Raw genomic sequence first — 71,685 nt, 5'->3', positions numbered from 1 at the left:
TACTAGTGGGATTCAAAGTGAAAACGATAATAATAGAAATATGTAACATGTCATTTACCTTGCTTAACTCAGTAGCTGGTTAACACCATACCTGTAATGTGTGTGTCTACAAACCTTTGCCTTGAGCAGTGAGTGTGGTTCGCTGGAGGAGTGGTACATGTAATGTGCGCATTTGCTAACCTTTATTTTGAGTATATAGTGTGATCTGGTTCTGATAATGCTGGCACTGCGATTTGGTAGTTGGGGTAGACAAAATTCATTAATGGAATCAGATATGAGAGTGAACTTGAGAGAGTGATTGTGGATATTTTCTTCTTCTAATTTTCTTGGGCTCCCAGATACAGACCCAATAGGATTTTCAAATTCATTTGAAGGTGGTGGGTCATAAAAAGGATTCAAATCCGGACTGGAGATAGACCGATTTGAATATTTGCTTTTCGAATCGTTGCCAGGTGTCTGCAGTCGCCCACGCATGACCAATAAGCGGAGATTGCGTTTGATAGGTCTTTGCATGCATAGCGTAGGCACGATCTTTTTTAAAATCTGAAATTTCTGATCTCGAAGAGTGCACACGGGTGGATAGGATGTATCAACTTTTGATCTTCTCATACAATATTTCTTAGAGGAAGTTAGCAGTTCTATTTTCCAATTACATAACTTTGTACCTTCCTTCATCCAATATCGCAGTACCCAATTTAGCAGTACCCAATTTAGAGCCTAGAAATTATCCCTATGACGAAGCGAGAGAATACTGAGAATTTGTGTCAGACTGAACAGCCGGCTATGTCGACTAATCAGGGGACTAGTAATGAGGCAAGATGCAAGATGACCAAGTATAGCATGCATGAGAAGCAGGTAATGATGTTTGATAGACTTGTGGTAGTTTTTGATTTTTGGGTATTGATATTTATATTGGTACTTGTATTTTGGTTTATCGTTGAATTCAGTGTTGATGTTGATCTGGAAATCTCTAATTTCCGGTATTTGCAGATAGTGGAGGTGACCAGTGATGAAGATACAGAGTTGGATGATCAAGAAGATGTTGAATGCAGAGAGGGTGACCAGAGAGAGGATCCTGTTGTGCATGATCAATCCAAATCTCAGGTGTTTAGTTCCCAGTTGCCCCAACTTCAAGCAACAAAGGAGGGGTGGGTAATTTGGGTTGTTCACCCTGACAAAGGTCAATTCGTGGTCAAAGAAGGAATTAACCTTGTAGGGGAGGAGCACATTGTGAGTGGTGGTGCCATCCAGGGATTCTTCTCTGCACCAGTTCCTGATACACACAAGCTCAAGATACGAGAGAATGAGCGTCTTGTCCATACACAAGACACTGTAGTCTTCCCCAATTTGCTTATGCTTTCTCCCAACATGCGTCGGTTGGCGGAATCTGCAGTTGATCTTGCCTTGTTCGGTCCCGGAGAGGTAACTGCTTCTTATGATATGCCTGATGATGTGATTTTTCCTGTGCCTATTCCCAGGGGAAATTACTCTGCGACAAGGCCGAAGGCTACCCCATAGCAAGACTGGGTTGGTAGTGCAGCTGCAGGAGATAATTTTTGTGGTAGCCTTGTCCTTCCAGATGGAGTGAGTGAATTCGTGTGAAGGTTTGGCTTGCCTTTTTTTGTAGTTGGTGGTTTTGTACGAACATTTAGCAGTACTGTTGTTGTGTTTGTTTAATTTGGGCATGTATCTGGTAGTGTTTTGGTTGTTGTTTATATGACTAAAGGTATTTTGACTAGTGATGGTTGTTTTACCACAGTTGTAAATAAGGTTTATTTTGATGTGTGTGGTAGGATTCTGATTTTGAATGGTTCTAATATGATATTGGGTACAGAGTTGGGTATTATGGTTTGAAGTTACCTCAAAGGATGTGTTGGTTGGTATTTGGATAGAGGCATGGGATTGATTTAGTATAGGAATATCTTTATCATGGCTGACATTTGATTTTTGCCAACTAATATCAGTTATCTCGTTGGAATCAAGAGAGTAGAGAGATATAGCATTATTTGAATGTAACATAGCATAAGGAAGACAAGCTTTCAAGCTTACAAGAATCTAGAAGAAATTGGGTAGCAGTCTTGTCATCATACTCGCTCCATTGAGAAGACAAGCTTTCAAGCTTAGATTTTTTGAGCTTTAAGTATTTCCATGGTCAATTTGAGTCGAGAGCTGACTGAGTATCCATATTTTTTAGAATGTTGAGAACTTCCAGCAGACATGTTTCAATAAGTGAAGACCTTATCTGCATCAGTGAAAGGATGTTGGGTGATTTGTGAGTTTGAGGCGACTTGATTTCAGGTGATTCTTTGGTGATTGTGAGGATGTGATTGTCAATTGAGTGATTTTGATCGATGCAGTTGCATTGATCGTTTGAATTGAGTGATTTGAGAATCATTTGAAACACCGGCTAGTACATCCGACTAACTTCAGGCTAAAAATGGCCGTTATAGGACCGTTATGAGGATAAGACAAGTGGAGATCAGGGGAGAAAGCCGGAGTAAGAGGAGAAAATCAGGTTAGGAGAGAGGAGAGAGGGATTTTCCAATTGAAGTTAGATTTAGATACCTGTTCCATTGTAATTTCTGAAAAAAAAGCTTTTGCAACTTTGTTCCAAGATAAGGACCCCTTAATTGATACTGTAACTGCTCTTGACATTCTTGATTTAATGCTGCCGAATCTTGTCTTCAAGGATGTTGTAAAGTCTTGAAGAGTAGGTACCAGTTGAATGATTCTTCTTATTTCATCTAATTGAGATTCAAGTACTTCTCTAAACTCCACCAACCTCCATCATTGTCCCCTCTTGGTAGACATGGATTTATTTGTCCTTTTGCTTGAGTCATGTCTGCAAATTTAAGATATTTTCCTCTGTCATTCTTTCTTACTTCAATTAAGAAGGAAAAAGATCTATCTCTCCTGGTCCAGTGATGTTCATTATCCCTTTTCCTTTTTTCAATCAATTTTTTCTAATATATCTCTTAGCCAAGCACCGATCTCTTTTATTCAAGTCTCAAACTGTACTTTTTCCCACCTTAGAAATCTCGAATGTTTTCCAATCAATTTGAATCAATCTCCGGGGATCCTCCATTGCTGAGTTGACTCAGTAGGAAACGAGTTGCTTACCCTCTCTCTCCTCTCTCCTACTTTGTGATTTAAAATGAATGTGTAGTCGAACCTTAAGTGTTTATCGAATATGAATACCGAGAGGTTCGGCTGATAACTTGTCAGATGAACATAGGATTTGTGGAAACATACTACGGTTCAGCTGACAAGTTATTAACCGATCTTAACTCTATAATTTCCAAACTTATGTTCGGCAGATTCAAGTATCAGCTGACAAGTTATCAACCGATCTTAACTCTATAATTGCCAAACTTATGTTCGGCAGATTCAAGTATCAGCTGACAAGTTATCAGCTGAGCCGAACATAGGCTTTGTGAAAACATACTCAGGTTCGGATGACAAGTTATCAGCCGATCTTAACTCTATAATTGCCAAACTTATGTTCGGCAGATTCAAGTATCAGCTGAGCTGAACATAGACTTTGTGAAAACATACTCAGGTTCGGATGACAAGTTATCGGCCAATTTTAACTCTATAATTGCCAAACTTATGTTCGACAGATTCAAGTATCAGCTGACAAGTTATCAGCCGATCTTAACTCTGTGATTGCCAAACTTATGTTCAGCTGACAAGTTATCAGCCATTACTGAGTTGATTCGGTAGGAAACGAGTTGCAGACCCTCTCTCTCCTCTCTCATATTTTTGCAATTTAAAATAAACGTGTAGTCGAACCTTAAGTGTTTCTCGAATATGAATACTGAGAGGTTCGACTGATAACTTGTCAGTTAAACATAGGCTTCGTGAAAACATACTCAGGTTCGGCTGACAAGTTATCATCCGATCTTAACTCTATATTTTCCCAACTTATGTTCGGCAGATTAAAGTGAAGTTCGGCTAAAATTTTTGTGTTTAATTATCAACATGATTGCTCATCAGCACCTTCAAAATGAAGAACAATGAGAAGTTTTTAGTTGCGAATTTGTTTCAATTGCCAGCCGAACTTCACTCTGTAGTTGTCGTAAATATGGTTTTTCGATTTAATCATAATCTATCAATCATATATAAAAAAATAAGACATAGGTTTGTGGGAAATACTTTCTATATTGTACATTTCTTGCTATGAGAGAAGAAAGTATGAAAGAAACAAAAATTAAAAACAAAAATTTTAAAAAAATAAAATTTATTTTTATTAGGTACCTTTGTGTTTGTGGGTGAAAACCGTTTCTGCTGATTTTGGTAATTTCAGGTGTGTGGATGAGAAACGAATCTAAACCCTAAACAATGCACTGCACGGGAGTACTTTTGATTCGAGAGATCAATCTGTACAATCCTGACCTAAACCAAGAAATGGCCGTTCCAGGCTTGCATCGGTCACAAAGTGAAGGAGAAGGGTTGGTCTTAGGGAGGGAAGCGAAGAGAGTGTTGAGACCAGAATCGTTGATTCTGAAGGTGTGGTTGTTTATGACTTGTATATGAAAGTATAACTGGCTAGCAGAATGGAAATCTACCAGGTGATTTCTAGATACTGTATTGTTACCGACCAAAACTTGTTGTCTGGTGGAAATAAGTGAAGCCTATTTATACAAGTCATATTGAAACGTACTATGGTTTCGTAGGAAGTGGAAACGATTGAGTGGTGGAAGAATATAGTAACGTGTAACCGTCAGACGTTATGCTTCCATGATGAGGGAAGTGAATTCGTGTAACCGTCAGTCATTACGCTTCCATGATGAAGGAAATGAATTGTTTACACCGTTACTTTTTACCACCACTAATTGTCCCACTTCATGACACTTTCTTGTAATGGGAGCATTGCACGCCGTACACTGTAAACCGCCAGACCAATACCCTGATGAGTATCCCCCAGTTTGTGACATGTTTGATGTCTCGAGTGTTTTCTTGGAAAACGTGTAGCAGATTGCTATCTGTGGAAAGTCAAAGTCAAGAGACTTTGCCATAGGAAAATAACATGTGATGCTATTAGGCTTGCCTTTGTCGGCCGCCTAAAACTTGCTACAAGTCCGACAGTTTGGGGGCGAACTTGAATGGCTGAGATTGCATCTCATGAAGAAGGGTAGTCGTTGATTATGGCTACCTTATGTTGGCGTCTGGTAATGTCACAGTTGCGTTTTTGGTGTACGCTAGTGGCATCGCAGAATGACTGGCATATCTCGTTCATGCCAGTGGAACGGTGGTGTAAGTGGCGCCTGGCGCAGCCATGGCCGTTAGCTGGCTTCCTGGGACTTGCCGCAAGTCTGTCAGTTCAGTGACGAACTTGGGTGGCTGAGATTGCATCTCATGAGGAAGGGTGACCATTGATTATGGATGTATCTTGTTGTATAGCGGAGTGGAGCCATTGGCATAGCGGCATGCCAGCGGCGTAGCCGTGGCATGGCGGCATGCTAGTAGTTGTGGGATAGTGGCATGTCAGTGGCGTAGCATAGCGGCATGCTAATAGCCGTGGCATAGCGTCATTCTAGTGGCGTATCCTTGGCATGGAGGCATGCCAGTGGCGTATCCGTGGCATGGCGGTAGGCTAGTAGCCGTGGCATAGCAGCATGCCAGTGGCGTTGTGGCATGGCCACGCCTGTGGCGTTGTAGCATGGCCAAAGCTAAGATTCGGCTCCGCGGCCAAAGTGAGGGCTTGGCGGCATGGCCAAAGCTAGGGTTTGGAGCCGTGGTGTTGGACCCACATGTGGCGTGGCAACATTTGCCATGTTGCCACATCAATCCCATCGCTCTAGGAAACGTTATTTGGCCATGGTTTTGTACGAACATTTAGCAGTACTGTTATTGTGTTTGTTTAATTTGGGAATGTATCTGATAGTGTTTTGGTTGCTGTTTATATGGCTAAAGGTATTTTGACTAGTGATGGTTGTTTTATCACAGTTGTAAATAAGGTTTATTTTGATGTGTGCGGTAGGATTCTGATTTTGAATGGTTCTAATATGATATTGGGTACTGAGTTGGGTATTGTGGTTTGAAGTTAACTCAAATGATGTGTTGGTTGGTATTTGGATAGAGGCATGGGATTGATTTAGTATAGGAATATCTTTATCATGGCTGACATTTGAGTTTTTCCAACTAATAGCAGTTATCTCGTTGGAATCAAGAGAGTAGAGAGATATAGCATTATTTGAATGTAAGATAGCATAGGGAAGACAAGCTTTCAAGCTTACCAGAATCTAGAATAAATTGGGTAGCAGTCTTGTCATCATACTCGCTCCATTGAGAAGACAAGCTTTCAAGCTTAGATTTGCAGAGCTTTAAGTATTTCCATGGCCAATTTGATTCGAGAGCTGACTGAGTATCCATATTTTTTAGAATGTTGAGAACTTCCAGCAGACATGTTTCAATAAGTGAAGACCTTATCTGCATCAGTGAAAGGATATTGGGTGATTTGTGAGTTTGAGGCGACTTGATTTCAGGTGATTCTTTGGTGATTGTGAGGATGTGATTGTCAATTGAGTGATTTTGATCAATGCAACTGCATTGATCGTTTGAATTGAGTGATTTGAGAATCATTTGAAGCGTCGGCTAGTACGTCCGGCTAACTTCAGGCTAAAAATGTCCGTTATAGAACCGTTAGGAGGATAAGACAAGGGGAGATCAGGGGAGAAAGCCGGAGTAAGAGGAGAAAATTAGGTTAGGAGAGAGGAGAGAGGGCTTTTCCAATTGAAGTTAGATTTAGATACCTATTCCATTGTAATTTCTGAAAAAAAAAAATTTTGCAACTTTGTTCCAAGATAAGGACCCCTTAATTGATAATTTAACTGCTCTTGACATTCTTGATTTAATGCTGCCGAGTCTTGTCTTCAAGGATGTTGTAAAGTCTTGAAGAATAGGTACCAGTTGAATGATTCTTCTTATTTCATCTAATTGAGATTCAAGTACTTCTCTAAAATCCACCAACCTCCATCATTGTCCCCTCTTGGTAGACATATGGATTTATTTGTCCTTTTGCTTGAGTCATGTCTGCAAATTTAAGATATTTTTCTCTGTCATTCTTTCTTACTTCAATTAAGAAGGAAAAAGATCTATCTCTCCTGGTCCAGTGATGTTCATTATCCTTTTTCCTTTTTTCAATCAATTTTTCTAATATATCTCTTAGCCAAGCACCGATCTCTTTTCTTCAAGTCTCAAACTGTTCTTTTTCCCACCTTAGAAATCTCGAATGTTTTCCAATCAATTTGAATCAATCTCCGGGGATCCGCCATTGCTGAGTTGACTCGGTAGGAAACGAGTTGCATACCCTCTCTCTCCTCTCTCCTACTTTGCAATTTAAAATGAATGTGTAGTCGAACGTTAAGTGTTTCTCGAATATGAATATTGAGAGGTTCGGCTGATAACTTGTCAGATGAACATAGGCTTTGTGGAAACATACTACGGTTCAGCTGACAAGTTATTAACCGATCTTAACTCTATAATTGCCAAACTTATGTTCGGCAGATTCAAGTATCAGCTGACAAGTTATCAGCCGCTCTTAACTCTATAATTGCCAAACTTATGTTCGGAAGATTCAAGTATCAGCTGACAAGTTATCAGCTGAGCTGAACATAGGCTTTGTGAAAACATACTCAGGTTCGGATGACAAGTTATCAGCCGATCTTAACTCTATAATTGCCAAACTTATGTTCGGCAGATTCAAGTATCAGCTGAGCTGAACATAGGCTTTGTGAAAACATACTCAGGTTCGGCTGACAAGTTATCGGCCAATTTTAACTCTATAATTGCCAAACTTATGTTCGGCAGATTCAAGTATCAGCTGACAAGTTATCAGCCGATCTTAACTCTGTGATTTCCAAACTTATGTTCAGCTGACAAGTTATCGGCCATTGTTGAGTTGACTCGGTAGGAAACGAGTTGCAGACCTTCTCTCTCCTCTCTCATATTTTTGCAATTTAAAATAAACATGTAGTCGAACCTTAAGTGTTTCTCGAATATGAATACTGAGAGGTTCGGCTGATAACTTGTCAGTTGAACATAGTCTTTGTGAAAACATACTCAGGTTCGACTGACAAGTTATCAGCCCATCTTAACTCTATAGTTGCCCAACTTATGTTCGGCAGATTAAAATGAAGTTCGACTAACATTTTCGTGTTTAATTATCAACCTGATTGCTCATCAGCACCTTCAGAATGAAGAACAATGAGAAGTTTTTAGTTGCGAATTTGTTTCAATTGCCAGCCGAACTTCACTCTATAGTTGTCGTAAATATGGTTTTTCGATTTAATCATAATCTATCAATCATATATAAGAAAATAAGACATAGGTTTGTGGGAAATACTTTCTATATTGTACATTTCTTGCTATGAGAGAAGAAAGTATGAAAGAAACAAAAATTAAAAACAAAAATTTTAAAAAAATAAAATTTATTTTTATTAGGTACCTTTGTGTTTGTGGGTGAAAACCGTTTCTGCTGATTTTGGTAATTTCAGGTGTGTGGATGAGAAACGAATCTAAACCCTAAACAATGCACTGCATGGGAGTACTTTTGATTCGAGAGATCAATCTGTACAATCCTGACCTAAACCAAGAAATGGCCGTTCCAGGCTTGCATCGGTCACAAAGTGAAGGAGAAGGGTTGGTCTTAGGGAGGGAAGCGAAGAGAGTGTTGAGACCAGAATCGTTGATTCTGAAGGTGTGGTTGTTTATGACTTGTATATGAAAGTATAACTGGCTAGCAGAATGGAAAGCTACCAGGTGATTTCTAGATACTGTATTGTTGCCGACCAAAACTTGTTGTCTGGTGGAAATAAGTGAAGCCTATTTATACAAGTCATATTGAAACGTACTATGGTCTCGTAGGAAGTGGAAACGATTGAGTGGTGGAAGAATAGAGTAACGTGTAACCGTCAGACGTTATGCTTCCATGATGAGGGAAGTGAATTCGTGTAACCGTCAGTCATTATGCTTCCATGATGAAGGAAATGAATTGTTTACACTGTTACTTTTTACCACCACTAATTGTCCCACTTCATGACACTTTCTTGTAATAGGCGCATTGCATGCCGCACGCTGTAAACCGCCAGACCAATACCCTGATGAGTATCCCCCATTTTGTGACATGTTTGATGTCTCGAGTGTTTTCGTGGAAAACGTGTAGCAAGTTGCTATGTGTGCCAAGTCAAAGTCAAGAGACTTTTCCATAGTAAAATAACATGTTATGATATTAGGCTTGCCTTTGTCGGCCGCCTAAAACTTGCTACAAGCCCGTCAGTTTGGTGGCGAACTTGAATGGCTGAGATTGCATCTCATGAAGAAGGGTAGTCGTTGATTATGGCTACCTTCTGTTGGCGTCTGGTAATGTCACAGTTGCGTTTTTGGTGTACGCTAGTGGCATCGCAGAATGACTGGCATATCTCGTGCATGCCAGTGGAACGGTGGTGTAAGTGGCGCCTGGCGCAGCCATGGCCATTAGCTGGTTGCCCGGGACTTGCCGCAAGTCTGTCAGTTTAGTGACGAACTTGGGTGGATGAGATTGAATTTCATGAGGAAGGGTGACCATTGATTATAGATGTATCTTGTTGTATAGCAGAGTGGAGCCATTGGCATAGCGGCATGCCAGCGGCGTAGCCGTGGCATGGCGGCATTCTAGTAGCTGTGGGATAGCGGTATGTCAGTGGCGTAGCATAGCGGCATGCTAATAGCCGTGGCATAGCGTCATGCTAGTGGCGTAGCCTTGGATTGGCGGCATGCTAGTAGTCGTGGCATAACGGCATGCCAGTGGCGTAGCCGTGGCATGGCGGTAGGCTAGTAGCCGTGGCATAGCAGCATGGCAGTGGCGTTGTGGCATGGCCACGCCTGTGTCGTTGTAGCATGGCCAAAGCTAAGATCCGGCTCCGTGGCCAAAGTGAGGGCTTGGCGGCATGGCCAAAGCTAGGATTTGGAGCCGTGGTGTTGGACCCACATGTGGCGTGGCAACATTGGCCATGTTTCCACATCAATCCCATCGCTCTGGGAAACGTTATTTGGCTTTGGTTGGTGTATCAACTTTGCCCCAATTAGGGGTTTGGCATGTCGAAACCCTAATTAGTGTGTGTGGCATGCGGTCGCGGCACGAAAATATTTTTGTGTACATGGCGCCATAGCTATGCCAAAACAGCTATCGCAAGGCCATAGTGCGGAAACGACCACTGGAGTGGGGATTGTCGTGGGTGGCTATGATATGGCGCCAACCCCAGGACTTCCCGGGTCCCACACGGCTCCTGGAATGTTGTGGGGTCGAAGTGACATGATTTGTTCCATGACCGGAAATTAGGGCTTTGGTAAATGCGTAGGCGTGCTTTTGACCTGAAAACCTTAATCTTAAGTTTTTCATGGTGTTGGCAACGAACATGAGGTAGATTAGCACATAGGGCGCTATTTATGGCAGGTTGCCACGAAGTGGCATGTTTGGCATGTTGGCATGCCGATCAATATGTTGTTGTGGCAGGGCGTGTTTGGCTTTCCAATTAGTATAGTGGCGCGGCAGGGTGCGTTTGTCCTTCAACATATGGTGCCAAGAAAAGGGGTCTGCCAAACATAAGGCGCGGCTACACTTCTGGTGAGAGTGTGGCGGCTTTTGAGCGACCTGATTGGTCGATTAAAAGATTTTCGTCCAAGCATGGGAGTGGATACACTTCTGGTGTGAGTGTGGCGGCTTTGGAGCGACCTGATTGGTCTATGGGAAGTGGGGCAAGCAAGTGTGGGCCCATCCACAACTTATGTGCGTGTAACTAATTTGAGGCGACACGATTGGTCGAGGGAAATAGAACCGGTTTTAGGATGGGGCATGGCCAATGGAAAGTGGCACCAAGGCACGACCACACTTCCTTTGCTGCTGCAGCTCCCTATTTTCTGACTATGGGCAAGGTTTTGCACCTCCTAATCCATGACGGATTAATTACCTAGCTTGCCTAGGCTTAAATTAGACAAGCAAGGTCTGATATACTGCGCGAGGCACAAAACCCTAACTTTTGCAAGTTAGTCAGGGTAATTGATTGAATTCTATGTGTTGACACAGAGTTCTTTTAAATTCATTGCCAGAGAGCAACATGCTTTTTTGATTGAATACCTTATGCAAAAGTGAACACAAATCGTCATGTCATATCAACATTAAGGGTTCAGCCGGGGAACATAGCATAGAAGGCATTCAAATGAACTTATGTTAAGTGAATAAAGGTAAGGTGCCGAAATTTACAGAACGTCTGGGATGGTTGTTACATGCGCCAGTCTGGATAAATTTCATGTAAATATATTGAAAAGCTCAATAAATGTGCCAGTGGAGAGATTGACACTCATGGCTTGGTTTCCTCGCAGAGTGACGTCACATCATATGCAAGGTTTTACAAATTTAACCCTGAGCTAAAAACCACCATCAACATGAAGTCCCCTGCTTAGCTCATAACAGTGGAATTGTTGCGGGGTAAGCATGAGATGGTGACAGACGAGGATAAAAATCGAAAAGGAAAGACATGGGAAGATTACCAGGATAATTCGATTCACTTTTGGCAAGAGGCATGAGAAGTCTGCAATCTGTGTGCTGGCGCGCTTCTGTCTTGGCCACGGAGTATAGGTGCCACGTAGTGTTGGTGCAGCGAGCCTTGAATACCAAGACGAGTGTTGAGGTGGTGGAGCCATCAACACTATAATGTATTGAGACGGTATGCATGACAATACAGTAGTGAGTGTTGAGGAATTTGAACGCCTCAATACCAAGAGGAAAAAATGTGTTGAGGCGGTTTGCCTGGCAACACAGTGGTGAGTGTTGAGGAAATTTCACGTCTCAATACTAAGAGAAAAACTGTGTTGAGGCAGTATGCCTGACAACACAACGGTGAGTGTTGAGGAAATTTCACGTCTCAACACTAAGAGGAAAATATGTTGAGGCATTTTGCCTGGAAACACAGCGGTGAGTGTTGAGGAAATTTCACGTCTCAACACTAAGAGGAAAAATGTGTTGAGGCAGTTTGCCTGACAACACATCGGTGAGTGTTGAGGAAATTTAACGTCTAAACACTAAGAGGAAAAATGTGTTGAGGCAGTTTGCTTTGGCAACACAGCGGTGAGTGTTGAGGAAATTTCACGTCTCAACACTAAGAGGAAAAATGTGTTGAGGCAGTTTTCCTGGGAACACAGCGGTGAGTGTTGAGGAAATTTCACGTCTCAACACTAAGAGGAAAAATGTGTTGAGGCAGTTTGCCTAGCAACACAACGGTGAGTGTTGAGGAATTTACACGTCTCAACACTAAGAGGAAGGATGTGTTGAGGAAGCATGCCTAGCAACACAGTAGTGAGTGTTGAGGAATTTATACGTCTCAGCACTAAGGGGAAATGATGTGTTGAGGAAGCATGCCTAGAAACACAGTAGTGAGCGTTGATGAATTTACACGTCTCAATACTAAGAGGAGATGATGTGTTGAGGAAGCATGCCTAGCAACACAGTAGTGAGCATTGAGGAATTTACACGTCTCAACACTAAGAGGAAATGATGTGTTGAGGAAGCATACCTAGCAACACAGTAGTGTGCGTTGAGGAATTTACACGTCTCAACACTAAGAGGAAATGATGTGTTGAGGAAGCATTCCTAGCGACACAGTAGTGATCGTTGAGGAATTTACACGTCTCAACACTAAGAGGGAATGATGTGTTGAGGAAGCATGCCTAGCAACACAGTAGTCAGTATTGAGGAATTTATACGTCTCAACACTAAGAGAAAAAAATGTGTTGAGGCAGTTTTCCTGGCAACACAGCGGTGAGTGTTGAGGAATCTTCACGTCTCAACACTAAGAGATTTAAAATTTATCTGATATGCCTAATAGATATAAAACATTTAGTTTAAGGATAGTTACTTAGTTCTGTCTCCGCTAGGCATGTCCTTCGCGCATGATTGGGCTTTAGGTGTATCAGGCTCTCCCCTGAGTAAGCAGCGTGAAAAACTCCTCATGTGTAATTATCCTGAGCTTATTTTCTCGTAGAAGATGTGCTTCCATTGCATTCGCTGGTAAGGCGGTGACTGCGTTTAAACTTCTAAACCTGAAGGAGGCTTCAGTCCCCAAGTGTAGCTTACTTCAGTTTCCTTTGGCAGGAGGCATGAGGAAATCATAATCTTTGCATTGGTGGCTTGACATACTTCTGGCTTGGCCCCGTAGTGCAGGTCTTAGCGCTGCAACTTCTTCCATGAAACTATGATGACGTTGCTACCTTAGTCATGGAACGGTAATGATAACGTTGTTGGCTGGCACAAACACAGAAATGGCAAAGAGAGCGCCAGTGGCTTTGGTTCGTGGAACAGTGGAATGCGTTGCAACCCTGGCAGAGATGGCGCTTCAATCTTGGTTGTGCGGAGATGGCGCTGCTGACCTCGGAATGGCGCTGCTTTCTCGGGATGGTGGATACTGGTTTCAGTCTATGGAATGGTGGAAACTGGCTTCAGTCCATGGAATGGTGAAACTGGCTTCAGTCCATGGAATGGTGAAACTGGCTTCAGTCCGTGAAATGGTGAAAATATGGCGCTGGAACTTTGGCTACTAAACAGTGATGATGGCGGCTACTAAGTGGTGAGCTGATGGCTTCAGTCCGTGAAACAGTGGAAAGGGCACTCGGAAGGCTTACTGGATGGATCACGAAATGCTGGAGCGTTGGCGCTAACTTAACCATAGAGTGTTTGATGGTTATCAGGATGGACTGCAATGAGAAGTCCCTGGTCGCACTTCTCTTTAGTTTCTGAAATTGTTTTCTCCGAGCAGGCTTGGGATCCACTGCGGCCTCGTAAAGTGTTGCAGGCGCCTTCTAGACAGAGAGGTGATGATATTCTTACGCTACACCCTTCAAGAGTAGATTACCTTGTTGTGGTTATGACTTTGGGTTGACCGTGTATCCTGAGCTTTGATAATGAAGGGATTCCATGTAGAGCCTCAGTCCCCAAGTTTGGTTTACACGTTTCTTTGTAGTGGTTGGTGAGTTGACCATGATAAAGATATCATCTTGCATCCGTACTGGCGACTCTAATACTTCTTCCATGTGAAACTAAAATATGGATAAGTATGGATTACCTTTGTACTGGTTGTTGTTACGGTAAACCTCTTGCTGGTATAAACAAACGAGCAGCAAAAATTCTTGGCTGTAGACGTGATCCGAAGAGACTACATTGTCATGGAAACAAAATAGGTTGGCAGGAGTTGCTTGGGCATCCATGGAAGCAAAAGAGATTGTCTGGATTCATAACCGAGTAAACTGTCCACGACCACGAGCTTTGGAGAGATGGACCAAAAAGTGGAAACATTGAAGCGGAGCGTCTTCTCGAGAGAATGTTGAAGAGGAGCGGCTTCTGGAGGTGAGACGTTGAAGCGGATCCTGGAGTGAAACGTTGAAGCGGGTCGGCTTCTGGAGCGAAAAGTTGAAGCAGAACGGCTTCTGGAGAGAATGTTGAAGAGGAACGACTTTTGGAGATGAGACGTTGAAGCGATTCCTGGAGCAAAGTTCGAAGCGCCAACACAACGCGGCTGAGAGCTTGAAAATATATCTCGGTACTGCACCTTGGAGAAATAAAATAAATCTTACACACATGCTCCATCATAGATTGCATGGTTTTGTGAACAGAGTCCCCAGAAAGCATTAATGCACAAATCCACCAATTGATGTTTGGTCACATTTGGTTTATGACAATCTAATGCCCGAATTCGGAATCCCTTGATTAATCATTCGGATGTTCATTGTTTCGCTCCTTTTGAGTTGTGGCTATATCCGTCTGATCCTTATCAAAACTTCTTGTATTTCCATCAAATCAGCAATGATAATAAGGGGTTGGCCTCCTCTGGCTTCTCCGGTCTCTCGTCCTGATGGTGGAGTGACAACACTTGAAGAAACAATGGGGGTGGCGGTAGCGGCTCTGGCTATGGTGATCGGAGGTGTAACTCTTGAGGGAACGTTTCCTACGTCGCTGGTGTTGGTGATAGAGTCTACGACGCCGCAGGTGTTGATCATGCTCACAGGTGGTACATTGATGTCACTGGAAGGAACGTTGATATCAAGGGCGTTTTAGCGCATGTGGCATCAGGGTTTGTTGCTGACCCAGACCTGAGCTCTACCATCTTGAAATTAGAATTGAAAAATAAAATTAGAAATTGGTATTGCAGTAGAGAGATTAATCTCCCACTGTGGTCGTCAATTGTTTATGGGTGAAAATCGTTTCTGCTGATTTTGATAATTTCGGGTGTGTGGATGACAAACGAATCTAAACCCTAAACAATGCACTGCACGGGAGTACTTTTGATTCGAGGGATCAATCTGTACAATCCTTGCCTAAACTAAGAAATGGTCGTTTCAGGCTTGCTTCAGTCACAAAGTGAAGGAGAAGGGTTGGTCTTAGGGAGGGAAGCGAAGAGAGTGTTGAGACCAGAATCGTTGATTCTGAAGGTGTGGTTGTTTATGACTTGTATCTTAAAGTAGAACTGGCTAGCAGAATGGAAAGCTACCAGGTGATTTCTAGATACTGTATTGTTGCCGACCAAAACTTGTTGTCTGGTGGAAATAGGTGAAGCCCATTTATACAAGTCATATTGAAACGTACCCTGGTCTCGTAGGAAGTGGAAACGATTGAATGGTGGAAGAATAGAGTAACGTGTAACCGTCAGACGTTATGCTTCCATGATGAAGGAAGTGAACTCGTGTAACCGTCAGTCATTACACTTTCATGATGAAGGAAATGAATTGTTTACACCGTTACTTTTCACCACCACTAATTATCCCACTTCATGACACTTTCTTGTAACGGGCGCATTGCACGCCGCACGTTGTAAACCGCTAGACCAATACCTTGATGAGTATCCCCCAATTTGTGACATGTTTGATGTCTCGAGTATTTTCATGAAAAACGTGTAGCAGGTTGCTATGTGTAGCAAGTCAAAGTCAAGAGACTTTTCCATAGGAAAATAGCATGTGAAGCTATTAGGCTTGCCTTGGTTGGCCGCGTAAAACTTGCCACAAGTTGGTGGCGAACTTGAATGGCTGCGATTGCATCTCATGAAGAAGGGTAGTCGTTGATTATGGATACCTTCTGTTGGCGTCTGGTAATGTCACAGTGGCGTTTTTGGTGTATGCCAGCGGCATCGCAACATGACTGGCATATCTCGTGATTTTTGGTGGTGTAAGTGGCGCCTGGCGCAGCCATGGACATTAGCTGCCTGCCTGGAACTTGCCACAAGTCCGTCAGTTCAGTGGAGAACTTGGGTGGCTGAAATTGCATCTCATGAGGAAGGGTGACCATTGATTATGGCCGCATCTTGTTGTATAACGGAGTGGCTCCATTGGCATAGCGGCATGCCAGCGGCATGCTAGCGGCGTAGCCGTGTCATGGAGGCATGCTAGTAGCCGTGGCATAGCGGCATGTCAGTGGCGTAGCATAGAGGCATGCTAGTAGTCGTGGCATAGAGGCATGCTAGTAGTCGTGGCATAGCGGCATGCCAGTGGCGTAGCCGTGGCATGGCCGCAGGCTAGTATCCATGGCATAGGGGCATTCCAGTGGCGTTGTGGCATGGCCACGCCTGTGGCGTTGTAGTATGGACAAAGCTAAGATTCGGCTCCGCGACCAAAGTTAGGGCTTGGCGGCATGGCCAAGGCTAGGGTTTGGCGCCGTGGTGTTTGACCCTCATGTGGCATGGCAACATTGGCCCTGTTGCCACATCAATCCCATCGCTTTGGGAAACGTTATTTGGCTTTGGTTAGTGTAGCAACTTTGCCCAAATTAGGATTTGGCATGTCGAAACCCTAATTAGTGTGTGTGGCATGCAGCCGCGGCATAGCGATACTTTTGTGTAAATGGTGCCATAGCTATTCCAAAGGAGTTATGGCAAGGCCATAATGTGGAAACGACCACTGAATAGGGATTGTCATGGGTGGCTACGATATGGCGCCAACCCCAGGGCTTCCCGGGTCCCACACGGCTCGTGGCATGTTGTGGGGTCGAAGTGACATGATTTGTGCCACGACTAGAAATTAGGGATTTGGTAAATGCGTAGGCGTGCTTTTGACCCGAAAACCCTAATCTTAAGCTTTTCATGGCGTTGGCCACGAACATGAGGTAGATTAGCACATTTTTTTATGGCAGGTTACCACGAAGTGGCATGTTTGGCATGTTGGCATGCCGATCAATATGTTGTTGTGGCAGGGAATGTTTAGCTTGCCAATTAGTATAGTGGCGCGTGATGAGTGCTAAAAAGTGCGTATTTATATATATTTTTCTTGGCATTTAACTCATCTTTTGTGCATTAATTCTCCATTTTCTCCCATATTCTGTATTTTCATTGTTTTCAAGAATAAATACTTTTATTAATTAATTTTGCATTTTTAGGTACTAAATAAAGCCTGGTTAACTCACGAAGTGAAAAGAGCAAAGAAACGGCAAAGACTCCCGCAGAAAGGCAGCGAAGAATGATGTTTGCAAGAGCCGGATCAACTAGAAGTGGGTTTGGAAGGAAGAATTTGTTCTTAAAGAAGAAGTGGGATCAGAATTGTCTAAGCCCAAACTCTAACCTAAGTCCAAGACCAAGCCCAAAGCCTGCCTAAGCTCGTAGCCGTCAGATTGGATCCACAGATGCATCCTACGGTCGCTTCATCGTCGTGCATCGAAGTCTGAAGCTCCTGTCAAACACTACAGCACCTAACTCCATCTTGAGCCGTCTGTTTCGTTGTACTTCCGCATCCAACGGTCGCTCCTCGCTTCCTTCTGTCTCGCCGTTAGATCGATTCATCATCTTCGCATCCAACGTCTCATCCTCGTTGTTCATCAACAATTGTTAAACCCGCTCAACACCCGAGTACCAAATATCCTATACCCAAAACAAACGCACCCCAATCCATTTTCCATCGACTTCTTCTCTTTCTCCCTCACCCTCTGCAACACCACCATACCCTGCCGCACCACCATCATCACCACCACCTTCCTCAACTGCCACAACCACCACCAAAAGCCATCATGGCTATTACCTAACGAAACCCCATCTATTTCCCCTTCTTTCTATCCAGCTATCATACCAATTTCTCTCCTAGGGTTTCAGAGACAGGAAAGAAGAGAAATTGATAAAATAGCTCGAGCTAGAGGAGCAGTTGGAACAGGAGATGGAGAAGGAAGAGCAGAGGAAGGATGGGTCGAAGACATGGGAACGAATCATCCCATCAAATTAGGTAAATCAGTAACCCTAATTTCTGTTGTTTTTGGGTATTTGGGGAAAACTTGTGTAGAACCCTAATTGAAGCTTGTAACTATAAATATGATGTGTGGGTGTGTGTTAGAAGAGATGCCTGGGCTAGCCAGTGCTTCACCCAAGAGGACTGGAATAGCCAGTGCCTCAAGGGTTAGTTCTTAGTTTAAATTGTTTTGTAAATTTCAATTCATTTTAGAATTTAATTTCAGTTCAAGTTTAGTTCAATGTTTTAAACAATTTCAATTCCATTGTCATTTAATTTTATTATGTTCTAACTCCATTTTCTAGGGGTTAGATGATACTCTTGAATTGTAAGCTAGGATAGTCCTTGTTCATGTCACTGTTCTTGTAGTGCTGAAACTAAGTAGGATTGATAATTGGCTAGTTGAGTGAATGCACCTGTGATCACCTGTGCTGTAAGAAGACAGCTGATTCTAGGGGTGTAAGAGTGAGAGTAGCTAAGGATTCAGTCCACTTGAAGGACTGTGCTTAATTGAAGTAGGGAAGTTAGTAAACTTAGTGATCAAATGCACCTGTGATTGAGTGTGCTGTAAGAAGACACTCAATTCTAGGGGTGAACTAGAGAACTTAGGGGATTAACCTTCCACTAATGCGGATTGCTAGATAACTGGTTGAGGAAACAAGCCTGTGATCAGCTGTACTGTGAGAAGACAGTTGATGCTAGGGGTAAGTTAGTAAGATTAGTTAAATCATCCATAATCTTCCCTGAGATGAAACAAGAACATGATTTGATTAGGATCTGCCTTAGTTTAGGATCAAGATGTGGATTCAAAAGCCCTACCATGTTCCTGTTTACTTGCTTTACATGCTACTGTTTTTCAGTTCTGTCACTGCCCTTGGCTCACAGCCTTGGTTTGTTTGTCTTTGTTTCACTGTTTCTTATTCACTACCACTGATTTTTCTTGTTAACTGTCACTTGCTTCATCACTTCAACTATACATCCTAGTCTCTGTGGTTCGACCCTGCCTTTCACACTCACTACAACAGACCTTGTGCACTTGAAGGTATCATTTCTGTGACTCTTTTAGAGATCCACCAGCGCGACAGGGTGCGTTTGGTGTTCAACGTATGGTGGCAAGTTTAAAGCGACTTGATTGGACAAGAAAAGGGGTCGGCCAAACATAAGGCGCGGCTACACTTCTGGTGAGAGTGTGACGGCTTTTGAGCGACCTGATTGGTCGATTAAAAGAGGGTCGGCCAAGATGGGTGTGGCTACACTAATGGTGTGAGTGTGGCGACTTTAGAGCGACCTGATTAGTCGATGGGAAGTGGGGCCAGCAAGTGTGGGCTCAGCCACAACTTATGTGTGTGTGTGGCTAATTTGAGGCGACACGATTGGTCGAGGGAAATAAGGCCGGTTTTAGGATAGGTCGTGGCCAATGGCAAGTGGCGCCAATGCATGGCCACGCCTCCCTTTGCTTCTGCGGCTCCCTATTTTCTGACTATGGGCAAGGTTTTGCACCTCCTAATCCATGGCGGATTAATTACCTAGCTTGCCTAGGCTTAAATTAGACAAGCAAGGTCTGATATACTGCGCGAGGCGCAAAATCCTAACTTTTGCAAGTTAGTCAGGGCAATTTATTAAATTCTATGTGTTGACACAAAGTTCTTTTAAATTCATTGCCAGAGAGCGGCATGCTTTTCTGATTGAATACCTTATGCAAAAGACCTTATCCTTGATATTTGGAAATTCGTGCTACTCTGCTGCGAGTGAACACAAATCGTCATGCTATATCAACATTAAGGGTTCAGCCGGGAAACATAGCATAGAAGGCATTCAAAGGAACTTATGTTAAGTGAATACAGGCACGGCGCCGAAATTTACAGAACGCCTGGGATGGTTGTTACATGCGCCAGTCTGGATAAATTTCATGTAAATATCTTGAGCAGCTCAATAAATGTGCTAGTGGAGAGATTGACACTCATGGCTTCGTTTCCTCGCAGAGTGACGTCACATCAGATGCAAGGTTTTACAAATTTAACCCTGAGCTAAAAACCACCATCAACACCTTGAATAGCTAATTAATTTATTATTATTTTTATTCTTAATAAAAATAATAATAAATTAATAATGTTTAATTTTATTTAAGGTTAACTAATTATAAATTAAACAAAGCTTTTTGTTGGCAACCTGGCAACAAGCTGGGCACCAACACCCTTTTGAATAGAAATTAATGCCTAATCTATGAAAAAATAAAGCTACCAAAACCACTACTAGCGTCATTACTAGCTAAACAATTTTTCAGACACTTGAAAAAACACAAAGTATCCTCACCAAGTTCCACTAAGGTAGAGAAAGCTAAGACTCGCAAACCATGACCATGTGAAACACACTTGTCCAAGTATTTTGTGTGTTTACGTGACACCGCATTAGATATAGTTTTTCCTGAGACAAATGAGCGAATTCCTTCTCCAGTGAATGGCAAGACACCTGTGACATCTATACAAACATCTTGTCCATTTTCCCAGTTGAGCACAAGAATATCAGCAGGTTTCAAATCTTTGTCATCATCCGACAAAAAACCCAGGGAAACTTCCTTATGTGCAGGCACACCATCTTTCTAACAAATATCAGCAATTATATCACGAACAATATCATGCCAAAATTTAGGGCTTATATCCTTAGCACAATGAAGCGCGTGATCCCCAAAAATGTTCATGGATTTGCTACAACTTGGGCATAAACCATTCTCAACAAAAAGTGGGATACCAAGACGATAACAAAGCACAGCTCTGAACTGTCTCGGGTCCAAGGCATTAATTGATCCCACTGATGGGTACAACCAATAAATAGTCTTGAGCATACTTAACACGATTGCACTGCCACAAGATGGAATCTCTTGTAGACATAGAAAATTGGTCTGGGATTTTCTTCTTAACTGCATCAAAATAAGTGACTGTCATGGAGTGCATGGAAGGGGTGGGGGTGGGGGTATCATTGACACAATAAGTAGATGGTAATGCACATACCTGGATAAATCTCTGAAGTGAGAACTGATAAGCAGAACCTTTGTCTGTTGAGAATGAGTTACCAAGAATCACATTCTGTACCGAAGTAGTCTGACTCTGAGAAGCAAGGTAGCAGTAGGAGCTGGTGTCAACCATGGTGTAAATACCAAGTCCACCATCTTTGATAGGCAAGGTAGCCAAACGCTGTTGTGATGGACCAAACCCCGCACCATCGCCAGTGATTAGTAGCCTCAAGTACTTAAGTAAATGATTATCAAAAAGGTCAGAGGCTGGTTGCAGGGATGCAGGATTGGTAGTGCACATTGCAAAATAAAGTCTAGAGACACCAGTGAAATTGCGAAGTAATAACATCTCACTTTGGGGTTTTTTGAGTTTCTTGATTACAATCATTAATTGAACAGTTTTATTCACCCTGCTCAACATCATATCACTGAAAAAGTTCAGATCTAGACTCACCAGTCCATCCAGAAGTTTGACACCATTAGGTCTACCAATATCAGCAGGGAAAACACCACAAGTTGTTCTTCTAGGATAAATAGAAGGCCAAAATACTTCCGTTTTCTTTATATTAAGATGCAAACCCCTGCAAGGTTCTTTTGTTTCAATAATGCTTAAGGATTTGGATATCTCCAAAGCATCACAAATAATTGTGCCATTATAGAGGTACCATGCATGCAAATCAAGTTTGCATTGAGAGGCACTAATCTTTAGCAGGCCTCAAGTAACAAAATTCTACCCAGCGATAAATACTTGGACAATGGAGACTAACTTCCTTGATGAGTTGAGATCTGCTCACCATGTTGAAAGCATTAGAAAAGTCAATGAGCAGCATTGATATTTTGTCCGAGTGACGTTGCATCTCAAGTAGGCGATTTACAACATGTAAAATGCTTTCCCCTCCAGCAGGAACACCAACTCCAAATTAGTAATTACCTAAATAAGATGACATGTCCTTTCCAACAGAGAAAGCATCCACTTTCAAAACAAACCTACGTCAAACCGTGCCAACATCAATAGGCCTAATACCACCTCCAGGTTTAAGTAACGGAGTTAAGGGTGCACTAGCAATAAACTCGCCTAAAACCACAGTGCATTTACCAGTCAACCAAAGTTTGACAACCCCTGTAATCGATGCGAGCAACTCATCTGCAATAGCTGCTGCATCCCCACTCATTACATCGATCAAATTTTGCGCGCGTAAACCGTTACGACCACAAGATGTGCCTTTTAGGAAGATCTTAATAGCTCCAAAAACAGCCTGCGAGTCTACTGTGATTGGATCAACCGTGACAGACTCATAAGGAATGACAGGGGGAGGCGCCGAAGGGTGCTTGTCTTGTAACTCATGAAACGTATCCTCGTTATACGGAGCTATTCCAGATGAAGACAACACACGGATGACTGCAGCAAAATGACCGCATTCCGGCTTCTTTCGGCAAGCCAACATCGTAGCAGCACCTAGCTTCTTATCTTCCTTCTTAGACCCATTGCGAATAGGCTGTTGTAACAGTTTATTCACCAGGATGGAACAGCCGTTAGGTTCCTTCCAAACTGCCAGGGCTTGGTTAATGGCAATCACTTGTAAGCGCTTCCTATTACCAGACTTTTTCTCAGCTGAATTTCTCGGTTGGAACAAGGTAAGAATTTGAATCGGAAGAAGAACGAGCTGCAACCAAGCTGACAAGTTCCCAGGGTTAACAATAACCTTGTCGAGACAATTTTTCAGCGTCCTTGAAAAGGCTAATCTGCACTTGTGGGGTATGCAAGTGACAGTCGTGAACTGTCTTTGCAACACAGCGTTGAGAAGGTCGGTATAAAGAGCAACAACTGCACCATATTCGGAAGCAACATCAGCACCATACACTGAAACATCAACACCAACAGCAGAAACAGGAAAACTCGAGCATTCATCATGAACCTCAACTGGTTTATCTAAACCATGAAGGAGAAACTCAACCCCTGTACTGTTGGAAGGACCTACAACAATGTCTCCATGCATAACCTATGAAGCACGGATACTTCAAAATTGGTGATGTATCCGTATCGATGTCGTATCAGTATCAGATACTTGGGGATACCTGGGGATACGTATCAGATACTCTATTTAAAGTGTCACCTTTTTTTAATTACAAAAAGGGTAGGGGATACTCTGGGATACCTCTCAGATACTCTACGAGGGCATACTTCATGTAATCTAACATTTATTTTTTTATACAAAATCTATATATTTATAAATTTATACATAAAATCTAAATATTTATAGATATTTGTACTCATGAACATATCGAATAATTATATCTAAACCTAATACCTTGTTGGCTATAAAGAAAAAAGACTTGGTATTTATTTTTATGGTGCTTCAAAAAAAAACGGTGTTAGATTCTAGCTTTAAGGCTTATTGGGCTGTCATGTTCGTCATGTTGTTTAGAGAGAAATCGGAGTACATATGATTTTATCCATTCAATTAACAAAAGTAAGACTGAAACCCAAAATGCTGAAAATTGAATGTTTGCTCGCTTTAATATTCAAAATAGTATCTATCAGATTTTTTTATTTTATGATCTTTTAGTAGAATGAATTATTATTATATTAAATATTTTTCTAATAAATACACGTATCCCACCGTATCCCGTATCCCCATTTTATGAAAATTGACGAATCCCCATATCAGTATCACCGTGTCAGTATCGGTGCATCATAGTGCACAACACCTTCACGGACCTTACAAGATTTCTTCCAACCATGTAGGTGCATACACCTGCAACATAGCCACATTCATAAACAACCCAAAACCCTCTCCCAAGCCAAATATATGTTCAAGTTGTTAGCAGTCAATTCCCTGCAGATGGCTTTATTATTATCAGAGAAAAGATGTCTGTCATATAAATGCTTCAAGAAGGATCCCTTAGAGAAACCTCTACCGTTAATACCATCCTGGCAGCTATGGAAATGCTTGAAGGGACAGTGACAGAGATTATCGGTTGGAGCTGATGCATTTGTGTGAGAAGAAGAACCCAAGAGCTCTTGTGATGAAGGGATTGCAGAGCCGGAAGTCGCCCTAGTGGTTCTGGGCATTGCGACTGAAAAGTAAAAACCCTAAAAAAAAAAAAAACGAACGCTAAAGAATGACCAAAACGACAAACAAAACTAGAAAAGAAAACCAGAAAAAGTGGAAATCGTGGAAAAGCAAACAAGGGGAAATCAAAAACTAGATGAAAAATCAATGAAATCACGGTCATCCCGGAGAAAAAATCTGGCATGGGGAGCCAGAGAGAGTCGCCAGAACATTCCGGATAAAAAAAACTAAACGAATCTGGATACTATTGTCATTATGATAAAAAGATGGATAAGGAGCCATATACATATACAATTGTTATTTCATGACCTAGTTTTGTCACATTTGGTATGCCCGAAAAAAATTGTATTCCCCAAATCGGTATTCTGCAATTTAGTTAATTGGGACGACCGAAGGAGTCCCTTTATACGTTCATTAGGGGTGCCAGAATCTAGTTCTTTGTGACGTTTTTTTATTTTTATTTTTCATAACCAAAATTGGTCGGCAATTGGTGTTTTTTCCCCGAAATTGGGTCGACAACTAGAAAATTATAACCCACGATTATAGTTAGGCGCAATCAAAACGACCGAAAGTCAAACCGATTCACGGTAATGACATCCCAAAATGGCAAAAAAACCGTCACCTATACTTCCAATTTTAATCCTGACCATTCATTACCGACAAAATTCAGCTATCCGATCTAAGTGTCATACAAAAATGTTACAGACGATGTTATAAAATTGTTACAATATAAGTGTCACACATATATTACGCTTATAAATGTTATTAAATTAATGTTACAAAATTTGTTGCAGAAAATGTTACCAATTGCGTCTCAAAAACAAGCCCCCTATTTTGGTCGTCCCTTCACTGCTGAAGCAGTCATCTAGTTATTTCCCAAGTACACTTGAAAGTTGAAACACCATGATGAGCCATTAGCAATTCATCAATGTTTCCCTAAAATATGAGTATACGGAAGACTAGTGGAACCGATAACCTATCCCACATTCAATAGAAATGGAGAAGTGTATTAACAAGGCAGATTTTGTTCCGTTAGGCCAACATTACATTTTGTCATTTTATGGGCAGTATCCCACCAACAACCCAATGTAGCATCAAATTCCTAACGGTGCTTTAATAATCATAATGTTCCCCGAAAGTTAATTAAAACAAAATATATCAATTTTTTAATTCATTTCAAACATACTTTAAAACCATTTTATATGCTATTAGTGCTCACTCCATCACAAAACAATTCCCACCAGATTGTGTCTCAAAAAATGGAAGCCATTAATGCTCTCCATTTCTTTCCCACTTCAAAACCCAATCGTTCATCACTGCCAACCTCAAAACTACATCTTAAACCAGCTCAAAATCTCTTAAGACAATCAAATATACACCGGGTTGTATCCGCAACCTCACCAGAACCAAGTCCAATACTTGATCAGAATCATCGTCCTATTAACGTAACAATCAATTCCAATCCATGTAATGAGTTACAAGAAGATATACAAGAGTCAGTCACGGCTTACTGGGATTACCAATTTCTCTTTGTGTCGCAACGAGCTGAAACAGACGAACCTGTAAAACTTCAAGTAGTCGAAGGCGAAGTTCCATCGGATTTCCCATCCGGAACTTATTATCTAACTGGACCTGGAATATTTTCAGATGATCACGGTTCCACGGTTCACCCACTTGATGGTCATGGCTATCTTCGTGCTTTTAAAATCGATTGCGACGTACAATATTCAGCAAAATATATTAAGACTGATGCTCAGAAAGAAGAATGTAATAGTGAAACCGGAGAGTGGAAGTTTACTCATCGTGGACCATTTTCAGTGTTGAGGGGTGGCAAAAAGTTTGGAAATACTAAAGTTATGAAAAATGTTGCTAATACTAGTGTCCTGAAATGGGGTGGCAAATTACTTTGTTTATGGGAAGGTGGCGATCCTTATGAGATCGATATCGAAAACGGTCATTTGGATACTGTTGGTATATTCGATCTGATTAATCGTCATCATTTACGGCCGGAGAATATAGCTTCAGATGGTGTTAATCAGATTTCGGAGGATGCAAAGGAGGTTTCCGGCGACGATGGTGGTGGTTTTTGGGATTTTGCTGCTGGAGTGGTGAAACCTATTCTTCATGGTTAGTATATATGGTATCTTTGTTTAGTGGCCAACCACAATTTTGTCACCCAAAGAGGTGCAACAAGATGACATATTTTATTTCTAAACAATTGAGGCCGGCAAAATTTTGGACTAATCTTTGGATTTGATGGTACACATGGGTCTACCGTTTTGATGATTCGTACTGTACTTTTAACTGTTGTGTAGGAATATTCAAGATGCCACCTAAACGGCTTTTGTCGCATTACAAGATTGATCCTACTCTGGATATGCTTTTGACTGTTTCGTGCAACGCAGAAGATATGCTTATTCCCCGCAGTTCTTTCACCTTCTACGGTAATTAACATGCAACCATACATTTTTTGTAATATCTGACTCAGCTTGTATTTGAGTCAGATTTAGCTATATAGCCAATTAACTAGTTTGGCACATGTCTAAAAGTTGGACATCACTCTACTATTTAGATAAATCAAATTCAGACGAGTCAGCTGAGTGAGAAATAAAACGGACACCTCAATATGTTCCGGATCGACTTTAAATTAATGAAATGACAACCTAAAGCTATAGCAGAGAATTTGAATTTGGTTTTGTTGTTTTGGTTGCAGAATTTAATTCAAATTTCAAGCTATTACAGAAGCAAGAATTTGATATACCTGAGCACATGATGATCCATGACTGGGCTTTCACCGAGACACACTATGTCTTGTTTGGCAATCGCATTAAGCTTGATGTCCCAGGTACATATTACCCACCCCTAATCACACCCCAACACATAATCCTCAAGAATCACCTTTTTCACTGTTTTTATATGATCTGTAGGATCAATGTTAGCTGTATGTGGATTGTCTCCAATGATAAGTGCGTTATCAGTAAATCCGAACAAGCCTACATCACCGATCTACGTGCTTCCTCGGTTTCCTGATAAAGTCAAAAGCAATAGAGATTGGAAAATACCCGTCGAGGCTCCTTCACATATGTGGGTTCTGCATGCTGGAAACGCTTTTGAGCTCACCGACCAAAGAGGGAATTTAGAAATTCAAATCCATGCTGCTATTTGTTCCTACAAATGGTTCAACTTCCATAAAATGTTCGGTAATATTGTTTCTTTTCGCCAACTAATTACTGCTAAAGCTATAACTACCTAATCTAATATTTTCTCATTTCAAAAAACAGGTTATGATTGGAAAACTGGCAAATTAGACCCTTCCTTCATGAATGCAAGAGATGGCCAAGAAAATACTTTGCCCCACCTAGTGAAGGTGTCGTAAAATAGCCGTTATTGTTTGTTCAAACTACTAGCCTCAGACGATGGAATATAATTGTTTGTTGGCCAATGTAGGTATCTATCAAACTCCAATCAGATGGAAATTTTGAAGAATGCACGGTTGAAGCTCTAAACAATTGGAGTAAACCAACAGATTTCCCGGCTATCAATCCAGCTTTCTCTGGTAGCAACAACACATGCATTTATGCAGCAACTTCTTCTAATAGTCGTCAAAGCTTGCCACACTTTCCATTTGATACGGTAGTAAAGCTAAATTTAGTTGACAAGTCCGTCTCAACATGGTCAGTTGGAAGTAGATGCTTTATCGGCGAACCTGTTTTTGTCCCCGAAGGAACTGATGAGGAAGATGGATACCTTGTAGTAATAGAGGTAAGAATCAACAAAATTTATTCTTATACCGATTTAAGCTGTCAACAAACTTATATTCAGATGAGCGCATACTGATTTATTTTTCTTGTACTCTTTATATCGATGTTACTTTTCCCGCCCGCAGTATGCAGTATCAATACAGAAGTGTTACATGGTGATATTAGACCCTAAAAAGATAGGGAGAAGTGAGCATGCACTCGTAGCAAAACTTGAAGTTCCGAAAAACTTAAATTTTCCTCTTGGGTTTCATGGATTTTGGGCAGCAGCTGATTAAATTGTGTATAAGCATATAAGAAATATCAATGATAATAAAATTATATGTATTTTAATCTATTGGGCCTGTCAAGCTGGTTCATTTGTGTGTATGGACATCCAAAATCTCACCTGAATACTGTACGTTGAACGGAGGAAGCACTAATCAAGGTCCAGAATTATTTACCAGATTCTTTTCTTCAAGCTTTTTAATCCACTTCCATTGATGTAATAATAGACCACTAGCCGCCTGATTGATTAAATGTGTGCAAAAAAAAAAAGACAAAAAAAAGAGAGAATTTATTTCTTTTTAAATACCCTTTGGAAAAGCTAAACTATGTCATGAGTTAGGGCTTTAGTTAAAGCATGGATGCTAATGAGAGTACCACATTGCTTGGTGGTGCACCAATCTAAAGCTAATGGCTGTTTTGTCTTCTTTGAAATTTGATACACCCGCAAATAAGTTGGTACCCCTATTAGCAACGTTAAGTTAAAGTTACAGACAAGAGGAGTAAGGACATCATGGTCGGTGTGGTGCGTAGTGGTTAAAAAAGAGATGTTGTTTGCCATAATAGAAATTAACTTAATTTATTATTACAACTTGGTTTATTAAATTTGAATCAAATTGTTAATTTGATTCTCTTTACATATCCCTAAAAATACTTTTCGTTTTTGTGTACAGGTTCATTCATTCATACAGACAATTAATCTAATCTCATTTTCGTTTTCATTTTCATTTCCATTTTCAGTCTCATCATCTTTATCTGTTTCAAATCCTCCTATTTATAATGGCAGTCGAGGATATTTTTGTTAATGGTGCATCAGGAACACTGAAACACCTGGTTTCTGTTATTGCTAGTGAGATCAGTCTTGTTTGGGGTGTCAAGGATGAGCTGAAAAAGCTTAAAGACACATTGGAGTTGATCGAAGCTAAAACATCTGATGCAGAGAGGAAGCAGTTAAATGATGCTGAAGTTTCACTTTGGTTAAAAAGGCTTAAGGGAGCTGCTTATGATGCTGATGATGTTCTGGATGAATATTCCTACGAAGCTATGCGCCGATCTGAAAAAAACAGTAAGGTAAAAGATTTCTTTTCATCCTCCAACCAAGTTAGATTTCGTTTTAAAATGGCTCACAAAATTAAAGCTATCAATAAGCAGTTCCACCAAATTGCATCTGATATGAAAAGGTTTAGTTTTGATTCGACTAGCTATGGAACCAGTCGATATGATGACCAAACTATTGAAAGACGTAAGCGCCTGACTGCTTCATTCTTTGGAGATGATTTAAAATTTGTAGGAAGAGAGCATGATAAGTCAGAGATAATAAAGATGTTAACTACATCTATATCATCATCTTCTGTAAATTCTAATCAACAAGAAAACGTCTCTGTCATGTCCATTGTGGGTATGGGAGGGCTAGGAAAGACAACTTTGGCTCAATCCATATACAAGTCAGTAGGAGAACACTTCAAAACGACAATATGGGTTTGTGTGTCTGATGAGTTCGATGTTTACAACATCTTACTAAACATTATGGAGTCGATTACTAATTCTAAATGCCCTGAATTTTCAAACATTAATGTATTGGTTAACAAAGTTACAGAAGAACTGAAAGATGAACTTTATTTGTTGGTACTTGATGATCTGTGGAATGAGGATTTCATGGAATGGAATAAACTTAAGAGTGTCCTAGATGTCGGCGCTGTTGGCAGCAAAATTATTGTCACAACACGTAAACAACTAGTTGCATCTGTGGTGCAAGGTACACTTCCTCCGTACAACCTCGACGTATTATCAGAAGCTGAGTGTTGGTCAATTATCAAGAAGAAAGCTTTTTCTCCAGGTGGAGCATCTGAGACTGCAAACATGAAAAATATAGGGAAGCAAATAGCTAAAAAATGTGGAGGTTTGCCGCTCGCAGCCACCTTTTTCGGTGGTCTTATGCACTCACAGAATGATGAAAGTCATTGGTTATCTATCAGAGACAATAAAAGCTTAGAAACCCCAAAATCGCAAGGTAGTGGAATCATACCAATATTGAAATTGAGCTATGATAATTTGCCCATCCATTTGAAACAGTGTTTCTCGTATTGTTGTTTATTTCCCAAAAATTGGGTGTTTAACAAAGAAACATTGATTCGACTGTGGATGGCGGAAGGCTTCCTTCAGCCAACCCATCAAAACTCGCTCGAAGATATTGGTAATGATTATTTCCTTAGTTTGTTGTCTAACTCTTTCTTTCAAGATGTGGAAAAAGATGACTTAGGTGACATTCAAGCGTTCAAAATGCATGATTTAGTGCATGATCTTGCACGAAGCGTCGTTGGCAGCCATGAAGTCACGATTCCGAATGCAAGGGAAATGCAAAATGATGTATCTCAAATTCGTCGTCTACAGTTAATTATGGAAGGAGAAGTATCAACAACAGATTCCAGTGTCTTTATCAATGCAAAACAATTGCGCACGGTATTTTACCAAGGTGGGTGCTTTTCTTTTTGGAAGTCACGTAGTAACAAGCGTTTACGTGTAATATATCCACTTGGTTATGGTGGTCAGCGGCATCTACCTTCTTTTAGTTTTAACTTTAAGCCCGCAAAGACTAGTCTGGAGACTCTATCTTTCCCTTATATCCATTTGAGGTACCTTGACCTCCGGTTTTCTAGAATTGAAAATGTTCATATTGCGTCCATAAGTCGACTCTACAACCTTCAGACTCTCAACCTTGTTAGTACCCAAAATGTTCACATGGTTCTCAGCAGAATTGGTTCGTTGAAAAAGTTACGACATTTGGATCTTTCTCATTCGGATGTTGAAGTGTTACCGGATGCTGTATCTAGGCTCACCAATTTGCAGAGTTTAAATACTTCTTCTACGAGAATCAAAGACTTACCCAAAAATATCGTGCATCTCCAGAACCTGCAGACTATCAATATTTCAGATACAAAAATCACAGAATTACCCGACTCAATAACTTGCATCTATAATTTAAAGAGGTTGGAATTCAAGAAGAGCTCGGAATTAAAAAGAATGCCTCGCAAGTTTGGAACTTTGAGACAATTATTGCCCGAGCCTTTGACTAGTAACCCCGGAAAATCAGAGTCAGTGAACCCTGAAAATTTAGTCGAGCCTTGCGAGGAATTACCTTGCAAGATTCCCAAAGATATTAAGAATTGGGTGGAAATGAGATATCTGAGATACTTCGGCGAGACTAGAGGTATAGAAATGCTAAGTCGCCTGGAAGTATTAGATTCTTACTATGTCAGGAAACAGGACGACAACATCGGCAGTGGGATTGAAGAATTAGCAAACTTAAATTCCCTTTGGAAGTTAGAAATAAGACATTTGGAAAATGTGCAAGACAAAGTAGACGCGGAGAGGGCAAAGTTAAAAGACAAGCAAAACATTCGAGAACTGGGTCTCCACTGGGAAAAATGGGAAGCACAAGAAGAATTGGTTGCTAATAATCCTATTATGGTGTTAGATGGCCTCCAACCTCACTCTAATGTAAGAGAACTGAAAATACATGGATTCTCGGACTCAAAGCTTCCGAAGTGGATGGGTTCATTTTCTAGTCTTCCAAATTTAGTGAAACTAAATTTATCAAATTACAGTAGATGTGAGAAGCTTCCTGCACTTGGAACGCTCGCATGTCTTAAGGTTCTTTGGATAAATGGAATGAATTCCGTCAAGTGTTTCGGTGAAGAGTTTTATTTCCAAGAAGTGGAAGAAGAGGACAGCAAAGGTTCTGCAAAAGCTACTGCAACAACAACATCGTCATTCCCGTCGCTGATTGAGTTGAGAATTGAATATATGAGAAGTTTAGAAATGTGGGTGGCCCCTCCACCACCTTACAACTCATTCCCTGTCCTTGAGAGTCTATTTATAACTTGGTGCCGAAGATTGACATCTGTACCAGATTTACAATTATGGACTTCTCTCAGGAAGTTAAGTATCTGCAGATGCAACAAACTGGAGGAGTCAATACCGTATGATTTCAAGAAATCCCTCACCTTTCTGGAAGAACTATATCTTGATGATTTCCTGTGTAGTGATAGGAATAATTTGGTCAAGGAGATGAACTAAATTAGCTTGCGCTGCTACAGTTCATCAGCAAGTCCTATATTCACTACAACTACCAACAGGTCATTCTCTCTCTATCGTATTTTTATTATTTTAACTCTAACATCATGCTGGGAATGGCTATAAATTCTTCATTATTGTGATTTCTGTAGGATTCAACGGGAACTTGAAACAAACCTACTTGCAGTCGAGGAGTGAAGAAACTGGCAGACGGAGTGAATGTTTTAAGGTTAGGGGTGAGCGTCACTTTTGAGCACGAGCCCAAATATTCACAGAGAGCTATATCCTCGCAAAGTGGTACCCATGTCTTATTTTGCTTGCAAAGTGGGGTTCAACAATGACGTGAGAAATATTCTCCCGGACACATCTTTTATCTTTGTTAATTGATCTTACCAACTACAAGTCAAGACAGGGTCTTCAAAGTCACTTTCTTCTTTAAAAGTTAGTTTACATATCTGTTCCAATCCATATTTGCAATCTGTATAGAACTAGAAACAAAGTCAAACTACTCAAAAACTAAATGGCGGATCAAGAAATCCAAATCCATCAAACAACATTACTCAAAGAGATTACTGTCGAATTCAATCCAGAAGCATGTCCTCATAAAATGGAAGCAGAAACAAACGAGATAACTGTAGTTTACGACGAAAGAGATGGTTCAGCTTGGAGATCAAAAGGCGAATACCAATACGGTACATTTGGAGCTAAAATAAAATGCCCCAGTGGTGATACAACTGGTTTGTGTTTCACTTTCGATCTTTCTTCTACTACACCTACAGAATTTGAGCCTATACATTCGATAAGCTTTTATTTTCTAGGTGATAATAAGAACATTATTCTAACTAGTGCAAATAGTACCGGGAATGAAGATAACGGAGAGCAAAAACATGGATTAGGGTTTGATTATAGTGAAGGGTTTCATGATTATGAAATGAAATGGAGTAAAGATTTTATTGAATGGTCAGTTGATGGTGAAGTTATTAGAAGAAATGAGAGACAAGAGGGAAAAGAGTTTATTAAGAAACCAATGTCTTTAAGTGGTTCAGTTTGGGATGCTAGTATGGTTAAAGATGGGGAATGGGCTGGGGATTATGATGGTGTTGATGCACCTTATGTTTGTGTCTGGAATGATGTTTGTGTCCCGTTGCTAACTGAAGTGGCTGTGGTGGTGACTCCGGTGGAGGAGGATCCTGAAGATGAGGAATCTGTGAAGGTTGATTTTAGGAGTTTCTTCTAATGGCTTAAAGCTGCCCTGGTGTGTGTCCGTTTAATGTATAGTTTGAATTTTCTGCTTGCATTGTGGTATTGTTGTTTGTGGTATGTTTGATTTTAATCATCATTTGCTGAAGAATTTCTTGTTTGTTAGTATTTATTGGACTTTAATGCCTTAAACTGGAGATGTTCATTACAAATGTACATTATTTTTCGAAGAAACTTCGTTTCAAATGTTTTAATCATTTCTGAAGCCAGATACTAGCATTTTCGCAATGGAAATGGATTACCTATAAATGGAGATCTTCAACTTCAGTTAGACACTACGCAAATTCAAGCAATAATGCTCCATCTTCTTTATAACAGCAGTTACATGGAAAGACAGTCCTACAGATTTCTGATAATTGAAATCCTTTAACAGATTTCAACAGCACAGATTTTAATACTGGTCTGATGCCTCACAAGACAGATGTTACTTGGGCCTGGAAGAGTCTCTACAAGAGAAGACTGGAATTATGCATATCAGTCCCTAGGGCTTGGAAATTGCATACTCTGTAATCTTGAAAACTTAACACAATAAATAAGGAAAAACAATGTGTGTCCTCTTTAATCTAAACCTTGATCTCTTTTGTATTAAGAAAAAAAATTGTTCCTCCCGCCTGATTAAGAATGGTCTAAAACCCTGTATATACGATATCCTAAACAACAACAGAAAACAATTCAACTGGGGAAATAAAAGAGAAGGAGATGATATCGGTTATGGTAGGGGATTCACATAATTGATGGTCATTTCTTTTTCTTTCCACCCTTTCCTCCTTTAGAAGAAGTTCCTGCCTTAGAAGAAGCTCCTGCGGATGCTGAAGATGACGACGCTGCCGCCTGTTTTTTGTTTCTTCCTGGGTGCCTTGGAACCATGGCTGCAACCTGATGCATCATATCTTTCCCTGCACAACATTCCAAAACCGGGGTTGCTTGAGACAGGCAATTGAAAACAAAGAATCAAAAGATCAATATTGTACAAAAACTAGTAGCCATGATATGGTAAAAAGAACTTCACACCGAAGAGTCAGACCATGGAAATTGGTATTTCTTACCCAGCTAGGTTTACTTTTAACATGTTGCGGTTATCCTATGTTTGTGCCACCTGCCTATGACGTACCCCAAATTTACTTAAAAGGTATTTAACTTACACCTGGCAAAAATTGAAGAACAAGGTTGTGGTTATCCTATGTTTGTGCCACCTGCCTATGATGTACGCCAAATTTACTTAAAAGGTATTTAACTTACACCTAGCAAAAATTGAAGAACAAGGTGGTGCATGCTACTATATAAGGTATTTAACAATACAAGGAAGTGCATGCTACTATATACACTGTTTTATGACGCCAATATTGAACAACAAGCAAAGATTGATTTAGCCAGACATACTAAGATTTAAAGCAAGTGATGCACAAACTTAGAAGCAAGAAGAATAATAGGAAATCCTTACTCGATTTGATATCAGGATTACACAGAGTACCATCTTCTCTTTTGAGTTGTACCCTTACTCTCCCTACTTGCATGAAGTCACGAGGATATGCCTTATTGATCTGATTGATACATATACAAGATCAGAAAGTCAACCGACAAAACATCAAATCAAGATTTAGAAAGAAAGAAACAAGAAGATATACCTCAATAGCATATGGGAGCTTTAGGGCGCCACAGCAATCCCCAATCTCAATGCAAGTGGGATCCTCACAGCCCTTGCTTGCACTTATCCTCCTTCCTTGAGCAAGTGTCTTTTTGGAATTTATGTAGATAGGATAAAACACCACCCACTTCTTAATATTAGCTACGGAATCATCTATCTCTGCATATCACGAATTGATTTTGAGAGTTGCATTTATGAGAGTGAGACAGGGGAAGAGTTCCAATCCAGGTGGAATTCATTAATGTAGCCTGGTGCAGAACGAGTGGTTGCAAGGTTTATACAAAAATTGGGGCATGTATATGGATGGGAATTCTTTTGTGCATGTCTTTCAGCTGGTCAAGGAAGTTTCTTAACAAATATTTCAAGAGAACTATACCATTGCATGAGTTAGTAGTTATGTATGAGAAAGTACTAATGATTCAGCGCGAGAAGGAAAAACATCAAAATTCTTATTCTAGGCAAACAAAACCAGTTTTGCACACAATGTGGCCTGCGAAAGCCCGAGCATCAGAGAGATACACAAGACTAATCTTCCTGTTGTTCCAGGAAGAGTACGTTGGTACTTTGGATCTCTCCGCATCGTCTTTTGATAACATTAAACCATGCATTGTTAGATACGATACTTCAAATGTAGCTGTAAAAAATTTGAGCTCATGGGTATTTTATGTGCTCATGCCCTAAAAGTGTTGCTTACCCGGAGGTTGCTTGATATCCCATTACAGTATTATTCAAATAGGTTGACAAAAAACGCAAAATCTGGTGCTCTGGTAAACAATGATAATCAGTCGTTTCGTCTTGATTCTTGATTCAAAAACCTAGCCCATTTGCCAAAAGTATACTGACGCAAGCACTAGAAGAGACGCACATATTTCTGGAAATTGATTTCAACCAGCTGAAATCTCTTGAAAGGGCATTTGGGGATGAAGAAACTGTTACACACCATGGAAGTAGTGGAAAAACAAAGGGAAGATAATAGAGGCTGAAGGAAATGGAACTAAATCTAGTCTGGGACCAAATTATGCAGTTAGCAGATGCAAAATTCAAAACAGCGTCCAGAACAGACAAGATGAATAAGATCTTAGGGCTCTCCCTATCTGTATTGGGGTTTATTTACATACTAGCATCAAGCAACACATCAAATTTGTATAGAATTAATCAATCAAAATATAACATCCGACATTGTTGCTGAAAACCTAGAAAAGAAAACCACAATTACCCTAATCTGATATGAATTTGGGGGAAACAAAACCCTAAAAAAGAAAACCGGAATCAAAATTTAATTTTATATATCAAGAGTTATGTACCTTTCAACATGATGATTTGAAGCAGCAACTTAAATCAAAATCCAGCACCGGAAATCTGAGGAGTTTTGGTATATCGATCGATCGAGGGACAGAGAGAGCGCAAGTTAGATTTTGAGAAGAATTGACTGATGGATGGACTATTGGAGTATAAAGAGAGAATTGCATGGTGTTGGGCTCGGTCAGAACCTCCTAATATAATGGGCTCAACAAAGTTATGAAAACTTTCAAAAAGTTACGTTGTTGCACTGACTCATTGTTTCCCCAGGAAAAGAAACCTGTTTTGAGGCATACTGAATTTTTTTGAGGCATACTAAATAATGCCAAAATAGGGTCACTAAAAAAACAACATCACCCCTTATCCATCCTTTTTGATAATGGCATAACTACCCTTGTATAATTAGTGTTAATGATTATGATTAGATTTGATTAGTTAGGAATTTGAAGGATTGATTAAAAATTAAATTATTAGTGGTGATTTAGTAGAAAAATCAAATTTATGTGAGGGAGTTGGGATTTTTGAGAGGAAGAAGAAGAAGAAGTGGAAAAAAAACTTGGGTTTGGCTTTTGAGATTTTAGTGATTAGAAGTGACCAAAATGTGTGACTCGAATCAGAGGTAAACTTCTATACGAGGTTTAATTTCCTTTTTATAAGTTGATTCTATAAAAAATTGAATTTTTAAAACCCAGATCTACTGACCAGATGAACAGTTCGGCTGATAACTTTTCAGCCGAACCTCTGTTTTTTGAAATTATACCTAGGTTCGGCAGACAAGTTATCAGCCAAACCTAGGTATAATTTCAAAAAACATAGGTTCGGCTGAAAATTTATCATCCGAACCTAGGTATAATTTCAAAAACTGAGGTTCGGCTGAAAAGTTATCATCCGAACTTCACTCTGTAACTGACGAATTTAGGTTCGGCTGATTCGAACAAAATCTAGCAAAGTCACATTAGCCGAACATAGTGTTTCTCTAAATCATACACTAAGTTCGGCTCAAAATTGATACTCCAAGATCAGCCGAACTGATCTTCTGAAAACCCTAATTTCATCTTTGAAATCATATTCTACCCATCAAACAAAATAAAATCAATCAAAAACAAGATGGGTTTGTTACACATACATTCTAAAATACATCTAAGAGGAATTGAGATTTGGATTTCGCACTCCAACATCGCTCACTTCGATTCGTGTTTCCTTTGTTTGATTAATTTCTTGATTGAATTGGAGTCCTAGATGTTTAAGTTTAAAGTTTATTTTGATTTTTGATTTTAGGTTTTTGAGGATAAGAGAACTCTAGTAATTCAAATTGTTTAGGGATATATAGGTAATTGCACTACCTTTATACACCCCTTATAAACCCACCCTAGATGGTATAATGAATGAGTATGCCTAAAAAAAATGAGTATGCCTCAAAACAGGTTTCCTGGAAAAGGTTTCAAACTCATGACGAAGTAATCACCTTATTAGTACATTTATATTGTCCTTGGGGCAACTCCTATGATATGGAGGTTAAAACATCCATAACTTAAGGAGTATCCACATATATGTGGACCCTTGATAATTAGTGGAGGTAAAATCCACTATGGGAAAAAACCAAAAAATTAATCCAGCCGGTCCCTTGTCGTCCGGATTTAGGGAAAAAAAATCACAAAAGATTCATCCAACTGCTCCATGAACAGGAGACGAATTTGAATGTGATTTCAAATATTTGAGTTAGCAACATTTATGACTGTTGCAAATTCAGCAGAAACCGTTGCGATAGCTTAGGAGTATATATAGTTACATTCTTCATAAAATTTGGAACTCCTATCCGGTCTTGGAGTGGCCGGATGAAAAAAGAAAACTTATTACATACCGTCATCAAGTGACCGGATGGGAGAAAAAGATAAAAAAAAAAAAAAATACATCCGGACACTTAATGTCCGGATGATATATCTGATCATCCAGTGATCGGATGGACTACTCCACAGCATACTCCATACATTAGTGGAGTACCATCTGGACTTTAAAAAGATATGGACCTAAATTCTACCCATAGTGGCATTTTTTGTGCATAAAATGTGGATCATCGCAAAGATATGGATGAATTTTTACTCCATAGGAGTTGCCCTTACAACACGGTCCATGCTTCTTTTGTTGTTCCGCAGTTAGAAATTTTTGAAAAAATCGAATCATCCAAACCTTCTTGTATGAATGACAAAGCTTTTTCATCTTTCTTCACTCTTTAGGCGAGTTTTAGATAAGTGCTTTTATGTTGTGGTGTATTGTGCGTTGCTGTGTTGTGTTGTGAAAATAAAGCGGTATGATATTTGGTAAACTGTAATTTAAAAAGCTCTATGAAATTAAAAAACTGTAAATTTTATTTGGTAAATTGGTATTTTAAAGTGCTGGTGATGTAGTTAATGACGAAAATAGACATAAGGGTGTTGGAGCTCAGCTTGTGGCGAGACTCCCATCTAATTTCGTATGTAATGATTCTTTTGAATAAATAATTTATATATATATTTAGAAGGGTGTTGGTGCTCAGCTTGTTGCTAGGATACCGAAAAAAGTTTTGTACGATTCTATTGAGTAACTTTATAAAAGAACTATCATTTAATAAAAATAAATAATATTATATTATTTTTTAATAATTTAAAAGTTTCTCATTTATTTATTTAGACATTTTTTATCTTGTTAGAAAAATAAAACTACAGATCTTTTAGTTGGAAGCCGAGCAACAAACTGAGCACCAACCCCTTTCTGAATAACAACACCCAGCCTATGAAAAATAAAACTACCTAAACCACTACCAGCGACATTGCTGACTAAACAATTCTTCAGACGTTTGAAAAAACAAATAAAATCTTAACTAAGCTCCCCTAATGTAGTAAAAGCTAAGACACCCAAACCATAACCATGAGAAACACATTTAGACAAATACTTAGTATGTTTACGCGAAATTGCTCTCGAAATAGCCTGGCCTGGAATGAAGGCACGAACTCCATCACCAGTAAAGGGTGAGACACCTGTGACATCCATACACACATCTTGGTCGTTTTCCCAATTGAGTACAAGGATATCCACTGGATGTAAATCCTTGTTATCATCTGATAAAATACCCAGAGCCACTTCTTTGCACGCAGGTACGCCTGCTTTGTAACATATGTCGGTAGCTACATCACGAACTAAGTCATAAAGAAACTCCAACATCCTTAGTACAATTAAGCGCATGATCACTGAAAATATCCATAGGTTTATTGCAACAAGAGCATACCCGCCTTCGACGAACAAAGGAATACCAAGACGATAACAAACTACAGCTCTGAACTGACGGGGACCAAGGCATTATTCTAGCCCACTGATAGGAATAGCCAAAAGATAATCTTGAGCATGTTTGATCTGGTTACACTACCACAGCATTGAATCTCTCGCAGATAATGTAAATTGGACAGGGATTTGCTTCTTGACTGCGTCAAAATAAGTGACTGCCAGGGAGTGCATAGAGGGGGGGCAGTGTCATCGACGCAATAAGTATAAGGCAAACCACATACCTGAATAAATTTCTGAAGAGCTAACATTATCCGTTGGGAATAAACTTCCAAGTATCACCTTCCGCACCGAGGAAGTATGACTGTGAGAGGCAAGATAACAGTAGGTGCGAGTGTCTGTCATAGTGTATATACCGAGGCCACCATCTTTGATAGGTAGTGTGGCCAATCTCTGTTGCAAAGGACCAAAACCAGCTCCATCTCCCGTGATCAGAAGTATCAAATACTTGAGTAAGTGATCGTCAAAGAGGTCGGTGGCTTGTTGTATAACAGCAGGATTGGTGGTGCGTATAGAAAAATATAATCTGAAAACACCGACACAGTTACGAAGCAACAACATCTAACTCTGAGGGTCCCTGAGTTTTTTGATATCCGACATTAGCTGAATAGTCTTGTTCACCTACCCAAAACCATATCGCTCATGAAATTAATGTCCAAACTCACATGCCCCCAAAACCTTAACACCTTTACTAGGCCTCCCAATGTCTTTGGGAAAAACACCCTCCTCAAGGATGTGTGGATCAAGTGTAGGCCAAAAGACCTCAGTTTTCTTGATATTGAGATGCAAGGCCCTACTCGGTCCTTCAGATTCTATAATACTCAAGGACTTGGCAACCTCCAACGTGTCGCCGACAATAGTGTCATCGTCAAGATACCGGGCATGTAAATCGAGATTACAAAGAGAAGCAATAGACTTCACTAGAGGGTGAAGTGTCAGAGCAAACAGAAGGGGACCGAGAGGATCACCGTGCTGAACACCAAGCGCATAAGACATGATGTATTGATCATAGGAGAGTTTAGCAGGCCTGGCATAACAGAATTCAACCCAACGAGAAATACCTGGACAATGAAGTCGAACCTCTCTAATGAGATGATACCTGCACACCATATTGAAAGCATTCAAAAAGTCAATAAGCAGCATTGACATCTTATCCGAGTGCCCTCTCAACTCCAGCAAACCATTTACAGCGTGAAGTATACTTTCTCCCTCAACTGGCACACCAACCCCAAACTGGTGATCCCTTAAGTAAGATGACATAGCTTTGCCGACGGAGAAGGCAGCTACCTTAGAGACCAAACGACGCCAGATAGTGCCTACGGCAATAGGCCTCAGTCCGCCTCCAGGTTTGAGCAAAGGCGTAAGAGGTGTACTAGGAATGAGCTCCCCCAAAACCTTAGGACACTTGCCCGCCAACCAAAGGTTGACCACTGATAGACGCATTTATGTGTCTAATTTGTCCTCAATGTTTCGTATTGTTAGTACTCGTTTTCGTCCTTATTATGGTGTTTTGTGTGTTTGTAGGTATTTTTTGGAAAATAAACTTTGGTGGAAAAATCGGCTCGAAAAGTTGTCTAAAGCACCCGGAGGACACATGTTATTCGGACTCGCATTGTTGGATAAGGGGCACCCAAATGATAAGGGGTACCCAAAGGATATTTACACCCAAGCAGCTGACCAAAGGCGCCTATCATGGCATTTGTTATTCGCACCCCTACTCTGGATAGGGGGCGACCATCATCTTCCCCATTTGAATCTGGTTTTTGGCGGGAAAAGAGTTCTTCAGATAACAGAATTTAGGGTTTGAGAATTGGACGTGTTGTAGGGAGATTCAAGGAACAAAACTTGTTTGGTTTGTATATATCGACACAACAGAGCTGGTAATGGTCGTAGTTTAGACCATAATTGGCTAGGAAGATGGATTCAGGGATTGAACCGATTCTAGGGTTTTCTTCCTGCGGAAACCCTGTTAAGAGATTGGGCAAGTTTGAGTGATACTCGATCAATGATTTTTGTTTCTTTGGGCCTGTTTGGACCACACAGGGATGGTATGGTCCACGGTTCAGTTAGAATTGGTTGCAATTATCCGGATGAAGAAAACAGGGGCGTGAGGTTTCATGGGACAGTTTTTTATTCTTTCCCGAGTTTCTCTGTGGTTAGCATGTGATGGGAGAAGACGTGACTCATTATGTATTGTGTTTGGAGTGAGTAAACACGAATTGACAAGCTGAAGACGTGTGCAGGTGAAGAAAATGGAAACAAAATATTCTCGAGAATATTTTTTCTTCAATGCCGAGTAATGGAAGATTATATGCAGTTATGATGGGAGATTTGGGGGCAGTGAAGCTATATAAGTCGTTGAGGGTCAGTAGAGTGGGGACGGAGAGGTCGAGAGGATCGCTCAGGAGCAAGAAATCACGAGTTCATCAAACACTGTTTCTGCTGCTGTTGCTGATGAAGAACACCATGAACACGAAGAACAGATTTACCAAGACAATCGTTTTCCAACAGTGACAACGACACTTAGCCGAGGGTCGTACATCAGAGGCAGACTTATTTGCTACAGTATCAGTGACACATACTGTGGGTCGTTCTGGTTTGTAACACATATAACTGTTACAAACCCGGTTTTCGTTATATTTCTCCCTTTTCATCATTTGTAAACCATTTTTGAGCAATAATAATGAATTTCGAGCGTGTTTCCAACATGATGATGTGCTAATTCTCTCACAACCAAGGCAATGAGGAAGCTATTTACGCATGAATAATTTGGTAACTATTATACTTTCTCTAATATTTAATTATAATTCACTCAATCACTGCTTTTGCAGAGTTTTTAATTGTTTGCATAATTTTCTTCATTAGTTGTGATTCAATTAGATAGATTATGCTTTGATTAGATAATCTATGCTTAGGGGATACAATTAATTTTTGAGAATTTGCCTGATTATTTGTGAGTTAAGAAAATAAGGGACTTAAAGATAATTAGAGTTTTGGGTTATTTACCATCATTCATTCATGTGTAATAGTGGAATCAGTGTCTTGGTTATTTTCTCATATCTTGAAATCAAATTTTGAGTTAAGTTTTCTTTAATTTTTAAGTCTAAATTCATTTGCTTTCACAAGTCTCAACGAACCTTTTTACTACAACTCAATTGAAAATCACATCAATTTTTGGCGTCACCGACGCGGACTTGTCTTTAGGCTTGAGTTTTTAGATTTTTTTTTTCTTTTTTAGGTTTTTATTTTTTTTTCTTTTTTTATTTTTTTTGTTCTTTACGTTTTTGGGTTTTTGTCTTTTCCTTACAGAATTTGGAATTTGGAGCGAAAGAAAATTTTGCCAAAGCTTTTGGTGAATACTTAAAGACTTGGAGTAAAAGGCAAAGCGAAAGGAGAAGAATTTTTTTTTTATTTTATAAAAAAAAAAGAGAGACATTTTTAATTGTTTTTATTTATTTTTTTCAGACTTTCCTTTTCCCTTGTACTTTATTTTTTGGACTTTGGACTGTAAACTTTGGGACATTATTTTTAAACCCTACGGAAAGGTAGTCTAAATATTAAACTGTTTGCAGAGAAGGACAGCGATTACGATATCGCCTCGGCCCCTCGGGTTCGACATGACATAGGAGTCGTGGACCGAGTCGACTTCAACGGTTCATCCCCCGTCTGGAACGGGAGGTAAGCTTGTCTAAACACTCGCGAATCCCCTGCTAGCGAGTTACTGTATTCGTTCGTTTGCATATATGTCGAGGAACTGAATACGGCTGCTTTAATTTCCTAGTAAAGGGCAAGGCCTGGCCATACAAGATAAGGGTTCGGATTTCATCACCGTTCTCTTCCCGCCTTAGGAAAACGATACTTATCGCGAACCTAAGCTTTAATATTTGGAATAAAACGAGACCTATAGGGTAACGAGCTTAGTAGGAAAGTCGTTCGAAAAATATTGGTTACCCTTTTAAGTATACTGCGAAGTTTTTGATGGTTTCTGTGAGTTGAATGCGTGACTGCGCCACCTTGTAATACCGGTGAGGCCTTGGGTATCAAAGCTCCACTGAGCTTCCCTCGCCTCTAATCAACTTACTTTGATTCGGATTGATTCCAGAGGGGTTTGCTTAAATTGTAACGAATTCCCTTTCGAAGGATTGGAAGATGGTCTAGAAACAATCTAAGTGGAGCCATCATGCTTTTTGTTTGCTAGAAATCGGTAGGTTTGTTGTGGTGGAGTCAGCCTTGTTTGTGTTTGCTTAGATATTCCCTTCCTTTTAGGATTTTTCTTTGTATTTTTGTTTTTCTAGTGTATGCCCGAGGTCATTAGAGAGCGGGCTTGGAAAAGAAACACTCTAGGTCGTTTGATTAGTGACAAACCTAGTAGTTCTTCTTGTGAAGGCGGGGAGATCGAAGACTCTTCTTTTGAGAGCCCTGTCTTTGGAAATTTTAGCTTTGAAAACTTAACAATTAGTGAAGAAAGTACTCCTAGTCCTTTGGTAGTGCCAGAAATGGCAACTTTGAAAGCTTTGTTAAACCCAACTAGGACCTCTCGTCCGTCTTGTATCAAGTTAGCTGAAACCGAGGCAAATTATGAACTGAAACCTAGGACTTTACAGATGCTCCCAATGTTTTTAGGAAAAGAGAATGAGAACCCCTATTTTCATGTTAGGTAATTTAAGGAAGTTTGTAGCACTCTGAAAATTAAAAACCTAAGTGATGATGCGTTGAAACTTAGGTTATTCCCCTTTTCCTTAAAAGATAAAGCCAAATCTTGGATGTATAGTTTGGCCTCTGAGTCAATTGAAACCTATGACCAACTTACTTCTGCCTTTATACATAAGTTTTTCCCAAGGCATAAAACATCGTCTATTGGGACACAAATCTGTACTTTTGCCCAACAAGAGGGAGAATCTTTATATAGGTACTTAGAAAGGTTCAATGACTTGATATCTCAATGTCCTCATCATGGTTTGGAGAAGGTTAGGTTAGTTCAGATCCTCTACGAGGGTTTAGATTATTCAACAACAACCATGGTTGAGTCCTTATGCACATGTGGGTTTGAGAATAAAACTGTTGATGAAGCGATGACATTTATGAATGAAATCGCCGATAAGACCCAACAATGGGAAAATAGTAGGGAACCCCAGAAAACAATTCTTCTAAGTAGAGGAAATGTTAATAGGGTAGAAGGAACTTATGAGTCAGATTCCAAAATAGCATCTATAGCCAAAAGGTTAGAAGCCTTAGAATTAGGTCATTCTAGTGGTAGTAGTGGAAGAAATGAGCCTTTTTTGGAAGGCCTTGCTGTTGAAGAGCAAGCCAATGCTCTTTATAAAAACACTAGGTTTGATAACCGACAGAAGTTTGACCCATATTCAGAAACCTATAACCCTGGCTGGAGAAACCATCCAAACCTTTCTTGGTCCAAGGGCCATAATCAAGGTCAGTCTAGTAATGCTCAGGTTCCCCCAGGTTTTGGCTATACTAAGAATCCTTCAGCTCCGGCATAGTTTCAGAACCCTTCGGATAAGAAGATTATGAGTTTAGAAGAGTCTCTTGCTTTGTTAACTCGTAATACTGTGCAGTTTCAGCAATCTGTTTCTCAAGGTTTAGAAGAAAATAAGAGAATAGGTCAGGCTAACTCTCAGGATATTTCCGAGTTGAAAAACCAGGTTAGTCAGATAAATGAGTCTTTAAGAGAAAGAGGTAAGTTTCCTAGTCAGACTCAACCCAACCCTAGAGGAATTAATGAAATAGGTGAAAGACCATCTGATCATGTGAATTCTATTACAACCCTTAGGAGTGGGAAGAAAGTTGACAATAAGGTCACCATGCCTGAAAGTGAACATGTTGTAGTTCACCCTTCTGAGCCAGAAAATGAGGAGACTGATAGAGTCTCTAAAGAGACCAATGAGGGTCCTGTTGAGCCCGGCTTTGTTCCCAGAGCCCCGTTCTCCCAGCTGCTAGTTCCGACTAAGAGGGAGTCCAACTTTAATGATATATTGGAGGTTTTTAAGGAGGTAACTATCAACCTACCATTGTTGGATGCGATTAAGCAGATTTCCGCTTATGCCAAGTTTCTTAAGGACTTGTGTACACGAAAGTGTAAGCTTAGTGTCCAAAAGAAGGCCTTCCTAGGTAGTCACGTGAGTTCCATTATTCAGAATACCACTACTCTTGAGTATAAAGATCCAGGGTCCCCTACCATTTCTTGCACAATAGGTAAATACCATGTTGAGAAAGCTTTGCTTGACTTAGGAGCTAGTGTGAATTTACTTCCATACCATGTGTACCTCAAGCTAGGACTTGGTGATATGAAACCTACCCAGATGACACTTCAGTTAGCTGATAGGTCCGTTAAAATTCCTTGTGGTGTGATCGAGGATGTTCTTATTGAGGTCGACAAGTTTATTTATCCAGTGGATTTTGTTATCCTAGATACCCAACCTGTCCCTGACCCAGAGAACCAGATACTAGTGATTTTAGGTCGCCCATTTTTAGCAACTTCCAATGCGATCATTAATTGTCGAACTGGCATTATGAATTTGTCTTTTGGTAATATGACTATTGAGCTGAACGTCTTTCATATTAGTAAGCTACCCTCTGAACTAGATGACTCGAGCATAGAAGAGGTAAACATGATAGGAACATTAGTCGAGGAGTCATTACCAAACACTTTGTTAGAAGATCCGTTATAGAAATGCCAGCTCACTTTGGGATTGATTTCGATGATGATAATGTCATTAATGAGGTGAATGCTTTGTTAGATTCAACCCCTTTGTTAGACACTAGTAACGGATGGAAACCTAAGTTCGAACCACTAACAGTTTCTAAGTCTACCCTAGTTCCTTCGTTAGAAGAGCCTCCTAAGTTGGACCTAAAACTATTGCCAGATACCTTGAAGTATGTGTTTTTAGGCCCGTCTGAGACTTTACCTGTGATTGTTTCTTCCGACTTGGATAGTGATCAGGAAAGTAGGCTAGTGGCCGTCCTTCAAAACAACAAGGAAGCTTTAGGGTGGACCATAACATACATTAAGGGTATAAATTCTACTGTTTGTATGCATCATATCTATTTAGAGGATGATACCAAACCTTCTAGGGAGATGCAATGAAGACTAAACCCTAATATGAAAGAAGTACTTCGAACCGAGGTTCTTAAGGTGTTAGATGCAGGCATTATCTACCCCATTTCAGACAGTAAGTGGGTCAGCCCCGTTCAGGTTGTTCCCAAGAAATCCGGTATTACTGTAGTCCAGAATGATAACAATGAGTTAATCCCGACCCGAGTGACCACGAGTTGGCGTGTTTGTATTGACTATAGTAAATTGAACAAGGTCACTATGAAGGACCACTTTCCCCTTCCCTTTATCGACCAAATGCTAGAGAGATTAGCTGAACATAGTCATTACTGTTTTCTAGATGGCTACTCAGGCTACAATCAGATCGTTATTTCCCCAGAAGACCAAGAAAAAACTACTTTTACCTGTCCCTTTGGTACCTTTGCGTATAGACGCATGCCTTTCGGGCTATGTAACGCCTCTGCGACTTTTCAGCGTTGCATGATGAGCATATTTTCCGATATGGTAGAAAAGTTTTTAGAGGTCTTTATGGATGATTTTTCAGTGCTTGGTTCGTCTTTCGATGAGTGCTTGCATCATTTGTCATTAGTGTTGACTAGGTGTAAGGAAAAGAATCTAGTGCTTAATTGGGAGAAATGTCATTTCATGGTTCGATCAGGAATTGTTTTAGGGCATATCGTATCTTCCAAGGGTATAGAGGTAGATAAAGCCAAAGTTGACCTTATCAAGACTTTACAGGTCCCAAAAACCGTAAGAGATATTAGGTCATTCTTAGGGCATGCAGGTTTTTATCGTCGATTCATTAAGGATTTTAGCTTGATTTCTAGACCTCTTTGCAATTTTCTTGCAAAAGATGTTAAGTTTTTCTTTGAGGATGCTTTTTTAGAGGCTTTTTAGAAGCTTAAGACTTTACTCACTACCGCCCCCATAGTCCAGGCACCCAACTGGAACTTACCCTTTGAGATAATGTGTGATGCTTCAGATTATGCTATTGGTGTTGTGCTAGGTCAGCGAGAAAAAAAATTACTTCATGTGATTTACCATGCTAGCAAAACTCTGAATGATGCCCAGATGAACCATACCACTACCGAGAAGGAACTGTTAGCCATTGTGTTTTCCTTAGACAAGTTTAGACCATATCTCTTAGGTTCTAAGATCGTCATATATACTGATCATGCTGCTTTGAAATGTCTTTTGTCTAAGAGGGATACGAAACCTAGATTGGTTAGGTGGATCCTTTTGTTGCAAGAGTTCTCTCCAGACATTAGAGACAAAAAGGGTGCCGAAAATGTAGTAGCAGACCACTTGTCTAGGCTAGTTGTTGATTCCCCTGATGATTCCCTTCCTATAAGGGATAGTTTTCATGATGAACAACTTTTCTTTGTTACCCAAGCACCTTGGTATGCGAATATAGTGAATTATCTTGTTACTGGTCGAATGCCCCAACATTGGGGTAAACAAGATCGTTCTAGGTTTTTAGCCGAGGTTAAGCACTTCTTTTGGGATGATCCTTATTTGTTTAAGTATTGTCCAGACCAGATTATTAGGAGATGTATACCTCAGAGTGACCAGTCCAGTATTATTTCCTTTTGTCATGATCATGCTTGTGGGGGTCACTTTAGTGCTAAGAAGACTGCTGCTAAGATATTGCAGTGTGGATTCTATTGGCCTTCGTTGTTTAAAGACTCCCATAGTTACTGTGTTACTTGTGAACGTTGCCAGAAATTAGGAATCATTTCCCGTAGGAACATGATGCCCTTGAACCCGATTCTAATTGTTGAGGTCTTTGATGTGTGGGGTATTGACTTTATGGGTTCGTTTCCTAATTCTTTTGGTAACCTATACATCCTTGTCGCTGTAGACTATGTCTCTAAGTGGATTGAGGCGGTTGCGTGTAAAACCAACGACCATAGGGTTGTGATTGAGTTCTTGAAAAATAATATACTTACACGTTTTGGTACACCGCGAGCTATAATTAGTGATGGAGGGTCGCAATTTTGTAATGGGACTTTTAGGCTTCTGATGAAGAAATATGGTATTACACATAAGGTAGCTACCCCGTATCATCCTCAGACTAGTTGTCAGGTTGAGGTTTTCAATAGGGAGATAAAACGTATATTAGAGAAAACAGTTAATCCTAATCGGAAAGACTGGTCGTATAGGCTTACTGATGCCTTATGGGCTTACCGTACTGCATTTAAGACCCCCATTGGAATGTCGCCTTATCGGCTTGTGTATGGAAAGGAATGTCATTTACCTGTTGAGTTAGAACATAGAGCTTATTGGGATGTTAAGCAGCTAAACTTTTCACTTGACAAGGAAGGAGCCCATTGGAAACTCCAGCTCAATGAGTTGGACGAGATTCGTATATATGCTTACGATAGTGCGAAGGAGTATAAGAACAAAATGAAACTTGTGCATGATAGAAATATTTTACGGAAGTCATTTTCTCCAGGTCAAAAAGTTCTTCTGTATGATACCCGCTTGCATCTTTTCCCTGGGAAGTTACGTTATCGGTGGACGGGTCCTTTTATTGTTCGCACTGTCTTTCCTCATGGAGCTGTTGAAATTGAGACACCGGATGGTGGTAGTTCTTCGAAGGTTAATGGTCAGAGATTGAAACCCTTTTTAGAGCCCTTTCCTACAGGTGATGTTGAGGAGGTCCCTCTGGAGGACCCTGTTTACCCTTGATTGACCATCGAGGCGATTGTATGTTGTATATTAGTCTTTGATTTCTCTTTTCACCCAGGAACTATCTTTCCGACTTCTCTCTTTACTGATTCCTCATGTTACTTTAATTTTTGGTATTGCTCTTTGATTAGAAACATTGAGGACATTGTTAGATTTAAGTTTGGGGGTGGGGAAGAAACTCTTTGCTGCAATAAATAAACTCCAGAGCCTAGAAATTTACGCTTATTAAGGATACCACTAACTTATCTAAGTGTATGGAAATCTCTTGGTTATAGGAGTTGAGGAACCAATCTGATTAGATGGAAACATTTAAAGAGTCTATTCATAAAAGCACAAAGCTCAGGTGTTATAATTAAAAAAAACATGGTAGTTTCGCCATATCTCGTTGAATCTTAATCCTTCTGTTTTTATTTTTTAAGTGATTTGGTGGGGCACACGATTCAAGTTGTTACCTTTGCTAGGGTGAAATAGGGTGATTGAGATACCAAAAAAAAAATACCAGATCATCAGACCAACCGGAATAAATTCAATAAAGTCGACCACTGGTGCCCTTGTATATGCCAGTTGTATTGACCTAGAGTTAGGTTTATCGACCACTAGTCCCCTTGTATATGCCAGTTATGTTGATATTAGTCAGACCGGTATCTCAGTCCATTAGGATAGGTTTATCTTGGCAGAGGCCTTCAGACAGATATGGGAAACACCGTTCACTTTAAACCATCGATTTTTTTTCTCTTTATCCATCTTCTTAATCTTTCCATGTGATTGGTTGACTCCGGTTTATGATGTCCAGAAACTATCTGAGTAGAGCTCTGTCACTTTATATGAATTTTAGTATGCTTGAGTGCAAACTCGTGTACAGCAATTAGAATTTCGCATCAGGGTACTTCCTCCTGTAGTCAGTGATTGTATGCCAACCAAGGAGATTCTTTAGTGCCTTCCAAGGTTCTGCGTAGATATCTAGGGTCTGGAGTAATGGTTTTGTGGGTACACCTCTGGTAAACCCTCCCAAGATTAATTCGGTTTTATTTATTAGTTTAGCTCGAGGACTAGCAAATAATAAGTTTGGGGGTATTTGATAGACGCATTTATGTGTCTAATTTGTCCTCAATGTTTCGTATTGTTAGTACTCGTTTTCGTCCTTATTATGGTGTTTTGTGTGTTTGTAGGTATTTTTTTGGAAAATAAACTTTAGTGGAAAAATCGGCTCGAAAAGTTGTCTAAAGAACCCGGAGGACCGCATTGTTGGATAAGGGGAACCCAAATGATAAGGGGTACCCAAAGGATATTTACACCCCAAGAAGCTGACCAAAGGCGCCCCTCATGGCATTTTTTATTCGCACCCCTACTCTGGATAGGGGGCGACCATCATCTTCCCCATTAAAATATGGTTTTTGGCGGGAAAAGAGTTCTTCAGATAACAGAATTTAGGGTTTGAGAATTGGACGTGTTGTAGGGAGATTCAAGGGCCAAAACTTGTTGGGTTTGTATATATCGACACAACATAGCTGGTAATGGTCGTAGTTTAGACCAGAATTGGCTAGAAAGATGGATTCATGGATTGAACCGATTCTAGGGTTTTCTTCCTGCGGAAACCCTGTTAAGAGATTGGTCAAGTTTGAGTGAGACTCGATCAATGATTTTTGTTTCTTTGGGCCTGTTAGGACCACACAGGGATGGTATGGTCCACGGTTCAGTTAGAATTGGTTGCAATTTTCCGGATAAAGAAAACAAGGGCGTGAGGTTTCATGGGACCGTTTTTTATTCTTTCTCGAGTTTCTATATGGTTAGTATGTGATGGGAGAAGAAGTGACTCATTATGTATTGTGTTTGGAGTGAGTAAACACGAATTGACAAGCTGAAGACGTGTGCCTGTGAAGAAAATGGAAACAAAATATTCCCGAGAATAGTTTTTCTTCAATGCCGAGTAATGGAAGATTATATGCAGTTATGATGGGAGATTTGGGGGCAGTGAAGCTATATAAGTCGTTGAGGGTCAGTAGAGTGGGGACGGAGAGGTCGAGAGGATATCTCAGGAGCAAGAAATCACGAGTTCATCAAACACTGTTTCTGCTGCTGTTGCTGATGAAGAACACCATGAACACGAAGAACAAACTTACCAGGACAGTCGTTTTCCAACAGTGACAACGACACTTAGCCGAGGGTCGTACATTAGAGGAAGACTTATTTGCTACAGTATCAGTGACACATATTGTGGGTCGTTCTGGTTTGTAACACATATAACTGTTACAAACCCGGTTTTCATTGTATTTCTCCCTTTTCATCATTTGTAAACCATTTTTGAGCAATAATAATGAATTTCGAGCGTGTTTCCAACATGATGATGTGCTAATTCTCTCACAACCAAGGCAATGAGGAAGCTATTTACGCATGAATAATTTGGTAACTATTATATTTTCTCTAATATTTAATTATAATTCACTCAATCACTGCTTTTGCAGAGTTTTTAATTGTTTGCATAATTTTCTTCATTAGTTGTGATTCAATTAAATATATTATGCTTTGATTAGATAATCTATGCTTAGGGGATACAATTAATTTTTGAGAATTTGCCTGATTATTTGTGAGTTAAGAAAATAAGGGACTTAAAGATAATTAGAGTTTTGGGTTATTTACCATCATTCATTCATGTGTAATAGTGGAATCAGTGTCTTGGTTATTTTCTCATATCTTGAAATCAAATTTTGAGTTAAGTTTTCTTTAATTTTTAAGTCTAAATTCTTTTGCTTTCACAAGTCTCAACGAACCTTTTTACTACAACTCAATTGAAAATCACATCAACCACTCCCATAATCGAAGCTAACAAATCATCTGCCGCTGCTGCACCACTCAAAGCGTCAACCAAATGTTGTGCACGCAAACCATCACGACCACAAGAAGTTCCTCTAGGAAAACTCCTGATAGCACCACGGACAACCCTTGAATCAACCGTGACTGGATCACAACAAAATTCTTCCTCTGGAATAGAAGGAGGTGGAGTTTCAGGATGCTTAGATTGTAATTCAGTTAACGTGTTCTCACTGCGAGGAGCAACACCGTTCGATGACAATACACGAATTGCCGCAGCATAATGTCCATATTCGATCTTCTTCCGGCAGGCACTTAAGTTGGCCACTTCCGCCTTCTTCTCACTGTCTTGTTTGGTGTTATATTATTGGCTCGACAGGTGAAGCAACTTGGTAATCAGCTTAAAACAGCCCCCTGGTTCTTTCCAAGCCAACAATGCCTGTTGAAAAATATTATCGTTGTAATTATAATTAGTAATATAAAAACAAGTCGATGATTACATAGGGTGTGGTGGAAGACTAGCCACAAGCTGGGCACCAACTCCCTTTTGAATGATAATACCCAATCTATGAAAAAGAGAACTACCGATTTTATGATAGGCATCATATCTAACAAGGAAGATTCTCAAACGCTTTAAAAATAAAACAATGTCTTCGCCCAGTTCACCTAGAGTAGTAAAGGCAAGCACTTGAAAGTCATAGCCATGCGTGGTACATTGATCTAGATACTTGTGCATCTTTCGAGTCACATCCGCAGAGATAGCATGACCTGGTGCGAAATAGCGAGTTCTAGCGCTTGTGAAAGGAGAGACCACTATAACATCAAAGCAAACGACTTTACCGTCTTCCCAGTTGTGAACAAGGATATCTGCTGGCTTTAACGTGTTTGCACTGTTAGAGAGAAATCCTAGGGAGACCTCCTTTCTCGCAGCAACTCCGGTCTTGAAGCATATATCAGCAGTGCCATCTCGTGCCATATCATGTCTAAATTTGAGACCTACGTTGCTGGCGCAGTGAATTATTATGGGGGTGTTGGGGGTGTCAATTACTTATTATTTTAAAAGAACAAATTGAAAAAGATGAACAAAATATAAGTTAGAATTGTAATGATAAAGGAATTATTTATTATTTTAAAAGAAAACATTGAAAAAGATGAACAAAATATAAGTTAGAATCGTAATGATAAAATGTATAATATTCTAGGGTAAAATTTGTCTTTATAATAAAATAACAAGGTTAAAATAGAGAAACAATTAAATCAAATTATGTGGGTCCACAGCTTCTGCTTTTTCAGCTTTTAAAAGCTAGTGTTGAGTAGCTTTTAAAAACAGGGAAAATAATTTACCAAACACAATTTTTGGTTAAAGTTTGTTACAAAGTTCTTTTGGTTGAAAAAAAATCAACCCCAAACGGGACTAAAAGTACCAATTAAGGTAGGGATAGGTTGTACCTTGACTCCCAATACAGGTAGGGATAGGTTCCACCTTGACTCCCACATAAGCTAGGATCGGTTCGACCTTGATTCCCTATATAGGTTAGGCTCAGACCATCCTTAAGATCTTCAATGAAAACTAAGACCATATATAATCCTTTTGATTTCGTTTCAACTACGAAACAACTTATTACATCTACTTCCTTAAACTTATGTAATTTAAACATAACTTTCTAGGTATTAAATCAAACTTATGTTCACTACATAATCTAGTAACGAGTTACAAAGATTATGTTGATGTTGCAATTACGAAGTCCAAAAGATAAGTGTTATGCTTCGTAATTCAATATGCCAATATAAATCACTTATAAATATGATATATTGTTCTGTGACACTTTGATCACAATATGATAATCAAGTCTATTATACTAGAGTTTCACATATATAACTTCGCATGTTATGTTTTCAATCAGAAACGACTTGAAAGCTAACTATATAGAAAATGAAACAAGTCAAGTCATGTATTACTAACCTCAAGTGGAAGTATGATGTTATCGTCATTGTCGATACGTCTTCGAAATCTTCAGGGCTTCAGAGTAATACTTGTATGTCTCAACATTTTTATACTTCCTAGTCTAACCTAACAAAGTTGACTCTAGTAATCTAATCAAGCAACTTATGAGTTTCGATACTAAAATATGACAACCAACCTTAATATACCAACGCTTGGTGGGTTCGATCGAGCAGTGCTCTAACACTCTGTACTGATTCTTTTGTGTTGTAGTGAGCCTTTCATCTTGATTTACTTTGAAAACATGAATATGTGGTTGCGGAAGCGTACCATTAGTTGCCATCTCCACAAGATCGTCTGGCTCTCGATGCCAAATGTAGAAAATTTAGCAATCAAAAATAAAGATGAGAAAAAACTTGTTAAACTAAAATACTAAAACATTCTTCGTATTATTTCACTTATAGGAACCGGTCTTTTATAGGCTTACATAATTAAAAACCCTAAATGTAACTCTTAAACTCACCATAACATCCAACTCCAGATCTTGAGGAACTAAAAAACAAATTAAACTGATTAAGATAAACGTGAATAAACTCCTTAATACTAGGACACCTAACCAACAAACATTATTCAAAATTCAAATAATCAAAACATAAGCTAACCAAATCTTATATTTGAATTATAATTCCAACATCCACCCATAATTCAAATATCCATCTTAAAAAATTGCATCATCCAACATCACCGTACATCATCATCATATAATCATCTTTATCATCATCATAAAATAATCATCATTAAAATTAGAGGAACTCTTATTCATCATCATATGCTCCTACACAAAAGTTCGCATGCTCCTCTTTTGGTTTGTCACGACAGTATTTTTCAGTATGCCCAAACCTTTTACAGTGGTAGCACTACAGTGATTTTTTGTCTTTGAATCAACAAACATCAGTAGTACGGTTTGTCCTTTTGCATATTGAACATGATTGAGAAGAAGGATTTTTACTCTTTTCACTAGCCATAAGAGCTTTTTCTTCATATATTTTCAATTTCGGTAACCTGTTCAACCTTTGCTCATGTTTTGAAGAGACCCATTTAGTTCATTTAAATAATAAGTTGAAAAATATTTTGATTCTTCAATAGCATCTACTACATGCTCAAATTTAGAAGGAAGAGAACGTAATACCTTTTCCATAATTTTTTGATCAGAGAGTTCTTCACCATAAGACCTAATTGCACACATTTTTCGTAACTTTGTCGAAATTTTTTTGCACTGATTCATTGCTTCTATGGAAAAAGTTTTAAACCCACGATGAAGAGTTTGCAGTTTCACAGTATTCACCTTATTAATTAGTAACTTCATATTGTCCTTGCAACACGGTCCAAGCTTCTTTTGTTGTTCTGCAGTTAGAAATTTTTAGAAAAATCGAATCATCCAAACCTTCTTGTATGAATGACAAAACTTTTTCATCTTTCTTTACTTTTTCTCTGTACTCATTCCTTTGTGCTGTAGTGAGCTTTTAATATGGATTTACTTCATCATAATCATTTTCTACTAATTCGAAGAAATAAAAATAATTCTTAACTTGATAGACCAAAATTCAAAGTTATCACCTTTGAAAATAGGAATGTTTGGTTTCATAAGCGTACCATTAGTTGCCATCTCCACAGGATCGTCTGGCTCTCGATACCAAATCTAGAATTTTTATAGAACATGATATATGGTGTAATACCCCGATATTTGGCAGTGGTTGGCCGAATGGAATATAAGTAATGGTTTGTCCTTTCCTAACACCGAGGACTTTTCAACACAATTGGCTCCAGAGTTGGTATAAAACTCTGCAGTTAAGCGTGCTTGGACGGGAGCAATCCAGGGATGGGTGACCTCCCGGGAAGTTGCTGCTGGATAACCGCAGCGATGCCCGTTGAAAACCCCACACTGCCGGATAACCGCAGTGGCTAAGTGGGGACAGTATCGGTGGAGGGACGAGTCATTACAAATGGTATCAGAACCGACGACGGTTTACCTGCCGAGGGTGGGAAGGTACGTTGGACGGGGTTATTCCAGGTGCTTCTCATGAGGGGCAGGGAACGTCGGAGATCTGGGTTTGTACATATTCCAGAGCCGAGGACGGCTCCAATTTAAGGTGGTGGTATTGTAATACCCCGATATTTTGAAGTGGTTGGCCGAATGGAATATAAGTAATGGTTTGTCATTTCCTAACACCGACGCCTTTTCGGCACAATTGGATTCAGAGTTGGTAGAAAACTCTGCAGTTAAGCATGCTCGGGCGGGAGCAATCCAGGGATGGTTGACCTTCCGGGAAGTTGTTGCTGGATAGCCGCAGTGATGCCCATTGAAAACCCACACTGCTGGATAACCGCAGTGGCTAAGTGGGGACAGTATCGGTGGAGGGACGAATCATTACATATGGAGCGGAGAGGTATACGACTACATTTATGAAACTATGATATATAATTTCATTAATAAGAAAATGTCTTATATAGGATTTACAAATATCAGGGACTCTAAAACCCTACCGACTCAACTCACATTAATTTCCTAACTTTTAGCCACTATTGCACTGACTAACATTAAACTCCTAATTAATAGAAATTAATCTTACTTCTAAAACACGTCTAACACTAACAATTTCCCATCACCTTGGTGGTTGTGGTTGCCAACAACCATCCACAAGGTTTGGGATCAAGTCTTGGTATTTCAAGCAACGAGATCAAAAAAAATAAAAAAAATAAAACTAATTATTATGATTAGTTCCCGAATTTTCTAATGACCAAATCAATAAAAAAATTTAATACTTAAGAAAATATTTTGAATTAATATATCGAACATCCTCCCATAATTCAAAATATCATCTTCTTAACCATTATATCATCACAATCGTAAATCAAAAACATGATTATCATCATCATCATAATTCAGCAACATCTTTGATTTGTGGTTTCCATTAGCATCACCACCGTTATCATCATCACCTAGATCATCGTCATCACAATTAGAAAATATGCGCCCCGCATCATTTTAACTAACCTAATATATATATATATATATATATTATGAAAATTAAATATTTGCACCTTCATATAATTTCTTTCAAGCAGAATATTAAACATCTGCAAGACAAAAACAACAAACCCATTTTTTTGAACAAAATTTTATAATCCCTTTATATATTTTGAACAAAAAGATATTCATCAATTTTCTTCATTACAATTTTCCCATCATTAAAATAATCATTTTACTTCACAAAAAAATTTCTTCAAAAAAAAGAAATAATTTTTCTTTTCAATTTTTTTCACTCATTCAGTAAACAAACATCAAATCAATCACAACAATTTTTTTCTTCTTTTTTTAAAATTTTTTTTCCTTTTTCTTCATCAAATCACCTCTCTGCTCCGGCTCTGCTACAATGTGGGAATTCCCAACATAGCACAGAGAGGAGTTAGGGTTCATCCAAAACACCTAAACCTTTAAAATCCAAACCCTAAAAACAAAATTTCAAAAATGCTCAGGGTATCTAGAAGTTGTTTGATCAATTTTAGTTCTTCCTCTGGTACTAGGTGGTTGCATAACAACCACAAGTACCAAACATTAAAAAATTTCATCCTCAATGTCACGCAAAAGCCACTAATTGTGCCAGTTGGGATACCCAATGTGGATTCATTGATTGTTGAACTTCAAAAGGTAAATACAACTCTGTTAGAAGTAAATAAAAATCTGTTGGCTCAAAAAGAAGTTACCCATAATATATTCAACGCTATGAAGGATGAGTTGAAACGAAATAAATCATTCAATGACAAAGTTTTTAAAGTCGTAGCTTTTGGTGGTGCCACATCTGGTATATAAATCATTGCATACATTTATTTCGTACACAACAAAGAAGTTGTCCGTTATCAAGTTAATCAGAGTTTTATCAACGTAGTCATATATCTCTATGCTCCATATATTGTCTTCTTTCAAAATTCTACATTTGGCATCAAGAGCCAGGTGATCCTCGGGAATAGTGAAGAAGAATTTTTTTTAAAAAGAATTGTTTATTATGAGTTAAGAAAAATTTATTCGGAAAGTTTTGTTGATTTATTTGGTGGGAAAAGTGATGTTTGAATAAATTATTTCAGAGAGTTAAAATAAAAAATAAAAAAAAAACATCAGGTTTCTCAAGTGATAAAAAAATACTAAATTTTTTGTGATATTTGGAAAATAATGGTTTCTATTAAAAATAAAAAAATTAGGTTAGAAAACATATAGCTGTGATGAAGAAAAGTTGGAAAGCAAGAAGGTTTCTAACTATGAAATGAAAAAGTGTAATGAAGAAAAAATCCTACTAATTGGGTATTTAGAAAACAAGGGTTTCCACTGGTTGATAAAAAATATTTAATTACAGTTTTTGTTGAGAAGAGAAAAGTGTTATGAAATGTTTTTAGTGAAGATCTTTTGTTCAAAATATATAGATGGATGAATTCTAAAATTTTGTTCAAAGATGTTAGGTTGGTCGAAATTATGCGGATGTTGATCGGCTAACAATGATGATGATGATTCTGACGATGGTGATCTTGATGATGATAATGAAAATGATAATGTTGATGGTGACAAGTAATTAAAGGTGTTGCTAATTTTGAAGATGATGACTATGCAGATATTTTTAATTCAGGGAGGATTAGGGCTGCACATGGGCGGGTATGGGCGGGTATAAGCTAAAACCAACCTCGCACCCACATACTGCGGGTTTTTTTTTTTCATAACCAACCCCGCACCCACAAACAGCGGGCGGGTTTTATTACCCGCCCGCTACGGGTTGGGCGGGTATGGGTTTAAACGGGTTTAAACCCGCTTTATATTCAAGTATTTAGAGTAACTTCTATTCTCCTTGATTAAGTGAGAAAAAAAAAACCAAAACCCCCAAAATATTCATATCTAGGAAGTTCACAGATGAAGATTAAGTGTCGAATCTGTTGATTTTTCGATTGTTGTCGATTTCTGGTGAAGATTCGAAGTTGTTGTTGTCGATTTCTGGTGAAGATTTCTGGTAATTTTCGTTCGTAGGTGAAGAAGAAGAACTGAGGAGGAAGAAGAGGAGAGGCCGAACAGAAAGAAGAGTGTAGAAAGTGAATGAGGGTTATCAGTTATCCTATCTACTAGTATTAGGGTTTCATAATGGACGAATAGGATTAGTTTTATCTAATGGTATATAATCTGCGGGTTTTTTGGGCGGGTATGGGCGGGTATTAGCTTAAACCAACCTCGCACCCACAGACAGCGGGTTTTTTTTCTCATAACCAACCCCGCACCCACAACGGCCGGGTATGGATTAAAAACCCACGGACTTAGCGGGTACGGGTGGGTTTGGGTATCGTGGGCGGGTCTTGTGCAGCCCTAGGGAGGATGTTGGAGATAATTCAAAATATGTTACTCCAACACCCTCCCTTAATTCAAAATATCTTCATAGTCATCATCTTCAAACTCAGCAACACCTTTAATTATTTGTCATCACCGTCATCATAAGCTTCAGCACTGCGATTTTGTTCAGCCCATAAGAGGTGAATCTTCCGCATATCTGTAAAAAAACAAAAACAAAACAAGTAAACCAGAATCAGATCGGAAAGAAAATTTTTGGTTAAATCGGAATAACATATCCAAATATAAAAACTTCTTTTTACCGTGTTTGTTCTTCTTGTCCGGAGCCGCAGCAGCTCCACATCGTGCAAACTAGGTCAGTTTTCCTTGCTTAAAAGGAGCATAACCACCACCATTTCCATTACCAAGTCCCATTGTTTTGTTCGGGGGAAAAAATGGATTTGAAAGTTTGAGTCTGTTTGTAGAAGAAGGAGGCTGTAAAAATGCAAGGGATACAAAAGAAAAACCTAAGTTTTACTATTTATAAGTTCATTCTTATTCCGGATAAGCCAGTATTTTTTTTACAGAGTTACTATTTACTATTCACATTCTAAGAATTTTTTTTTTTATAAATTTGATTTTAACTCGCGGTAAAAAATTTATTACAAATAAGAAAATAATAATAATATATCTTGGCTTTTACTTCTTCAACCAGGAACCACACTTGGTATTTGATCACTTTCTCCCATCTTTAATAATAGTAATTGCCAATATGGCCCGGGCAGACTAACAAAGCTTCATTTACCTCGGTATGATGGTATTCTCAAGTATGTCAAACAGAATATCACATCTAACTTGTTGATTATAGAAACACAACCGTCAAAAACTTTTTGATTATTTGTCATCATCATCGTCATCAAAATATCTTCTAGCGGACTAGTAGACGCTTCTTGATCCCAAATAATACTTTAAACTAGCGGGCGTAAGATATTTTTCCTAATTAGATTACTCTCCTCTTCAAGATAGTATTAGAATAATATTATTAGTCGGCTACACCGGAAAAAACAAAGATGAAGTTTGCTTGGCTTAGGATGAGTTTGTAAGAAGAACAAACTTCACTATTTATAGACCAAGGTAGTTTGGACACCAAGGAATTTCCATAAACGAAAATATTCAAAAGATATGTAATAAAACCTAAATTCGGTTTTATAAATTCGAACCAATATTCAACTGTATAACCGAAATCTTCATGGACAACACAATATATTTGATAGACTATAATTAATATATATTTCCAGAGATGTTCTGATTGCTGGTAAAACAAAATATATTAATTTCGAAAATCTCAAAAAGATTCTCTACTCATTCGGTTTGGGATCTCACCTTGAGTATCAAGGAATACTTTAAACAATTAAGAAATAATATTTCAACACATGTTCAAATTACTCAGTATGTCGACATATTGAACTTTCCTATTTTATAAAACCTATTTTTAGATCACACAAACTCTAAAGTGTACGTGACTTATAGAAATCGGCTTTGCCTATTGGGACCGGTTCTACCATGATACATAAAAAAAGTTAGGATCGGTTCTACTTTGACTCCTAATATAGGTAGGGATAGGTTCTACCTTGACTCCCAACATAAGCTAGGATTCGTTCTACCTTGATTCCCTATATAGGTTAGGCTCGGTCCATCCTTAAGATATTCAATGAAAACTGAGACCATAATCCTTTTGATTTCATTTCAAATATGAAACAACTTCGTACATCTACTTCCTTAAACTTATGTAATTAAACATAATTTTGTAGGTATGAAATCAAACTTATGTTCACTACACAATCTAGTAACGAGGTACAAATATTATGTCGATATTCCAATTACGAAGTCCAAAAGATAAGCATTATACTTCATAATTCAATATGCCAATATAAAACACTTATCAATACGATATATTGTTCCGTGACACTTTGATCACAATATGATGATCAAGTTTATTATACTAGAGTTTCACATATATAACTTCGCATGTTATGTTTTCAATCAGAAACGACTTGAAAGCTAACTATATAGAAAAGGAAACAAGTCAAGTCATGTATTACTAACCTCAAGTGGAAGTATGATGGCATTGTCGTTGTGGATACGTCTTCGGAATCTTCAGGTCTTCATAGTACGTCTCAACATTTTTAGACTTCCTAGTCTAACCTAACGAAGTTGACTCAAGTAATCTAATCAAGCGACTTATGAGTTTCTATACTAAAATATGACAACCAACCTTAATATACCAACACTTGGTGGGTTCAATCGAGCAGTGCTCTAACACTCTGTACTGATTCCTTTGTGTTGCAGTGAGCCTTTCATCTGAATTTACTTTGAAAACACGAATGTGTGGTTGCGGAAGCATACCATTAGTAGCCATCTCCACAGGATCGTATGACTCTCGATGCCAAATGCGGAAAAATTTAGCAATCAAAAATAAAGATGAAAAGAAACTTGTTAAACTAAAATATTAAAACATTCTTCATATTATTTCACTTTTAGGGACTGGCGTTTAACAGGTTTAATTAAAAACCCTAAAATTCAAATATCTCTTGAACTAACCGTAACATCCAACTCCTAATCTTATGAACTAAAAAATAAATTAAACATATTACGAAAAACGTGAATAAACTCTTAAACACTTGGACACCTAACTAACGAATATTATTAAAAATTCAAATGGTGAAAACTAAATCAAAACACAATCTAACCAAATCTTATATTTGAATTATAATTCCAACATGTTTAATTAAATTTTATTTTCTATTAGAAGATGAAGTTAGTGGAGTCTCAGTTTCACTGAATCAAATCTCTTCTCACATGTTTCCATCTGAAACTCTCAAAGATTTCTTTCAGGTAATGATTTTTAATAGTACCGTGTGATTCAGTTTTAAATTTCTACTGAAAAAGCGGGGGTCTAACAACCACACCCAATATTTTGTTCGGCAATCTGAATAGACAAACTCCATTATACTTTCAAGAGAATCAACTAGACAGTCAGAATCAATCTAGAGAAAAGTATATCAAAGAGTTTATATCTCAATTCCTCAATTCAATCTGCAATCTGCAATCAACAAATAGGAATTTGCGAGCCTGATTAAATAAAAGAAATAACTTGAACGGTACCAAAGACCAATGTTCAAGTGTCAATCAATTTACATCAACAACCAAAGGTTGGATTATCTAATTGATTGATCTTAACACACAACTTGTGATATTTCTATTATATAACAAAATACAATGTGGAAAAGAAATAACACAGACGCCAGAATTTGTTAACGAGGAAAACCGCAAATGCAGAAAAACCCCGGGACCTAGTCCAGCTTTGAACACCACACTGTATTAAGACGCTACAGACACTAGCCTACTACCAATGAACTTCGTACTGGAATGTAGTTTATCCCTAATCAATCACACACTGATCAAGGTAGAGTTGCGCTCCTTATGTCTCTGAACCCCTGCAAGATTCTACGCACATGATTCCCTTAGATGATCTCACCCACAACCAAGAGTTGCTATGGCCCAAAGTCGAAGACTTGATAAACAAATCTGTCTCACACAGAAAAGTCTTTTGGAATAGATAAATCTGTCTCCCACAGAAATACCTACGAGTTTTGTTCCGTCTTTTGATAAATCAAGGTGCACAGGAACCAATTGATAAACCAGACTTATATTCCCGAAGAACAGCCTAGTATTGTCAATCACCTCACAATAATATTAATCGTATGGTAGCGAAACAAGATATTGTGGAATCACAAACGATGAGACGAAGATGTTTGTGACTACTTTTTATCTTGCCTATCGGAGATCAATCTCGAGCAAATCTTAGAGAAGATAATACTCAATACGATAGAACAGGGCAAGATCAGAACACGCAACTATAAAGAAAATAGTTGGGTCTAGCTTCACAATCCCAATGAATACTTCAAGTCGTTAACCTACAGGGTTTCGTGAAAAACCTAAAGTTAAAGGAGAATCGACTCTAGTCACAACTAGTATCACACATGAGGTGTGGGGATTAGGTTTCCCAGTTGCTAGAGTTCTCCATCACATAGTTTTCAACTCAGGGTTTGCAATCTAAGTTACCTTGATAATAAAGCATTCAATATTCACCGTTAGATGAAAACGTTATTAGATTCAAGCTAATATCTTTCAACCTTTAGATCGAACTTAGCTTGTTATACACAAATGAAATGTACCTTCATTTAAGTTTAAGTTTCCGTACCTAAACGTATACACCATGTTGGCTCAACAGTAGTTAACCGAGGTTAGCTATATGAACACTCTCATATCAACCTTATTCATCTTAACCATAACTAGTTCAAATGACTCAAATGAAACTAGTTAAAGAGTTGTTCAATTTCTATATTCTCATAGAAGTATACAAGAACACAATTGAAGCAAAATCGGTTCGATTCACCCGAATCAATTCATGAACATTATAGCCACGGTTTGCAAAGAATGCATTCCTTAATATATAAATGTATTAGTTCATGAACAAACCAATTTTAGAACTTTAACCATTCAATTATGCATACAGGTACGCATACCTAAGTAGTCGGTCTGAGCTTGGGTTCTCCAGTATGCGAATGGGTACGCATACCTTAGTACACTTCCAAAGCCTAGCAGAAATTCCCGAGCCTATACCTTACGCAAGTATGCGTTCCAGTATGTGTACTTGGTACCCGAAATTCCACAACTACAAGTACGCATAGGGGTATGCATACTATAGTTCCGGTCATGGATCACATACATGTAGGAATGCATACTATGTTCATAATCCAATAGTTCTAAACTCTATTTCAATCATTGAAACTTTCTTAGAGGATGACAATAGCCGTTTTCACACATTATTAGCATCAAAACAATTTTCAAGTTATTGAAATAATCATAACGAAACATTCCAAGTCTACACCAAATGATTGTAACACACAAACCATGTAAGATGTTACTCGACGATTTTTACATGATCATCTTTTAACTTTCGTCAATAATATAAGATGAACTTGGTTGAAGCGAAAGCTTACCAACACATATTTCGAGAAATATGTAAGCGAGTTAAACTCAGCTCGAAATCTCAAATGTGCATAATCGAATACTATATAGTAATACGACTTTTGTCTCCATATAGGAGATAGAGTAGAAATAGACTTTCCAAGTGATAGTTGAGTTTTAGTCTCCACATAACTTTTGTTGATGAAGTTCCACAAGCTCTCCTTAGTAGTTCTTCGTCTTCAATTGATGAACGTCGTGAAGTCTAATGCTCAACTACACAATCTATTCTAGTCCGAGACATTACTATAAGTAGACTAGAAATCAAGACTTATAGTTTTGATCACTAACAATGACAAAAAAAATTGAGATAACAACGCTTGCGAGTTCGACCGAGCAGTGCTCTAACACCTACCCTTCTTCAGAATCGGATTACTTGCTTATCACTTTCGATTAATATAATATTCCTTGTCGTCTATAAGAATTTCTCACAAAATCTTACATCTGGATTGCAATGGTTTGATTCGTAATCTTTTACTTTGTTTCTACTCTCCCACACGCTTAATATCATGATTATTATCTTTGGTTTTTCAATTTGGATTTTTGTAATTGAATTATTTATCCCAAACCCTAACCAATTTCATCTATTTATACTATGTAAGAAGAAGTTTTCTTTACCCATGTCGTGTAAATTTTTCACTGTAACCTGTCACAAACCTTTTCTCCTGAACAATTCAAGTCCCATTACCAAAACTAGTAGCTGAGTCTTTGTATCACCATGTATGTTGTTTGGGGTAGAAAATTTTCACAAATAACAAACCAACTACAACACTTCTTGAATCCGAGTAGTGGTAGACAGATCAATTTCATTGCAATCATTCCCCCAACATACCAAAATAATGAAAATTTATGGACTAGCTTTCTTTTAGGAAGATTTGTTGAATCTAATGATAAAAATAGCTGGGATGCCAGAAAATCCTTACTGTTTCAGTGGGAGATTCAAGGTGGTATTTCAGTGTACAAAGTCAGTGATTAGATTTACATGCATGATCAGGTTTCAGAGGGAATATGAAATGCACAGAATTTTATCTATAACTACAAGGAGAGTATTTGGTGATCTTTTTTATATCAAGAAATGGGAACGGTCAGACAATCTATTACTTGGGATCCAAATTAAGAAATGTTTTTCATCGTAGTGCACAATTTGACTCCTACTCAAGTTACTAGTGATACTTATGAAGATATTTAGCTTGCATGGGTAAAATCCTATCTTTCTCTTATCTTGTTTGTAAGGTTAATGAAAGATTTTTTATAATCGCAGTGAGATCAAGTATTAGATTTAGACAAAGGCTTAGGTTCATGTGGAAAATGAGATGGGTTTTACTAATGAGGTTACTTTTAAATTTCACAATTTTTCCAACAATTTATGTGAACTCATTGGATACAAGCTTGAGGACTATGAGCAATACATCAATGCTGCCAGATTATTATTCACCACTATCCTATAATAATAGTTCACTTGACACCAACTTGTTTTAAGTTGTAATTTTCGTGTCGTTTCCAAAATCTCCGAACATAACTATGGTTGTCATCATTCTTCCTAGACAATAGAAAATCAATCATCATAGTTACTACAATAAAAAACAGATATTTCTTCAAAAACATACCTCACTTTTGTTTGGTGTTTAAAATCAAATCAATAAGTTTGTATATCATCACAACCGCACTGCAACAAACCCTTTTCACAAATTGGTAAACAACAATTCCAAAACAAAGATCTGACACGGTGCATGAGATGTTCATCATGAAAAGGGATAAAAACAAGCGAAAAAAAAGGGAAAGAAAGCGAACTGGAGGAGAAATCGAATCTGGGTTTCTCCCTAATTATGAAGCAAGGATTGAAACCTGACGCCAACCTCGTTGACTGGTCAAGCAGGATTCATTTCTCGCGTTCAATTATGTAGACAAGTAAGATTTCAATATTAGCTTTGGCGAGATTTCAGTCCTCGCTTATATCCATCTTCCCTCTCGCACCATAAGGTTTAGACATTCCCATGACCTACATGGCAGCACTATACAAGTAGTGCTTATGGGAATATTCCATAACACTTTCATCATATTTGTTTTTCAATCCGACTCATCCGGATCTAACTGAAATCACCTGATTCATTTGGCTCTGATTCGATGTGTATATTTTCTGAGTCAGATCTGATTCAACTGGCTCAAAAATATGTGTCAGTGGCGTAGTCCCATAAACCAGGAACATTTTATCCCCTGACTCAAACAAGTCCAAAATAAGGGTTTAGGTCTTAGTCAGGCGATGAGTCAGATCTGACTTTAACTAAAATGCAAACGGCCGGATAGCTGACTCGTGCCGAATCAATGGCTAAATCTGATCCAGACACCGAGTCAAAAAATAAAAATAAAAATAAAAATAAAAATAAAATAAACCTTCAGCAACAAAATGAATATACTGGTGACTGGTCCAATTATCCAAATTGTATTTCCCCCCTCGGTAGTTAGTAGTTATCAGTGGACCCATCTTCACTCTCAATTTAGTAGTTATCAGTGGACCCATTCTCTCACTTTGGTCCTCTTAAGATTTCAGTTCATCTGTAAGTCTTGCCCTAGGTATCTTATTCTTCTTTGCAAACATCATTCAGCACCTCCATATATTTGAAATCTTAAGAGTGCTGAAATCCTAGGAATGTCTCACAACCAGAGCTTCATTTTATCATTCTACATCAAGCATAAAAGTTAATTGGTATGCAAGTCGGCCGGTGAAATCGACAGTTGTTTCTCAATTTAGTTGCGGTTCTTACTTTTCAAGCAAAGTTGTAATCTTTTAATTTCCTTAGTTGAAATCGGTCTAGTCTGTATTCCGGCTTGTATTTTTCAGTTCTAGTTTTTGAAGTTTCGTAATTGTAGTTACTTTAGTAGTAAGTAATACTCCCTCTGTTTCTGAAAGACCGTCCTCTATTCCATTTTCGTCTGTTTCAAAATTGTGTCCAGCTTCTGTTTATAGTCATATATTTCCAATGAACTCTCTAATATACTCTTAAATTTTTTATATTAATAAATTTATTTTTAATGGGACCCGATCTAATATATTAAATAAATTTGTATAACTAAGGAAATAAATATATCTTTCATTCCTTTTACAAGAATATATATTTAGATCCAAACATTAAATTCCATATAAACTTTATATACCATAAATTCGATATCTTTTGATTTTCCTTTTATATTTCGTATTTATAATCCTCCTAATAGTTTTTAGATAGTTTTTATTGCTAACATTGTTATTAAAATAAACTAGGTAAGTAACTAAGGGTAGTTAAGTAATATACTATGGTCTCTTTAATATTTTGACAAAGTCAAAGTGAACTGTCTTTTTGAAACGGAGGGAGTAGTGTTTATTAGCTTAGTCCTCCGAGGGCACAGATTGGATTCTACTTAAACACACTCAACTCTAAAGACACATTTTGAAGATATGGACAAAGTCGTTAAACAAGAAGGTATGCAGAAATCGATTGAGCAGTACTCCGCATTATCTGGAGACAAAGACCTAATCATCATCTCGGATCAATTGCAACGAACTACATCACCAACACCCAAGTACTTATGGACACAGCCGTATCCATCAAAAACATAGCTTTTCCTGTGGAAAGCATTCGTCGAAGCCTGCGGAGCCTTGACAACCTCATCCCCCAACTCCAACTATTCTCGCTGCAATTTATATATGGAGAATGGTACTCGTATTTCAATCGTATACCTTGTTGTTGTAATTTCTTGGTGTATGAGTCCGGATGTATTTGATCCTACTAGTATCAAATACCATCTTGTAATAGCCTTTAGTAATATAATAAAATCATGCGTCAAAAAAAAAGAAGAAAAAAAAATTGGCCATGTGAACTTGTCAACCTACCAAAAACGTGATAAATCAGAAAGCCAGAGCAAAGGAGCTTCCTTTTCCATTTTCCAACGTGATACCCCGCCAACTGTTTGACCATTATGCATCATCAGTCACCACCACCAGCAAATCACGGGAACCAAATCGCTTCATCATTTCCCGTCATACACCGTTGAATCAAAATGAGGTCAGTCAAATCTAGATAATAGTACTATGACTATAAATATTAGTACTGAAATCCCAGTATCTACTAACTTAAACAATTAACCTTTAAAAGAGATGATGCTTAGAAGTTCATCAACACCAGTTCTTGGATCTCTCCTCTCTTCATCTTCTTATTCATCAGAAAGTCCCAATCATGAAAACAACAACAAAAACAACTCTGAATTAAATAAAATCTCATTCTCTCATGGAGGTACTAACTTTAACTCATTTTCTTGCAGTATTTCATCACCATTAAGTCGTTATAATAGTGGGTTTTCTGATTCATCAGATAGAGAAGCTAGCAGTACTAATAAAAGTTTTAGAAGAGCTCAATCTGATGGGAATTTAGGAGAACTTGCTGCTGCTGCATCTGGTGGTGGTGATACTGATATTCAAGAGTTTAATCGTTTTCTGTCAAACCCTTCTTCCCCTTTTAAATCCGCAAAAAGAAGTTCAATGTTGCAGTCAATTCCTTCACTCTCTGATTTTAATTGGAGAAGAGGGTCTGAAGAAGATGATTATGTAGAAGATGAGATTAAAAATGATGGGTTTTTACCGAGGTCTGTAACAATAGGAGAAAATATTATGTCTATTGGAAGTGCTGAATTCACTTATGGTGAGAAAATGGGTCTCATTGAAGAGAAGGAAGAAGACAAGTTTAATGAATTTCAGTACTTGGGTCAAGAAAATCATATGAACCCATCATTGTTTCTTGCAAAAGGGCTTGGAATTGATGTTAATGGCGGTGGTGGTGGTGGCGGCGGCGGTGGTTTTGATTTTGCAAAGTTTGGAGAAGGTGGTGTTCAGAATGAAGAAGAAATTGGAGAGTATTATAAGAAGATGGTGGAGGAGAATCCTTCTAGTGCATTGTTTCTAAGAAATTACGCTCAATTTCTTCATAAGGTGAGATTTTTATTTATCAAATTCAGTTTTTTTGGTGCTTGTCTCATAGTTTTGAATCAGTTGGGTGTTGCACTGCAGGGGCAATTGCCCCCTTTGACACCAGCAGAATTTGGAATCCTAGTGAAAGATTCAGTTGTGTATTATGATGTTACAGTGGGTTGCCATATGCTTGAGTTTCATACAAACTTCAATACTTGTTTTGTTTGGTTTTATAGTCCAAGGGAGATCTTTGGGGAGCTGATGAATACTACTCTCGAGCAATACTAGCAGATCCTCGAGATGGCGAAATCTTATTGCGATATGCTAGGTTGGTTTGGGAGCTTCATCATGATTATGCAAGAGCTTGTAGCTACTTTGAACGTGCAGTTCAAGCTGCTCCTGAGGATAGGTATTGGATCCCATTATTTAGTTCAAGAATCAAACACGTTTATATTTTTATCAGCATATACAAGCCTGATTTTGGATTATGACATGCTCTGAACGTTGCACTCTATAGTAAATTGAGCATTTCCTTACCATCTTTATTTCTCAAGTGCAGTCATGTTCATGCGGCTTATGCAAGATTCCTTTGGGAATTTGGGGATAGTGATGAAGAAGAAGGAAGTAGCATTTCACACAATCTCATTGGGATTGCAAATTTCCAGGGTGGAGAAGGCGGTGTTGTGAATGAAGAAGAAATTGGAGAGTATTATCAGAAGATGGTCGGAGAAAATCCTTGTAATTCATTGTTTCTAAGAAATTATGCTCAATTTCTTTATAAGGTGAGATTTTTTGGGTAGTTATCTCATAGTTCTTTTATTAGATATGATCGATTAAAGTGATGAATCGGGTCTTACACTGCACGGGGCTACTGTCCCCCTCGACCCCAGCAGAATTTGCAATGCTAGTGAATAGATTGAGTTATGTATTATGTTGTGTCACAGTGGATTATCGTTTGCTTGAGTTGCGCATTCATGCAAGCCTCTAATACTTGTTTCTTTTGTTTTTAAAATCCAAGGGAGATCTAAGGGAAGCTGATGAATACTACTCCCGAGCAATACTAATAGATCCTCGAGACGGTGAAATCTTATCGCAGTATGCTAAATTGGTTTGGGAGCTCCATCATGATGACACAAGAGCTTGTAGCTACTTTGAACGTGCAGTTCAAGCTGCTCCTGAGGATAGGTACTGTTCAATCTTGAAACATTTAGCTCATCGTTTTGAGTCATGAATCAAACATGTAAATTGAGCATTTCCCCAGGTTCTTACTATCTTTTGCTTTCTTCTCAACTGCAGTCATGTCCATGCTGCATATGCAAGTTTCCTTTGGGAAGCAGAGGACTGTGAAGAAGAAGAAAAAGACCTTCAAAGTACCTTACCAAACAATCTAGCAGGGGTAGCAAATTTCCAGGGAGGTGCTCTGGCCTTGGCAACTGCTTGATTCTAGTTAACTACAACATTAGATGCTCCCCCTGATGTCAGACAATATTCATTAGTCTCATGCAGTCAAAAAGAGTTTATCACACTTTACTTTGGTAACTTGAAAGCCTATAAGACCATGCATGTTGTTGATTCAGGAAGTTACGTTGCTTAACAGACTATCGCGTTTCATTTGTTTGATTCAGATATTTTCACTAATATCAATGCGATCTTTAAGTCTTCAACGTTCAACATACTTGATGTTTTTAGTGTTATCTCGTTAAAAACCTTGTCGAGTAACAAAACCTTTTAGGAAAAACTATTCTCGATCGAAGGGTAAAAGAGTACAACACGGCTTCAATTTCGAAGTAAAATATGTCGACATCATATCTTTGGATCCTCCCCCTGATGTCGTCATCTCCCCCTGATTACTTTCAGAG

The 71,685-nt window shown here is 38.9% G+C and overlaps 5 protein-coding genes across 8 annotated transcripts; 4 read left to right on the top strand and 1 right to left on the bottom strand.

Annotated features, from left to right (window-relative positions):
* The first annotated feature begins 25,549 nt into the window (after positions 1-25,549).
* On the top strand, positions 25,550-28,443 carry LOC113274160 (carotenoid cleavage dioxygenase 7, chloroplastic-like). The gene is made up of 7 exons (XM_026523636.1): positions 25,550-26,439; positions 26,628-26,756; positions 27,026-27,157; positions 27,240-27,512; positions 27,594-27,679; positions 27,760-28,074; positions 28,199-28,443. Exons 1-7 carry the CDS (start codon positions 25,572-25,574, stop codon positions 28,346-28,348), a joined length of 1,953 nt encoding a protein of 650 aa, XP_026379421.1. The 5' UTR covers positions 25,550-25,571; the 3' UTR covers positions 28,349-28,443.
* Positions 28,444-29,029: 586 nt separating this feature from the next.
* LOC113276284 (putative disease resistance RPP13-like protein 1) lies at positions 29,030-33,820 on the top strand. The gene is made up of 2 exons (XM_026525869.1): positions 29,030-32,470; positions 32,561-33,820. The coding sequence occupies exon 1, from the start codon at positions 29,115-29,117 to the stop codon at positions 32,409-32,411; it is 3,297 nt and encodes a 1,098-aa protein (XP_026381654.1). The 5' UTR covers positions 29,030-29,114; the 3' UTR covers positions 32,412-32,470; positions 32,561-33,820.
* On the top strand, positions 32,929-33,645 carry LOC113272965 (probable xyloglucan endotransglucosylase/hydrolase protein 27). Its single transcript, XM_026522743.1, has one exon. The coding sequence runs from the start codon at positions 32,929-32,931 to the stop codon at positions 33,643-33,645; it is 717 nt and encodes a 238-aa protein (XP_026378528.1).
* Positions 33,821-34,173: 353 nt separating the features above from the next.
* Positions 34,174-36,757, bottom strand: LOC113276285 (signal recognition particle 19 kDa protein-like). Its single transcript, XM_026525871.1, has 4 exons — positions 36,618-36,757; positions 35,294-35,472; positions 35,110-35,209; positions 34,174-34,564 (listed from the first exon to the last, which is right to left on the bottom strand). The coding sequence occupies exons 1-4, from the start codon at positions 36,625-36,627 to the stop codon at positions 34,407-34,409; spliced, it is 447 nt and encodes a 148-aa protein (XP_026381656.1). The 5' UTR covers positions 36,628-36,757; the 3' UTR covers positions 34,174-34,406.
* A 32,035-nt stretch (positions 36,758-68,792) lies between these two features.
* On the top strand, positions 68,793-71,526 carry LOC113276282. Of its 4 annotated transcripts, none has more exons than XM_026525868.1 (6): positions 68,793-68,927; positions 69,184-69,847; positions 70,063-70,235; positions 70,386-70,608; positions 70,839-71,011; positions 71,123-71,526. In XM_026525868.1, exons 1-6 carry the CDS (start codon positions 68,923-68,925, stop codon positions 71,265-71,267), a joined length of 1,383 nt encoding a protein of 460 aa, XP_026381653.1. In that variant the 5' UTR covers positions 68,793-68,922; the 3' UTR covers positions 71,268-71,526. The 4 variants fall into 4 exon arrangements, with proteins under 4 accessions (XP_026381653.1, XP_026381652.1, XP_026381650.1 ...); XM_026525867.1 differs by lacking the exon at positions 68,793-68,927 and adding an exon at positions 68,941-69,155 and having other exon boundaries at positions 69,234-69,847; XM_026525865.1 differs by lacking the exon at positions 68,793-68,927 and having other exon boundaries at positions 68,941-69,847.
* The last annotated feature ends 159 nt before the right edge of the window (positions 71,527-71,685 follow it).

Source organism: Papaver somniferum, chromosome 4, assembly GCF_003573695.1.
Source record: "Papaver somniferum cultivar HN1 chromosome 4, ASM357369v1, whole genome shotgun sequence".
NCBI classification, from domain to species: domain Eukaryota; kingdom Viridiplantae; phylum Streptophyta; class Magnoliopsida; order Ranunculales; family Papaveraceae; genus Papaver; species Papaver somniferum.
Note: the sequence above shows the minus strand (reverse complement) of the source record. Positions and strands in the feature narration are given on the sequence as shown.

What these genes read in the sequence shown, in the direction of transcription:
- LOC113272965 (XM_026522743.1), top strand. Translation starts at nt 32,929, where the DNA reads ATGGCGGATCAAGAAATCCAAATCCATCAAACAACATTACTCAAAGAG.
- LOC113274160 (XM_026523636.1), top strand. Translation starts at nt 25,572, where the DNA reads ATGGAAGCCATTAATGCTCTCCATTTCTTTCCCACTTCAAAACCCAAT. An exon ending in CATTAAGCTTGATGTCCCAG is followed by an intron (nt 27,158 to 27,239) that starts GTACATATTACC and finishes TATGATCTGTAG; the next exon opens with GATCAATGTTAGCTGTATGT. An exon ending in CTTTGCCCCACCTAGTGAAG is followed by an intron (nt 27,680 to 27,759) that starts GTGTCGTAAAAT and finishes TGGCCAATGTAG; the next exon opens with GTATCTATCAAACTCCAATC.
- LOC113276284 (XM_026525869.1), top strand. Translation starts at nt 29,115, where the DNA reads ATGGCAGTCGAGGATATTTTTGTTAATGGTGCATCAGGAACACTGAAA.
- LOC113276282 (XM_026525865.1), top strand. Translation starts at nt 69,020, where the DNA reads ATGATGCTTAGAAGTTCATCAACACCAGTTCTTGGATCTCTCCTCTCT. An exon ending in ACGCTCAATTTCTTCATAAG is followed by an intron (nt 69,848 to 70,062) that starts GTGAGATTTTTA and finishes TTGGTTTTATAG; the next exon opens with TCCAAGGGAGATCTTTGGGG. An exon ending in CAAGCTGCTCCTGAGGATAG is followed by an intron (nt 70,236 to 70,385) that starts GTATTGGATCCC and finishes TCTCAAGTGCAG; the next exon opens with TCATGTTCATGCGGCTTATG.
- LOC113276285 (XM_026525871.1), bottom strand. An exon ending in AGCTCCCATATGCTATTGAG is followed by an intron (nt 35,210 to 35,293) that starts GTATATCTTCTT and finishes TGTATCAATCAG; the next exon opens with ATCAATAAGGCATATCCTCG. An exon ending in TAATCCTGATATCAAATCGA is followed by an intron (nt 34,565 to 35,109) that starts GTAAGGATTTCC and finishes AATGTTGTGCAG; the next exon opens with GGAAAGATATGATGCATCAG.